This window comes from Ruditapes philippinarum, unplaced genomic scaffold (assembly GCF_026571515.1).
Source record: "Ruditapes philippinarum isolate M1 unplaced genomic scaffold, ASM2657151v2 ctg2249_1_1_1_1, whole genome shotgun sequence".
Classification (NCBI taxonomy): domain Eukaryota; kingdom Metazoa; phylum Mollusca; class Bivalvia; order Venerida; family Veneridae; genus Ruditapes; species Ruditapes philippinarum.
Window position 1 is genome coordinate 1 of NW_026854370.1, and position 72,089 is coordinate 72,089.

Genomic DNA, 72,089 nt, shown 5'->3' on the forward strand with positions numbered 1-72,089 from the left:
AATTGAAAAAAATAAAAATAATAAATACATAGATTTCCAGTGAAAGAAGTAAGTACCCCTTGTAACAGAAATCGCCCACCAGGCATGACCATTTCAAAAAACTTGTCTTTTATGAAAGGATATGGTCCATTCAAATTAATTTCCTCGTCACCCCAATCGCCACCTGATGTTTTAGAATTTCTAACTATCACACCTTTGTTCTCACTAAAAAAGCGTACGTCAAAGCGGAATGCAGTGTTGTTTTCCCCTTTTACATTCATAGAAAAGCTATTGAAAAAGACGATACACTTATTATGGTATTTCATAATATGTGACGGTTTGTGCATTGTAAGATAATTTTTATCACAAAACTGCAGTTGAGATTTTTTAACTTTGGTCAAATCTTACAATAGAATTTATATATAATCACTATTCATAATACTAAGTTTTGTTTTACCTCTTTGCATCTTTAAATGGAATACCACTGATAGAAAATACTTTCCCTGGATAAAGTCAATCAAGTTGGTAGTTAAATGGTGTCCTCTGTATTGTGAAATTTATATGCTAATAGTCATACAAAAACAAAATTTAAAATGTCATATTAAATCTGTTTTTTTTTTAATTTGGACGGATGCTTAACATTAAATATATTGTTATAATCTAAATTTGTCTGGTATATTTTTTGTTTTGTAAGCCTTAAACAGTTAATGCACATATACTTTAATGTATAATTTATTTTGTAAATATTAACTTCTTTTTCTTACTTAAGTTTTTTTTCTTATTCATTTAATTGGGTACGCGATTATTTCTATTTCAACTATTGTTACGTTTCACATTCAATGTGTCAAGGTTAAATTATAACTAAGATTAAATCTACAGATTAAAACGCAAAATTAATATATCCTGCTTAAAGGTAAATATAAAGGGATGTTAATGGTTCTAGGTGTTAATAATTTTTATATGATCAAGATTTTAAGCCCTTAGGGAATAATTATAAGATCTGCCATCACATATCTATTGTCTATGTGATTGTTTTATTTCCTTTCCCTTTTTAAGATGTGTCAATATCTTCCTTTATGATTAATTCTGCTTCACTTTCTTGTTTGTATATATACTTGTCACAAATTATGTGAAGTCATATTCCATCTTGATTGTCACAGAATAAAGATTTAATGTTTTCAAAATTTAAATCTTGGATTTTTATTTATCAGGTATGTTGAGTTATTTATTTTTTATATATCTGCTGTTCTTCATTCAATGTTTCACTGTAAGAAATATGTTTTATCTTATCTTAAGCTGTTTCTCTCAAATATGTTTTAATATATATATTTTGCAGATTTTTCAATACTTTGCATATTAAATAATCATTTAATAACTTAAATAACTGAGATCTTGTAATATTTCTTATTGTAGAAGTAAAGTAAATTGTCATAAGATAATGTATAAAGTTTAGTTTTTGCTTTATAAGAAATGTTTAATCAAAGTTTTTTACTTAAAACAAATTAATTTGTAAAAAAATACTATTATTTTAGTTATTAATAAATTGTTCCATAAGTAATATTTTTCACATAATTTATATTGATATAGTTGATTTTATTCAATCATCAGTTTCATTTCAAAGCTATTTAAAAGTTCATTTTATAAGTATCGGTTGATTAAGGATTTTTATCATCGACCAAGATCTCGGTATCTTCTCACATGCAAAGCGAGTTATAGTTTAATTCCCCATGTATTTGTTAATTTAAATATTGCAATTACTAAATAATTATTATAATCATTTATAATGTATTGTAATATTAAACATATATTCCATCTTGACTGTCACAGAATAAAGAATAAATGTTTTCAAAATTTAAATCTTGGATTTTTATTTATCAGTCCTCTAGCATATCTCCAAATCGGGGCGCGCTCCGGAATCCGTATAACAATATGCATTAAACTTATAAAAGATATTAATAAGGTAGTAATAATTTTTTGATAATAGCTAATTTAGATACATTTGTATATAGCTAATTTAAATATAGATAATATCTAGTTTAGATATACATGTAGATAATAGCTAGTTAAGATAAAGATAAAAGTTAGATTAGATATCTACTTACCGGATCATATATGGTTTTGCTGTAGATAAACTACAAATGAGAAAAATTCAATGGAATTCACCAGCAGTAAAAAGCAAATTTTAACACAGTGGGTGGTTTCTGTTAATTTGATCAAATTAAAAAAAAAACAACACATTACTGTCTGTTTAACTTCACTAAACATGACTATGCAGTTGACCTCTACAAAAAGCATTTTTGTCTTTCACTTTCTTGAAGAAATCCATAATAATTTCTTTCCATCTCAATACGTTAATTTATAAACTAAATACTAAGCGCACAGCTACTTATTTCTTATGACAACTTTAGCTTAGAGGAACTCTGATTGAGTTTATCTAACATGTCAAGTAAAACATCGATTTATCGATAAATGAATAACTCAATATTTTGCACACATGTCTAACCAATAAAGATTCTACGAACATTAAAAAAAAATAATACTCCTTTTTAATGCACTTTGCAATGCAAAGTTATCCAGATTGTTTCAGTCTGACAAGATAGGCTACCGAAAAAGGAACAGTTCATTTTATCAAAATATTATTTGAGAATAAGAAATTTGGTCCCTGTGGGCAATTGAATATACGAGTTAAACCACTCACCGGAGCCTGGATGGTTGCCATTTTCGTTGTTCGACCCTGTGATTTTAAAAAGACTAAAATGGTTAATCTGTATTTCACAAGCTTGACACTACAAATGAATATTGAAGTAACTTACATTACTACTAAAACAGAGTGGTCATGTTTTATCTCTTTTCTTGAACTTTAAACCCTACTTGGGTTATCTTTCTTACTAGTCACAACACTTATGCAAAATCTACCTGGTCTCCAGCAGTGCATTTACCAAAAGGAAGAAAAACTAAATGATTAATATTAATGAAAACAACACATAATTTTTCTTTTTGAATTAACGATATAAAAAAATTATGAACAATCGATAATGATTTTGAATTTACCTCTTCTTAATTTTTTTAATTTTTGTCTAAATTTTATTTTAATAATACCCTGCAAAGGCTACGTTTAATAAAATTTACATCTTGTATAAGTATTTAAATGAATGTACATGTACGTGTACAGATAGATAGGTAGGTAGGTAGGTAGGTAGGTGCGTTTCAACCCATTTTTGTTTTTGATTTCTATGCAGTCTTCATCGGGATATTTTTGCATAGAAATCAAAGATAGGTAATATAGAGGAGAGTCAGGTGGGTAAAAACACATTCCGATTTTCTTTGAAAAAAATGGATTGAATTTTACATAACTGTTTAAAAAACTTACCCTGCGATTGACCTATTTTCACAGTCATATCTGGTGTTATGCTTCACGTTTGGAGCAGCGGAAATTCACGCATATACTTTTTACCGAGATACACATGGTGTTCCACCCCCGTATTAAACAAATTTAAACAATGTCCAGCGTTTGTGAATTGTTGAGGGGCGAAAAGTCTATTATCGAGATCAAAGAAACTTTCAAATTACGCTACGGTCAGTAATATTGTAAGGAGAGATCACTGCGTGCAAAATTGCGAATTTTTCTAATTTTTTCGCCTCTCGTACAAAAACTACGGTGACCAGACAACAGTATCCTTTGTGAATATATATAAATATGTGCCAAGCACTAAACATATAAATTATCCAGGAAAGAAGTTAAGTTTCAGTAGAAGATAATGCAATATTACTTTCTTGGAGAGGTCGTCAGACCCATTTTTTGCGTATCAAATTGAAGTAAATAAATCACATTTATTGCCTTAAACATTAGAAATAGTCTACAATCAGACCTCTCCACAGTGTTGAGGATGAATGCTGGTTGCATACATTTTGAAAATTGAAGCTATTGAATTTCATTTACACCCTAAAATCATTAGTACCAGTCTACAAATATTGTTATGCGAATGATCCGCTTCAAAATACGACTTTACTTAACGAAAAAATAACATTGAGGTGGACAAGTCGGTATAAAAGAAAACTCGGAAAATATCATTTACATGTACATTTAACACTACGAACAGTGGTTCGTTCAGTATATAATGCTTTAAACTGTATAAATAGATTAATGTGTTGTGAATAGCGTTTTCGGAAAATAGTAGCAGTAAACATTTTTAATAGCTACAATATTGTAAAATTTGAAACTAGTCCTCTACAACAGTATTGTTTTTAGGATGGAATATTTGGCCAACATTTTTTTAAATGGTTATCTTTTTTTACTCATTTTGTTTGGATTCACAGTTCAGCTCAGATATTTTAGATATGATCATTCCTCACTTCAAATTAGGTAATATCGCGTATGGAGCTAACTGTTGCGCGCCAGTAAATATCGCGTAGAATTAGCTTTCCGTCGCGCAACATGTACAAGAGGTCGCGCTTTTTTCGTCTCTTTTTTTAAAAGAGAAATCTGTCCATACACAGAAAATGACATATAAAACTCTGTGCTTGAATAATAAATAAGAAGTTTAAGTGAAAGCATGATAATAAAATCAATCAAACTAAATAATAACAATAATAATAATAATAGTAATTTTAATCAATTTATACAGTTTTAGGATTATATTGTAACAAAAGTCTGAAATATTACTTCTTTTTTACTGTATCTATTTTGTTTTGAAAGTCATAAACTGAAGATAGTTGTTAAAATTAAAGTTGATTGTAAATTGAAACACTGTCCAGTTCATAATTGTCTAGTGCACTAGGAGTGAACTTCAAAGTGCAGAAAAATGACACAATAGGTCAGGGTTATTGGCCCCGAATACGAGTTAACTGCCCCGGACCCACGGTTCGACATTACGTAGCTTAGTGTTGAATATTATCAATAAATGTCCAAAGCATTATGATAAACCAGTACAACCAACACTGTCAATATATAAGTAGGATTCCTAGCAGATTACAACATTGAGTGAAGCGTATCCCTCTTGTCATTTGTGACAAATGCTGTCTCCTGACTTGGTCACCTAACATCGAGTAAATATAACAAAATATATTTATACTTTATTATACAAAATATACAAAGACTAAATGACTTACTACAACATGAAAATGATCCTGAAAACTATTCATATGGAAAATCGTATAAAACTTGTAGAATAAAATAACAGGTTTTGGCAGTAAGTCTAGCAATTTCAGACTTGTATAGAGTATAAACTAAATGTTTGCTTATCATTTAGAGATAAATATTTTACGCAATGATAACATTACACAGATATAAATGTATTATGTAATACAAAACGCGTATGTGTGTAAAACGGACAATTCTTGAAAAAAGAACAAAATAAAAACAAAAAGTCTCTGAGACATATATAAGTGACTCACAGATAATTAATCATATACTACTTGCGATATAAACTCAACACATGTTCCTCAAATATAATGTCTTATTCTTTTAATTAGTAAATTACTTAAATTGTATAAGTGTTACAAGGAAATATTCATGTTCAGGAATTAACTATGTAATGAAACTGGCACTTAACTACCACTTATAACCTAATTATCTCCCTGACTTCGAATAATTACAACACGATTCGCAGAATATATCCTTAAAATAAATGGCAAACTGATTGGAATTCCCCCTTTGATAGTATAAATATACGAAAAAGTGTTGTAGATTTTAAAAACACAAGATACTTCCAGATGAATATCATAATAAGGTAATATATGCGTTTAATCTTGAATATTCATGACATAATTATGCATAATAAATATTCATGGTTTATGAATGATCACAAAATTTTCATAATTCAAAAGAACGATTTGTATGGGTTATATACAGAGTTTTAAGAAATTAACTTTTGAGGAACGAATTCTTTATACAAAATATAACGATTTTATTGGCAGACAAACATTGGCGAACAGTAAAAATTATATAAAACCACTTCCGGTCTAAAATCAAAAGACATGCATGTGTCAATGTATTTCGTTGCCGTCAACATTTTCATTCATTATAGCATGTGAGTGGAAAAGTAGTCAGGAGAAATAACGCAAGGAATTCATTTAATTCAAGATTAATCGGCAAAGTCGTTATAATCACGGAATAATAAGTAATAAAATTTTCTACAGAGGAAAAAGAATCGTGGAAGTACGCTCAAAATTTAACAAAAAATTACATTTAAATAGTTAAATGCTAGCAGGTAAAATATATAGATAATATCAATTATAGGTATAAAACTGTTGTTTGTTTTGTAAATGGTAAAAGTTCAAAATTTCAATTGTTTTGTGCTCTTCTTTTTTCAGATCTTGAAAACAAGCAAAGCGGATATACTTTACAGTTTGCGTCTCAAACCAGAGAAAATAAATGAAGCTGTTTGGAATTATCAAATTTATATCTATGTTAGCAATGTTCCTGATGCTGATGTTTTCAGAAGGAAATGCTCGTTACTGCAGTTATAATAACAAAAGAGGCAAATGCCATGACGTCATTAGGGTTGGATCAAGCAAATTCGAAAAAGGTTTATGTGAAGCTCGTGGAGGAAAATGTGTCCCGGGCCGTCGCCCAAAACGGTGTTTCTGCAAAATGAAAATTTATTTGTGATTCTTCAGAGTATGAAGCTCGCGGAGCGAAATGTGTCCCTTGCAGATGCCAAAAAAGGTGTTTCTGCAAAATGACAATTCATTTGTGATTCTTCAGAGTGTAGAGCAGAATTAATGCATTTATTCTGTTTTGTTTGATAACCTTTGAACTTGCATTATGCTTGATTCTACCTTGTATTATGATATTTAAACTTGCATTATATGATTGATTCCATTTTGCATTATTTCATTCAATTTAAATGGTCTTTCATTGAGTGATAACTTATGCTAAATAAAGCTCGATCTCTGATGTTTAGTTGATTATGTTTGATCATCTCAAATTCTATATTAAACAATTTAAACAATGTCCAGCGATTGTGAATTGTTAAGGGGCGATAACTCGAGATCAACGAAATTACGCTACGGCCAGTAATCCTGTAAGGGGAGATCACTGCGTGGGAAATTGCGATTTTTTTCCCCTTTTTTCGCCTCCCGTACAAAAACCGCTGTGACCATACAATAGTATCTTTTGTGCATATATAAATATGTACCAAGTACTATACATATAAATTGTCCAGGAGAGAAGTTAAGTTTCAGTAGAAGATAATGCAATATTACTTTATTGGAGAGAGGTCGTCAGACCTATTTTTGGCGTATTAAATTGAAGTAAATGAATTTCATTTATAGCCTTAAACATTAGAACTAGTCTACAATAATTGCTATGCGCATGCTCCGCTTTAAAATACTTTCCGTAAACGAGGAATTTACGAAACATCGAAGTGGAAAAATCGATAAAAGGAAAACTTGGAAAATATCATTTAAATGTACGGTACATTTAACACTTCGAAAAGTGGTTCATTTGGACTACAGTTGCGTTCACACTAAAGGTTGCACAAAGTTACACAAAGTGCACTTGGTGTGCACTACATGTGTACTTCTAGTGCACTAGACTAAATAATGCTCTGGGTAGTGTTTCAATTGTTTGTCAAACAGTCACTTTTAATTTTAACAATCATCTTCAGTTAATTATGACTTTCAAAAAAATAGATACATAAATAAGAAGTAATATTTCAGGCTTATGTTACAGTATAATCCTTTTAACAGTATAGATTGATTATTATTTAGTTTAATTGATTTTATTATCATGTTTTCATTTGTTATTCAAGGACCGAGTTTTAAATGACATTTTCAGTGTTTATATACAGATTTCTCTTAAAAATAAAAACTTAAAAAGCGCGACCTCTTGTAGGGCGACTTTGCCATATTTTGAACAAGCATGCCTCTACGCGATCTTTACTAGCTACGTACGCGAGTTTACCTAATTTGAAGTGAGGAATGATCATATCTAAAAATAACTGAGCTGTACCAATGACATAGACTGTGAATGCAACAAAATGAGTAAAAAAGGATTACCATTTCAAAAAATGTTGGCCAAATATAAAATCCTAAGAATAATACTTCTTGTAGAGGACAAGTTTAAATATTACTATATTGTAGCTATTATAAATGTTTAATGCTACTATTTTCCGAAATCGCTATTCACAACACATTAATCTATTTTATACAGTTTAAAGGATTATAATCCAAACGAGCCACTATTCGTTGTGTTAAATGTAAATGATATTTTACGATTTTTTTTCTTTTTACCGACTAATCCACCTCGATGTTATCTTTTCCGGTTAAGTAAAGTCGTATTTTGAAGCGGATCATTCGCATAACAATATTTGTAGACTTGTACTAATGATTTGGATATATTATTCCGATTCTACGCCCTTGTGATATAATTCGTCGCATCCGAACTCCAAACAGTGATGTTATTGAGCGCTAAAATCAATTCTTACACGACCCGCATTTTCCCCTATTGAACATAGAAGGACCGAAAGTGTATGTTATTATGCAATAAAATCACTGTTGACGTTCTATATTTAGACATGTCACGTAATCATTATACACGTGACGTAACCACTAAAATGTGACGCGCTGAAATAAGTACGAAAACAAATCAGACGCAATTCAGCTTAATAATCAGGTATAGGCAGCATTCATTTGTTAATGTCGTGTAAGAATCGAAATAATATATCCAAATCGGTGATTTTATCGCTTGATAAAACTACTGTCTTGATAAAAAACTGTTTGTCGGTCGGATGCGCATCATAATCTATATCACTCGGGTTACGCCCTCGTGATATAATTCCTCGCATATGAACTCCAAACAGTGATTTTATTGGGCGATAAAATCACAGTTTTGAATAAACTATTCCTGAAATAAATTGAAGAATATGATCAAAATCAATTATTCCTGGTGAAATAGTGTAGACAATGTAAGTGGCTGATTTTTAGCAAAGTGTATTTTCGGGACCTAACCATTTTGCATCTAGTTATATATATCAATAACAAGTAAAGAAGGTTCTTTAAAACGAAGAACATAATTTTACGCTGTCATTTAAGAAAGATTAATTAAACAAACAGCATATTAAAATATGTCAGTATGTCAGATTGTTCAGGAAAGTACACATGAAGTTGCAATTGCATGATAGTGCATTCAGTATAATCATTAAGCATCATGTTATTCAGCAATTAAAAGGTAGGTTTTCATTGTAGATTGAATAAATGTACTAATTCTGTTCCATATGAGAGAGAAAAAAAAGTTTGCGAATTGGCATGGCACCGCTAATATTTTGTTTCATTTTCGCTACTAAAGTTGATTAAATATTAACATGATGCTATATAAACCAAAAACCAAGGAAAAAACATCGCGACAAATGTTATATATGCATAAATATACTATAGATTTCATAAGCGACCATTTCGGGAGGTGAATTACGTTACATGTTCATAAACAAAACTAGCATGTGCCATTTGAATCCGACATTTTAATTGAATATCAGCTATCGATAAAGCAATTGCAATGTCAATACGTTTCACCATACGATAACATTCATATGCTCTAAATCATACAAGTAACTCGCGCATTTTCATGTTCTTGACCTTATATAGATATGCATGTTATAAATGAAAACTTATTTAATCAGGCAATATCTGTTCATATCGTTGATTCATTTAGATATAAAATTCACATTTATCAAATTGCAGACATAAAGTTATGTTTTACTTAAAGTTGTGATAATAAAATTATTATCGATTTTATTTCATTCATAAAACACAACATTAAATGTAACGTAATTCACGTTATATACATTATAAGAGTAAAGTATAATGGAGAAGAAAAAAGATAATAAAACACAAATTTATTTCATGTGATCTATATTAAAACAACATTCTACTTTTCATAAGAAGCTCAACTTATAAATGGTACAGTTGATTATAAAACAAAGTCATTTTTACATCATAAATGAGAAATAAATTCACTAAAGTCTTGATATACTACAGTATGATAAATAAAAATTTTGTTTTTGTATTATTTGGCTTTCATCTTTATCATAAGTCATTTGTAAATACTTAAGAAATTATAGTAATGTACCATTGCTTAAACAGTTTTCTGCATTGATCGCACGAAATAATTTTCATTATGTAACGTAATTCACAAACATCTAATTAAACAATGAAACACAATTGAGAACGAAACATTGTACTCACAAGTTAAAATTGTCTTTGCTCTATTGAATATGGTTTAAATGAATGATATCTCTTATAAACATTGCAAATGAATGTTCAAGTGTTCCCTTTAAAACAAGATTATTTAGAATATACTTTCTTGAAAAGGGTTTTAAATCAATGATAGCTCTTATAAACATAATCATTGCAAATGGATGTTCAAGTGTTCTCTTTATAAACAAATCTATTTAAAGAAACCCACGACACAACCAATATCTTCCTCATCAAACTTGTATATGTTTCTTGTTTTCCCAGTTTTTACAGGATCACGGACGGAACACAGAATTTCCTCCCCTTGGATCCAAACAGAATCAGCAGTTGATGGCCATTTGAATGAATTCTTACCTTCAATCATAAAATGAAAATGAGGTTTCTCTTGCTGCTATTTTGCCGTCACCAGAGGTACAAACTGCATGAATTTGAAGAGTACCTTTTAATGGGTTTCACTGTCATATCAGATATTTCTTATTTCGCTTCATCGCACTCACTTTTATCAACAAATATATATTTCAAATTGGAACTTTCTTGACCATTCCCCCATTTGAAAAAGTCTTCTCCGTTCTGGATCACGGCCTTATGACGACGAACAGCCATGTCGAATAGGCGCTTAGCTGTGCCCCCCAACTCCAACACAGGGCATTTCCCATGTCCCGCTTCAAAATACAATCATGCTGCCTGAATACATGAGAAGCTCTTATCATGATTTGCAACTATCGAAAATATCTAGCGATTCCGATATTGTGACGTTGGAGAGTCGGTCCATGTAATGTATCATCTTGCAGGACGGCAATATCTCTTTCTCCACATTCAAAACCTTCTTCAATCATTATTGCATATACTGTAGTTGCAGTCTCAAACAATCACATTAGATATATGCTTAATTTCACCCGTCTCATTATCTCTAAAATACAAAATACAGGATGTAAGGTTACGGTACTTTTATCAAAGTATGCTGTCTGGATTTCATTGGCAAAAGAACATGAATAATTTTTGCGAAATCCATATGACATATGGCATGGTCACCGGGGAGATCTTCTTTAAGTAATCTAGATTGTTCATACTGGGCCTTTCCTCTTATGATGTGCTGTCTAAAATATGCCAGATCTTTCTGCATTCTCTGTATAAAAGTCGCCCTTATTCAACATTTACTATCTGCATTCTCTTGAACTCTCTTCTCTTTTTTTACCACTGTTATACCGTTGCCATTCAGGAAATGTAATTGCGTTGTTAAGTATATTTCTTTTCAAGATATCTAAATCATTCATTTTTTTCTGTTAAGACGTCAGGACTGTCTGTAGAAATAACTTTTATGTCTCTTAGAGCTTTACATTTCAGAGCCATATTTTGGTGTCGCTGACAGAGACATGTTTTCCTGTTACAAAATTGCAGGAGTTGCACGTTTTGTGGGCGTAAGTTTACGACTAAATGTAGTCAAACTAACCTCCGATGAATCATTCTCAGTCTTGAATTTTAGGTGCAGATTATACAGATAATCGTTCAAAACCCTCTCTTGTTTCTGTACTTTTTCCTACATTTTTGCTATCCTTTCTTCCAGGTAAACATGCGCTAACATCATCTCGTTCCATTAAGTCTGTAATTATTCTTCTTAATTCTCTTCTCTTTTCAGATAACCGTTCTACGCGTTCTTTCATACCATTTTTAATTCTTCTATTTTGCCTTCGATCAATACCTGTGTATGTGGCAAGGTTTCTGCTCATTTTATATTTTTGAATTATTTTTCCTCCAAGCACACGGATCCATGCTTTACTGCTTTGTTTGTTGCTGCTTGTTATTTTCATCTCTGATTCTAAGCAATTTTGAAAATGCAGACGCCTGAAAATTTATTTCTTTGACTTTGGCGTTACATAAAGTTCTTCTATTTCGTTTTTGGTTTTGTTCTTTATTGTGAGATTATTACTATCGATTTCGTTTGTATAAGAACTTTAGTTTTCTTTCTTTTTAAGTCTCTCGAGCCTTTTCCTTAGACTAGAATTCCTTCTTTGAAGATCAACAACTTTTTCGATCATGATTTTCAATTTCTTGTAAGCGTTCAGTCATTTTGTATTTGGATAATTTGCCTTTATCTTTCTGTTATTGACTGGAACTTGAAAGTCATTCTTTATGTACCAGGGTCATGTTCCAACTCTGAATCCAAAACAGTTGAATCACACGGACCAGTGTCTACGCTTGAAAGGGAAGTTATTATATTTGAAGAATTTACTGCATTTTAAAGCGATTTTATAGCATCACTGTTTTTCTTCATACATTTTTTTATCTTTTCCCGGCGTTTTGCAAGTTTCCTTGTTCTTAGTTCGTCTGTGGGGACATAGTATTTTTTCACCAGCTTTGATTCTTTTTTTAAATAATCTTTCCCTTTGAGCTGCTTTTGTTTCTCCATATACTTCTTTTGTCGCTCAGCATTTGTCATACGAACCATAATCTGTAAAAAAAGGATATTTAGTATGGTGTGAATTACGTTACAATAATTTTCATACCAATAGCTTCTATGATATGCAAAAAAAAACCCAAAAACATTTAAATATCACAATATTAAACAAAGCAATATAAAGTACAAATAACATATCAATTACATTTTTTAAAAAAATTAGCAATACATATGTATTATCAAAATTAAATACTTGTTATTTTCTGCAATCTCTGCGACCATACTCGATTCCAAGAAATACTGTTTACACTCGGAAATGACGATTTTAGGCATATATTACATCACAGTAAAAACTTTCGTCATCAATTTTAGTTTATTATGCGGGATAGTTGCTGTTCGTTGATATTCGTTAAAGTACATGTTACGTACTTCACTGTAACGTAGTTCACGGATGTTATCAATCTCATACGCAGTGATCTCCCCTTATCAGTACAGAGATCTCTGCCATCACAAACATTGAAATATCAATATTTTGATATTTTTTAGCTTTTTAATTGATAATTGTTTGATGAAACATAACGGACGTAGGTACGAAAAGTTAAAAATAAAACAGAAAGAGAAAAATGACGTTAGTTTTTCATTGTTACGATCGATATTTACATTTGAATTTCGACGTTACGTCATGTGACTTTCATCATCATGTGACGTCTGTGAAGGCAGTGATTACAATTCTGCCAAGGGAGGTAATCACTGTGAGGAGTTTGTGATTTTATAAGACGCTGAGGCCTTCTGAAATGCTTCAGGTAGAGATTCTGAAATTATCTGTTTTGGAAGAAGCATGTACCAGCATTGTGAAAATAAACGAATATAACGCGCTTGTAATAAGCTGCAACTATAGGAAGGTAAACGTAATTCACATTTTTAAAGTGACATTATGCCCATCCAAGGGTATATAGTGAGTGACCATGTGAATATATAAATAAGTTTTCATTTTGCAATAATTTCTTATGATTGAATAATTGACTTCACAAAAACAATAAATAACGCACAGACCCGGCTAATTATGGAATTTTCGGTGAATATCCATTAGAATTTACGTGTAACGTTTAGTTTATAAAAAAAGTGGGGAAGTCTTTTTTATATTTAAGGCAGACCTAAACATTTTCAAATATCACCTGTTGGTCTAACACCATTTTAACAGTCAATCTTTTGAAATATAAAGTCAATTTAGCTCCACTTGACTATGAAAATATGAGCATTATGTCACTTTAATGTCAAAACGTAAATTTCTAGTTGATGGGCTAACAATTTAGATTTTATTTATTTGGATCAAATTATTGATATTCATTTGTGTAATTTAGGTCTTTTTATATTTTAATAATTGATGATTTACATTTATATCACTTATTTTAAGAATTACTCTCTTGGGTTTTTTTATGTAACGTAATTCACATACAATTTTGTGACATCTTTTTATCGTTATTTTTCATGTTAAAATAATAAGAAAATATGATTTGTAGGTGTTTTTAAATAAGTTCATGGACAAAAGTTTGAATTGAAGTGAAGTTATTAGTGCTGGATATTAAAACTATTTCTTAAAAATTATTTAGAAAGCACACGATTTATTGTAAAATTTGAAAATCTGCATCATAACATGTACGTGCTTCTTTTCAATCGAAACGTAAGATTAAATGAAGTTATAAACAGCTACATGTATAGACAATTGAAATCAATATTGAAATGGTTCGTTAGGACTTAAATATTTTTCTACACCTGTGTTGCTGTTGTTGTTACATTTTACACCCTCTGCACATCAAAATTGTGGTGGGGTATACTGAACTAATCTTGGCCGGTCCATCTGTCGATGAGCCCTGCATACCGTCGGTGGTTATATCTTTTTATTATTAATAGCAGTAATAGCTAGTCCGGGATATAATATAATAGTATCAAAACGCTTTATTATTATTATTATTTTTATTGTTATTATAATTATTATTATATTCGGGGGTTGAGTATGAAGTCGTAGATCATATGGCATCTTTCCAGATTTTTCTGGTTGAGGAAGACCTCTTGTGCCCCTCTGTGCATAATTTAAGGCAAGTAGAACCACCAATTGAAGAGCTTCGAATTCCTGACATAAAAGTAAAATGAATCCAAAGTCCCTGGCGAGACCTAACTTAAATTAACTTCATAGAGAGATAATTATGTTTCGTAGTGAAGACGTAGATTTCTTTTCTTTCATCCAGTTATGAAGGGTATTTTACAGATTAGTGAGTACTATTCCTTCTGGTATTATATATAGTAACCGAGAAAATAAATAGCCACTATTTGTTTTAAATCAATGTTAAGGTTATTTACCTAAATTTCATTCTATATGAAACATGATTATGGTAATTCCTTAAGAAAAAAAAAACAACATGTTTTTCTTTCAAAATGAAAATTGCAAGTTATTAAAATAATTCTTACGCTGGTTTTGTTTGCTAATTTAGACTGCGTTTTTTTCATAGCTCTCCAGCTCACTTCAACTTTATTCTCTTACGAGTGTAGATACAGTTGTACTTACATTGATTCTATAATTTTTTAATAGATTTTTTGATAGGAAATAACTTATTATTCAGTTATTTATTTTTTTGTATGGAGGCGCTGTGGTAAGATTATTTTCATTTTATTCATTTACTTGAAATTTATTCTTATTTGCATCGCTCAATTCTTGTATTGGTATATTTTATGTACATTTTAATCAACTTTATTGTTAATATTTTAGTATTTTAATCATGTACATTGTATTTATGTTTTCAGGCTTTTTCTTCGTATTATATTAAATTGACGAACATACGCCAGGAGTGTATTATTAATTATACCCTGTGACACATCCATAATTTTTAAAAACAAGGGGTTATTTACAGTAAAAATTTTTATTAAAAAAGTTTGGGGACATATCTAAAAATTTCATGTTTTCAGGTTTTGAAAAAACCCCTTATTTTGTTTGATTTTCATTTAAGGGGAAAGAAAAATTATTAATGGGTTAAAGGGCACACGCGAAAAAAATGGAAAAAACAACAATCAAAATTTAAAATTTTAAATTACACTACATGGGCCCCAATTTTTTTAAATTTTATGTATTATTTTGATTGTTTGGCATTGGGTTTTTTTTTAAAACCCCTTTTATCTATAAAAAAGTTATTGAACCCGGGGAACAAAAATATACCCCTTTTAACAGGAAATATGTAAACTTTTTACCTTTTAGTGTGACCCTTTACCTTGGAAAGGGAGGGAACCCCGGGTGTTACGCATAAAATTTTCATTTTTATTTATTGGGGACTATCCCTTTTATCTAATTTAAGAAATTTTTTGGACGGGACACTAAAATACTAAAATAACAGACTCTTTTTTAAACCCTTTTAAACCCCTAATTGGTGACCTTGGGCCTTGGGGGTAAAGGGGGGCAGGTGTTTTTAAAAAGTTCCAAATTTTTATTTTTCTTTTGGCCAAAATTTAATTTTAAAATCCCTTTTTAAATATGAATCAATTCTAGATTGACACAATATAAACCCTAATTTTAAAAAAAATTTTGTTTAAAATTTTTTTTCCTTAATTGTGACCTTGACCTTTTGGGGTTTGGGGGCAGGTGTTTGCGGGATACAATTCCCCTTTTTAGTGTATTTTTGTGCCAAAATTTTTTCAAAATTTTTTTGATTATGAAAAAAGTTAGGGGCAGGTCAAAAATATATCCCCAAATAAAAAGATTTTTTTTAACTTTACCTCCAAATGACCTTGACCTTGGAGGTAAGTGACCGAATTGTTGCGCATGACACATCGTCTCATTGGTTGTGAACAATTGTGGCAAGTATTTACAAAAATCCTTCAAAGATTACGAAAAGTTTAGGAGACCTGGAACACGACATATAACCCCAAATAGACAATGTTGACACTTGAATGAGCAAGTTGCGACCATTGACCCTGGAAGATAGGGGTCTGCGTTGTTAGCAATGTCACAATCGTCTTATCATAACCAAACATTTGTGCCAATTATTTCAAACAAATTCCTTTGATAAATGACAAAGTTATGGACCGGACACGAAAGTGTGACGGACAGACGGACGGAGCCCATTTCTATATTCCCCTTTTTTCTTCGAAAAGACTTAAAAGTTGATTCTGTAATTTCAACTTATGACTTATTTAGCATATACTATTGGATATTCAATAAAAAGTACTTTGTTTGCTAGTTTTGAAAAAAATAAATCTCCGTCGCGTCATAATATAGAAAATATTGTTTTTATATGATTTCTATAAATTCAAAATATTATTTTATTCAACACATACTGATATTAATTTTAAAAAATGCATTGCTAATCGTATCTTATCGCCACATTTTAAATGTTGCACTCCGTTGCGCCCGTTGCGTCCGTTGCGCCAAAAAATCTCCGTTGCGTATTTTAATGGTACCGCTTGGAAGCAAATAAAATCTTAATACTAACTTATTTATTCAAATTAATTATATTGATTAAAGCTGGGAAGAAATTATTGTCATATTAATGTTTTTTCAAAGAAATATCATGAATTGGACTGTTATATATGCATGCATATATCATGTTTAATAACAATTTCCTACACTCATGAATTGATTCGAATAATATTGAGAACGAATAGTCTTTCATTTTGAAGGGCAAGTCACATGATCAGACTAAATTCAAAATGGCGGATGCTGGAAAAAAATAAATTAGGAAATAGCGAATATTTCAGATTTTTAGTGTTTTAGACGGATTTGTAGAATGATTTTAACTGAAAATGGTTTTAAATTTATTTCATCTTCTTAAAGATGTGTTTGCACACCACAGAAAATTCACGCAGTTTCAGAAAGTTATTATTTGTTCGATTTTTGTGGGCGTTATTCTAAGCTTAACAAGAAGTTTTTTGGTTTTTTTTCGTGTAAATCAAAGGGCACTGTAAAATTTTAATTTCCCCCTCTTTTTACAGTTTTTCCCAAATATATTTTAAAGGGGCAAAACAAAAATTTCCCCATCAAAATTTATCCTGTATTTTTTCTTAAAAAAAAGTTATTTTTTTAAAAAATTTTTAACAAAAATCTGAAAGAAATAACAATGAGGAAAAGCACAAAAAATTTATTAAAACGAAAAAAGAGGGTTTTAAAAAATGTGAATTTTAAAGATTTTATTGAGGGAAAAAAAGGATTAAAAATGCCCTACCAAAAACCCCCATTGGAAATTTTTATCTCGAAAGGGTAAAGAATTTTCGACCGTGGGAAAATTTTTTTTCAAATACAAAAAATAATTGTTTTTATTTTAAAAAGGGGTTTTATTTGAAATTTGGGGACAAAAAATTTTTTTTTAGTAAAAGAGAAAACATTTTACTGAAAAAAAATAAATATATTTTGCCAATTTCCCGTTAATTTTTTTAAAAAAATAGGTTTTTAAATTTGGGGCAAATAAAAAACAGTTTTTTTGAAAAAATTTATATTGTTTTTTAAATTTTAAAAATATTGTGCGTTTGTTAAAGAGGCAGAGGTTATGCTTTAAGGTGCCCAAAAAAAAAGCCCGGGGGGCGAAGAAGTTTTTGTGAAAAAATTTTAACACTGTTTTGGTAGTATCGGTTTATTTTCCCCCTTCAAAAAAATTTTAGTTTTATTTAAAAATGTGGAAGAAAAGCTATGGGGTATAAAAAAGAATTTCATTTTTGCCCCGGGGAAAAGTGCTGAAGCAGAGCATGCTTATCAGAAATCAATAATTGAAATGTTGTTGGTTCATTTGTTGAGAGAAGATATGCATGATTCCAAAGCACTTTTTTGTGCCTTGAAAGAGATATTAACTTGCAATGTGCTTCAAAAGGTGATGGATCTTTTAAGTGATACAACATTCCTTCATGAAAGAATAATAAAAATTACTTCAGACGAGGAGATTTGTGCAAGCATAGAAAGTATTCCTTTAATTACTGTTTCAGAAAGTGAAACCAAGAAAGTGCAATCAATTTTAAGTCAAAGAATAGTCTCAAATTCTATTGCTGAGTCTGAACACATCCCTGATGTTATATCAGATAAGCAAGACGATGGAACAAGTGATAAAGTTAAAGATGATTCTTTTAGTGTAAAATGGAAGGAGGACATTGAGCTTCATTCGGTTTCAGAGGGATTGTGCAATGAATGTAACAGACTTTGTTCAGCTGACAAAGACCGTATCCCACCAAGACCACATTCATGCTCTCTTGGTAGAACTCCAGTTTTCTTTGACATTAGTGAGGACCCAGAACGTCTTTCCTTACAGTCTTTCAATTCTGTATCCAGTACTTCATCAAAGGATAGTGCTACTTTTGCCTCCAGTGAAAAACATGAAAGTGATGTGGACATGCAACAGTCTATCCCTAATGAATTGCATGAACCATCTTTGATTCAGAAAGATGAAAATTCTGCTTTGAAACCAGAAAATTCTAGTTCTCTCAAAGGTTCTAACCTTAGCAAAAAAGACAGTACATCATCTTCAGAACTACCTGTTAATGACAATGTCCTAGAATCTCCCAGTGGCTTAGACAATAAATCATCATCTAACATATTCCCATCATTAAAAATTCCCCTTTTTCCATCTTTCCCGTTTAAGAGGCCAAGTTTTAAAAGTTTGTCTCCTACTCTAGAATCAGCAGTATCATCAGATATGAAAAATAAGAGTAAAAATGACATTAAAAGATCTCATTCACAAGGTGATTTAACCCCAGTGTCAGATGACATGCAATGGCCAGTACAAAGGCCATCTGTATTTCAGGACGTCAGAATAACATCTACAGAAAAGGCGAAGGAGGTTGGCAGCTTTGGTGAATACACATTGTACAATGTTGAGGTGAGGTGATCTTATTTATAATATTTTTAAAAAAATCCTTTGGCATCTTTGAAAAAAGTCAGACATATGTTTATAAATATATCTTGAGCTATAATTCTATATTTATAGAAAAATCACGCGAAAAATCTGCAGGCCTCAGCCGGAACTTGAACCAGTGGTCTCTGGATTGCCGGTCCAATATGTTAACCACTACACCACAGCGGCCGCTGCCTTTTCTTCATGCTAATTGACCTTATGTATTTAAGTTATTTTTAACTTTATTGTGATGTTTTGAGGGCTGAGCTGTATTATTATAGCAGTAGGCTGACTCAGTCACATACACAGTTTTTTCTTATTATACATATAAATAACATTAATTAATTTTATAAGGGCACTACTGCCTATGAATGAATATAAATGAAAGAAAGAAAGTCATTAACAGGAAATTATACACAGAAAAATCGAGTACCACAGGCGGGACCTGAACCATGTGTCTCTGGATATATATATACCTGTATATATATATAATATGTTATTTTGGTTTTGGAGTAATTTATGTAAATATATTACCTGCCAAGATTTTATATCATCCGAGCCCATATCCACATATGTCACTCCAAAATTTAAAACAATAATTTTATTACCCTTCCCCTGTGGAGTAAGATGATTTAAAAATAAATCAATGCTGTTTGAAATTAAACGTCGAAATAAGATGATCCCCTTCATCGCAAAATGACGTCACCGGAGCGCAACATTGAACCATACGCGCATCGTCACAGTGCATATTCTTACAACGTGGGGTACCCAAAGGGAATATTTGATGTATATATTACCTGTCAGGCTTGGTAATATCAATTTCTATTGGCGGTTCAAATTATATCCAATCAAAAAGGGGGGAAAATCTGGAAGGGTAATAAACATTCATACAGAAGAAGAAACAAGAAGTTTAGCAAAAAGAAAATATTATTTAGACAAATGATATCGTATCTGTAGCATAGCTCACAAAATGTTTGAGGAAATAATACACCAATTCTCTACCTTGAGCCAGTGAGTCATTTAGTAGCTATGATTCCATTTGCTTCATGCCAATTGTGTAGCTGTCAATTATTTGGGAGACAGATTCAAAATTTTAATTTAAAAAAAGAAAAACAAACACACTTTTCTAGACAAAACTAAAAGTTTAAATTTCATGACAGAATAATGATAACTTCAACAATCCTGCCAAAGTTCAAATAAATCTGTTTAATAGATAGCTTCATAATCAATTTAAACCTTTCAGGGTAGTAAAAAAAAATCATTTTCAACATCGGCCCTGTGTCAGTCTAATATAATTCATTTTAGTATGAGGCCCTGTACCAGTCTAATATAATTTATTTCTGTATAAGGCCCTGTATCAGTCTAATATAATTTATTTCAGTATGAGGCCCTGTATCAGTCTGATATAATTCATTTCAGTATGAGGCCCTGTATCAGTCTGATATAATTTATTTCAGTATGAGGCCCTGTATCAGTCTGATATATAATATGAGGCCCTGTACAAGTCTGATATAATTTATTTCAGTATGAGGCCCTGTATCAGTCTAATATAATTTATTTCAGTTTGAGTCCCTGTACCAGTCTAAAATAATTCATTTCAGTATGAGTCCCTGTACCAGTCAAATATAATTTATTTCAGTATGAGGCCCTGTATCAGTCTGATATATAATATGAGGCCCTGTACAAGTCTGATATAATTTATTTCAGTATGAGGCCCTGTACCAGTCTGATATAATTTATTTCAGTACGAGGCCCTGTATCAGTCTGATATATAATTTATTTCAATATGAGGCCCTGTACCAGTCTGATATAATTTATTTCAGTATGAGGCCCTGTACCAGTCTGATATAATTTATTTCAGTACGAGGCCCTGTATCAGTCTGATATAATTTATTTCAGTATGAGGCCCTGTACCAGTCTGATATAATTTATTTCAGTATGAGGCCCTGTATCAGTCTGATATATAATTTATTTCAGTATGAGGCCCTGTATCAGTCTGATATATAATTTATTTCAGTATGAGGCCCTGTATCAGTCTAATATAATTTATTTCAGTTTGAGTCCCTGTACCAGTCTAAAATAATTCATTTCAGTATGAGTCCCTGTACCAGTCAAATATAATTTATTTCAGTATAAGGCCCTGTACCAGTCTAATATAATTTATTTCAGTATGAGGCCCTGTATCAGTCTAATATAATTTATTTCAGTATGAGGCCCTGTATCAGTCTGATATATAATTTGTTTCAGTATGAGGCCCTGTACCAGTCTGATACATAATTTATTTCAATATGAGGCCCTGTACCAGTCTGATATAATTTGTTTCAGTATGAGGCCCTGTACCAGTCTGATATAATTTATTTCAGTATGAGGCCCTGTACCAGTCTGATATAATTTATTTCAGTACGAGGCCCTGTATCAGTCTGATATATAATTTATTTCAGTATGAGGCCCTCTATCAGTCTGATATAATTCATTTCAGTATGAGGCCCTGTACCAGTCTGATATAATTTATTTCAGTACGAGGCCCTGTATCAGTCTGATATATAATTTATTTCAGTATGAGGCCCTGTATCAGTCTGATATAATTTATTTCAGTATGAGGCCCTGTACCAGTCTGATATAATTTATTTCAGTATGAGGCCCTGTACCAGTCTGATATAATTTATTTCAGTACGAGGCCCTGTATCAGTCTGATATATAATTTATTTCAGTATGAGGCCCTCTATCAGTCTGATATAATTTATTTCAGTATGAGGCCCTGTACCAGTCTGATATAATTTATTTCAGTATGAGGCCCTGTATCAGTCTGATATATAATTTATTTCAGTACGAGGCCTTGTATCAGTCTGATATATAATTTATTTCAGTATGAGGCCCTGTATCAGTCTGATATATAATTTATTTCAGTACGAGGCCCTGTATCAGTCTGATATATAATTTATTTCAGTATGAGGCCCTGTATCAGTCTGATATATAATTTATTTCAGTACGAGGCCCTGTATCAGTCTGATATATAATTTATTTCAATATGAGGCCCTGTATCACTCTGATATAATTTATTTCAGTATGAGGCCTGTATCAGTCTGATATAATTTATTTCAGTATGAGGCCCTGTATCAGTCTGATATAATTTATTTCAGTATGAGGCCCTGTATCAGTCTGATATAATTTATTTCAGTATGAGGCCCTTTACCAGTCTGATACATAATTTATATCAATATGAGGCCCTGTACCAGTCTGATATAATTTATTTCAGTATAAGGCCCTGTATCAGTCTAATATAATTTGTTTGAGTATGAGGCCCTGTATCACTCTGATATATAATTATTTCAGTATGAGGCCCTGTATCAGTCTGATATATTATTTATTTCAGTACGAGGCCCTGTATCAGTCTGATATATAATTTATTTCAATATGAGGCCCTGTATCACTCTGATATATAATTATTTCAGTATGAGGCCTGTACCAGTCTGATATAATTTGTTTGAGTATGAGGCCCTGTATCACTCTGATATATAATTATTTCAGTATGAGGCCTGTACCAGTCTGATATAATTTGTTTGAGTATGAGGCCCTGTATCACTCTGATATATAATTTATTTCAGTATGAGGCCTTGTACCAGTCTAATATAATTTATTTCAGTATGAGGCCCTGTACCAGTCTGATGTTGGAGAATTGGTATATAAGTCTGGTACTGTAAAGAGAAGATTCAAAGAGTTTATAAATCTACAGTCAAGGCTTGAAGATAATCCAGTCTATAAGAAAAGCATGAAAGGTATTATACAATAAAATAAAATCTTTGCCTGTTACATATGTACATTTATAATAGCATGATAGGTTACAGGTACATGTATTATAACTTGTATTATTATAACTTGAAGACGTTTGAGGGACTTTTCATAAAGACATATAGGCAAAATTAAAACTGTTTAATAGAATTTCTTTTAACTTGGCATGTTAACTGTTAGAATATGATAACAGAAACATTTTAAGTGAAAAAAAAATTTGGGTCACCGTTCTCGTTTTAATTTTGCCGATTATAATGTCTATATGAAAACTCCCGAAAACACCTTAACATTATTGTTTGCTTTTACTTATTGATTTTAGAACAGAGAATTTATTTTTTGTGTGTATATTGTTTCATTTTTAGATGGTTTTTTTTGTGAAATATTCATTTCCATGATATACATAATTAAAGGGTTAATGATTTACATGTACCTAGTAAATAATTATATAAGTAATTTGGTTATTAAATTACATAGATAAAGAAATTTTATGTGTGGTTGTCAGGACCGGTACTATTTTTCTGGGAGAAAGGGGGGGGGGGTATGTTACATTTTACATACACATGTATTTTTTACTAATATCTTAATATTAATTGCACATGTAGGTGAAATGTAATAGAAAAATAACACCATCATGGTAAATTTTGTAGGAATTGTGAAATTATCAATGAAATATCTTGGAATTTTAAAATTTATTTTTACAATTTTAAAAATTTGCTTGAAGACTCTTTAAATATTTGATATATAATTACGTCACACAGTTTGATATATTTTTTAGATGTGAAGGGACCGAAGAAAATTCTCCCGTCTTTGCCATTTGGAAACATGGGGAAGGATACTGTAGATAGCCGCAAAGAATTGTTAGAAACTTTCTTGACTGTAAGTTTATTTCTTTCTGTTCTTGACTGACCCCTTGTAGGAATTGAAGGCCTTTTTGTCAGCACTTGAATAAATTGTTTGTTTGTTTGATTGGGTTTTACGTCACACCGACACAGTATAGGTCATTTGGCTACCTTCCAACTTTACTGGTGGAGGAATACCTCAGGTGCCCATCCGTGCATTATCTCAGGCACGAACCTGAGAATAGCCACTGACATTCTGTAAATTAACTGGATAGCTTCCTCACATGAAAGAACCCAAAGTCCCTGTTGGGATTCGAACCCACAGTGGTGAGGGGCAAGTATTTGAATAAATAGAGGATATTGAATGAGTGTAAGTTCAATACTGAATATATTGGACAAGTTGCTAAAAATTATAATATGCAAGTATCGTGTGTTCAAGCCCTAATTGGGTCACAACCATGTTTCTTCATTTGGCACCAGTACTGGCTGGTTCCAGGAAGCGGACTCAAAAGTAATTATTAAAATATAAGTTCAAAGAACTTGTTCTGCAATCAAGCTCAAAAAATATATACCAAACATTATATACTGAATTTTATGTTTTGTTGTTTAATAAGTGCACAAAAGTCATGAGCATTGTTATATTCCTGTAATTTGATATGTTGCTTGCACGTCTCATGCTTGAATGGTCGACATAAAATAGGCTTTTACATGATTACATTTAGATGATAGAAGTAATGTATATAGAAGTCACATAGATTTTAATCAGATTGCTGCTTTAATGAATAATAGAGTTTACTAGGCAAGTTCAGTGTATAAAATCAATACAGTGAAAGGCTTGATGAATACAATCATTGTGTGATAGTCTGCCACATAAAATCAGACAGTATATTCAGTCTACTTATCCATTTTCTAATGCAGGTTTTTTTCCCCCATTTTATAACAGAGGCCTATAAATTGTAGGAAATTGTAGGCCTATTCCCAATAGAATAAATTCATGCAGTTTCCCAAAAATTCAGACTTATACTAGTTTTTTATAACTTTCCCACATCAGCAATTTTATCAGTAATAATGTTTTTGTTTGTTTTGGGTTTTACGTCGTCAAATCGACACAGTATAGGTCATATCGCGACATTCCAGCTTTACTGGTGGAGGAAGACCTCAGGTGCCCTTCCATGCATTATTTCAGGCACAAACAGGCACCTGAGTAGAACCACTGACATTCCGTAACCTAGCTGGAAAGCTTTATCACATGAAAGAATCCACCAAAGTCCCTGTCGGGATTCCAACCCACAGCAGTGAGGGGCAAGTAATAATGTAATTCTTTCCAAAATCAAAGAGCTTACTTTATTTGTTTTCAGTCACTGGTTGGAAAAGAAGATATATGTAATGGAGAGGAATTAAAACAGTTTCTTGGCTACTGCGGGGATGGCCATATAGCATTTGTTAGAAAAGTTCCTGAGAATACCGGACCTAGAATAGATCAGGTTTGACACATGTGATTTATGCAAGTTCAATTATTCTATTCCCTGATGATCCGTCTGTCTGTCTTTTTTTCCATCACATCCATACCTACATGTAAGATTTTGCCCAATTTTCATGGATTGTAATGAATATTAGCATGAGTGTTCATTGTAAAAAGAATAATAATATCTGTCATATGTTGTGGTTCGGACCGGAATATCTGTCCCTCGGGGACCCACTCATTGGGCAGGTTCCCGAGGGACAGATATTCAGATATGATCTGCAAACATATGTCATATATTTTTTCTGGCATATTCTGCCATATTTCATATTTATGATTATAATGGTTTAATAATGGTTTGTAGATATTTGTTCATGGAAATAAATGTCATTTCATCCATAACTATTTTCTTACTATAGCTTATGAATTTACAAATAACTACTTAAATAAGAACGGCGAAATGAGGTCATCCTAAGCAGTTCATTGATAAAATGCTCTAAAATGACTTTGCTGTATGGCACGCGACTCATTTAGCACTCCCCATGCAAGATAAAATTTCGGCTATGTAAGAAAAATGATGCTTATAAAAAATTAAAATCTGATATTGCATATTTGAGTTATGGCCCTTAGTAATGTTAAAATGGTGCATATTTGAGTCCAAATTTACATAAAACTTAGAACCTGTAGTGAAACGCTTGCCTGATCTAATAAGATTCAATGAATTTGATAAATTGAACATAAATTAACATGCCTTCATTACACTTGAATCCTAAAGTTGTAATTACTAAATGAATGACCCTATAGCAATAGACTTTATAATTTTCATAAGTATAGCTTATATGTTATTTACAGAGTTTTAAGAAATAAATTTTCGAGTGAACAAAGTAAAGCGAGAAAATTAGTTTCTTAAAACACTGTATATAAACCTTATAATAACCGACTTACAATTAGCCCTATGTAAATAGGCAGAGACCATTAAATCCGCTCATGTAACATAAAAATTTAATAAATACAGTTGAGTTACAGCACTGTATGGTAAATATTTTGGCAAAATTTAAACAAAATAGAGCGATTTCATTGGCAGAAAAACGTTGGCGTACTGTTATAATTTTTAAACATTATATAACATATTTTGATAATACTATTTAAACATCAGAAGACATATTTCTATAATATTATTTAAAAGTCATATAACATATTTCTATAATAATATTTAAATGTCATATAACATATTTCTATAATAATGTTTGCTTGACATGGGCTTTGTTTTACAAGAAGTATATAAACCAAATAAATTTTCACTTGTAATCAGAGGTACATATGCATAATACTAACATTTAGATTCAGTGACAAGTGCAATAATGTACATGTATCATATGCCTAGGATATAAAATCTATGAATATGCACAATATGCTAAAATTCAATTGGCCACTTTATAAAATATGAACAACTTTATAAAATATGGACCACTAAAATAAGAAATTTTGCGAGCAACCTATTCAATAAATTTTAAGTATGGCTATTTTAGTATTTATTATGTAATTAATTAATTAATAAAAAGAAAATATGTATTCACTTTGAAATACATAATTTCAAATTGCACTTTGCAATTGGGTATAAAGAAATCCGAAGGTAAAAAAAAAAGTTGAGAAAATCTAAATTTTAATGATTTTATCTCTATAGATTTAGATCTTCATTTCTGTTTACTGTCTCCCCCTGCTTCTTCTCCCCTCGAGAACCGCTAGGAGCTCCCTGGGAGCACGATTCCTGGATATCGGAAGTATTGATATCAGAAGCCAACTAAGAAAGCCAGATTCTAAAAAAAAAGTTGTTCTCACCGAACGGTTCGAGCCACATGCAGGTTGGATTGCACCTCTCAGAGAACTCGAAAAAAGGCAACAAGTAGGCGATTGCCGAACTTTGTGTTTGAGCAAGAGAAGCACCAATCTCATTATAGTACATCCCTTTATTTGATGGGGTATTTTGTGCCCCATGTTTTGCCTTTAATGCGGCTGAAAATGTGATTGTTGCTCGTCCGTTGATTGATTTGAGCAACGCAAGAAAAGTCGTTGATGGGCACACTCACTCAAAAGAACACATGAATTCCATCACAAGAGCCGACCACTTTGTACGCATCTGGAAGGAAGAGCAAAATGTGGTCGAGTTCGGATCAACGGCCTAAGGGCAGAAAGTACAAAAGAACAGGGAGGCGTTAGCAGCCATCATTGAGGCCATAATTCTTTGTGGGCAACAAAATATATCTATGAGTAATAAAGACTGTTACTATTTCATCACCGCCTGAGGAGACTTATGGAGTGGTCGAAACAGCTTCAATGATCATTAGACCATTTAATATCTCGTTGTATCTAGTTATTTCCCTACTTTCTTACGATGGAATAGAAGTGTTCTCAGAGTATATTTTTTCTTGTTATTTGGAAATAATACATACACTTGGATAAATAAGACTGAAGGCTTAAGAGAAAAGCCATTCTTACCAAACTGATTTGATGAGAAATGCTAAAGAAACTTGTTATCTGGTTAAATGTTTTTTACAATTGAACGGTTAGTCATACATAAACCAATTTCATGATTTGCATCCTTAATCAACTTTCACATGGAAAATTTTTGTGTATGTTTATATGCACGTGTAAAATAAGAAAACTACAAGGCGTACACTGCCTTTTTTCTTCACAAATCTGTTCGAAGTTATAATGAAATAAGTTAAAAAGTAAAACGAGCAGCTATATGTTTATCAATTTATGGGGAAAAAATGACTTGAAAATGCTTCATGCTTTACGTGCAAAAGGTGCTTCAAGACATGCCACAGCCCGCCAATTGACATCTAATTTTTCAAAATTTTCCGGGGGAGACCCCCCAAAAACCCACCAGCGGGTGGGGGACACCCCCTCCCGCACGCTTCCCCTCTCGGCACTTCGTGCCTCACTTTGCGTATAAATCTTCAAGCTCTAGCTACACTCCTGGTTATAGATGTATAATATGTTTTATCAAATACTAAATAGTCACATGATCATAATAAAAAGAGGATATTGAATGAGTATAGTTTAATACTAAATTTATTGAACGAGTTGAATAAAATCATATTATATGAGCCTCTGGCGAGCATAATACTGTTTTATTTAACTCGTTCAATAAATTTAGTATTGAATCTACATGAATATAATATTCTATTTATCACATATGTGTACAGTAAACTGTTAAAATTAGTAATTTTTCAATGACGCGCCCATAGTGTAAAGCTAACATTAGCGTGCTTTAACGCTATGTTTCTATATAGCGCAAATGACGTCACGTCAAAGTGTTGTTACACTTGTGTAATATCCTTTATATTAAATGGCTTTATAACACTTCTGCACCATGGTTTATTTGATAATGATAAATACATTGTCTGTGTGACTTAGAGGCAAACACCAAATTAAAACATAAAATAATGAAAGTGAGTGGATTTTATTTTCAGCGTTTAGTGAAGACAATGTCTGGAGTGTTTGACAAGATAGTCGAAGGCCTGCCAAGTCTACCTCAACAGTTACCAAGGATTATCCCCCCTATAAATCAGCGTGATGAGAAGGATGATACCCCAGGTGACAAGCCTACAGAGGACACTGATGATATAGATCTGGATTATGAAGAAGATATTAACAAGGTACCAGGATATTCATGTCAGTCACAAAGAAATATAATTGTTATGATGATGACTCATTCTAAAAGACAAAACATTACAGCAATAATGAGGCTTATTTTATATTACAAGTTTTTGACGGGGTAAACGTGAGCATATATATAACCTGAATAAGATAAATATTACCCAAGGCGCTATTGGAGGGTTATAATTATGTCAGCAAGGCTAAATTCTCCTATATATCCTATCAGCAACTTATATAACAAAGTTGTAATTATGTTATGTTATTGATAACAAGTTAAAAAAAAAAAACTAGCAAGTTTTTTTAAAGAAGGGGGGAAAAGAAAAAGCACTCGTAAATAGGATGATGTCAGACGTTCAATGACCATGCGCAAGCTGTGCAGTAAAAAGTAATTCAAGAATAAAGTCATCATAGCGGTGTTACTGTTGACTGTCTTTTTGAAGTAATGATATTTGTCTCAAGAAATATGCCATAAAAAACAAAATGCATAAATAAAATTTATACACACGTAGTTCAAGGAATTTATTTGCATCATTATTAAGTCTTGTACATGTATAAGAAAACACATTTCAAATTATTTTTGGAATACATGTGTAACAATATCCAGAACTTAGATACATGTTTATGGCAGATCATGACCCTCAGATAAAAGAATGCCCCACTTTTGGTCACTTTGTTTATGTAGACTTATTTAGTAAACATATTTTAAACATTTTCTTCTCCTAAACTGTATTGCCTAAACTATTCAATAATTTTGTCAGAGTTATGGCCCTTTAATGATTTTTCTTTTTTGATACCACTTATGCAGTTTGAATGATTCTACACAGGAGTGCTTGGATATCCCAAGTTCTGGTTGAATGATTTTTGGGTGAGTTATGGCCCTTGAATGGAAAAGTCGAGAACTGAGTTTGCAGGTCTCTACTATATATGAAACAGTGAAATATAGTTTTGTATTTCACTTTCTATGAACATTGAAATATAATTTTATATTACAGATGTCCACACATAAGGTTGAAAATGTGTTTGAGAAATTTATTGAACAAGAATCAAATACTCTACAAGATGAAACAGGTGGCTTGGATACAACCCTAGGTTTGTATTATATTGTGAGAACTAGGATAAGTTTGGTTAATAACATAGGGGGAAATAAGCCTAGTAGGCTAATAGAACTTTTTAAGAATATAATCAATGGCAAATGCTTTTGATTTTGAGGTTATGCCACAAAGGACAGGTTAAGGTCACAGTGTCACCTGTGTTAAATCCTTGTCTTCTCAAAAAGTTGAGCCCCTATACAACTTTTTAAGGTTGTTGACTTCAAATTACCAGCCTTACATTTATATTGTGTATTACTAACAAAAGTACTCGGATAATCACGAATCAAAATGAAAAATCGAGTACGAATATTCGTCAGTCCAGAGATCGTGGATTGTAATTTTATTTGTTTATTATACATTCGCTGTTTTTTACACTTTAAATGTAAAAAAAAATCAATTTGCGTATGAATTATGCAACGATTACCTAAATACAATTTGCTCTTTAAAGACAGGAAGTAAACAAACATGCACCATGATGCTAAGCTAGGAAGTCATTAGTTTCGAAAAAGGAATCACTTTATCTTTATTGAGCACTTGTTTTTAAATGAAAATAAATAGATATTTTTAGTTGCTATGTATAGATCTATAATGAAGTGACATGTATTGAAGACTGTTTTATTTTTAGGAAAAACGCAAGTTAATACGTCAGTGTGACATTATAGTACATGTATTGGCTGAAAAAGAGTCGCACCAATATAAAAATCCCACCAGCAAAATTTACTTCCAATTTTTGGAAATACTTGTCTTTTCATGTGATTAGACAAGTTTGTTGTACCACCTCTATATAAGTCAATTTGCCATGGCATGTTTTACAAACTGCTTTTTCCTCATTTTCATTGAAAGTAAATTTTGCTGGTGGAATTTTATATTGGGGCGACTCTTTTTCAACCTAGTTTATATTTGCATTGCATATAATATGTTTAATGAATAATTAAATTAATGTTTAGTATTGTTTTAAGAAAAATTAACATGTTTTCAAAACTAATGTTCATGTTTTTATGGGTGTCTTGATAACCAAAAGATTCGTGGTTCGATTTGTGAATCGCATGTGCTGAATTGTGGATCAGATCGGATCGTCACTTACCGGACGATCCACACCCCTAATTTTGATTATCCTAAAAATGGAAGCTTGTCCCCAATTAAGCAGAATAAAGGTAGAATTTCATATTATTAACACTAAATGATGTTAATATCATATGTATATAACTATTATTTCCTTCTTTTTCATATCAACCAGGAACCAGTGTGATTACATGGCAAGATGAGCAGGGAAACAACTCGAGTCACATGACCCACTCTCCACATAAAATAGATGCTACTAGTCATGTTGCACATTCAGCTAAAAATACCCCTCACTCTAGTGGTAGGTATTCCTTTGTTTTATCTGTAAGCTGAATTAAGGTGACTGAGTTATGGCCCTTGAATAAAAAAAGCGTTTTTGGCTGTTAATGATTTTTGTGTCCTCTGCTTTTCAGTAGTTAAAACATGCTACAAAGTACATGTAGCTGTGACATATACGGGAACCAACTGGTCAATCACCCCTCTATATAACTGCTAAATATGCTGTCATCATACAATTTATGTGATCACTGATTGTTATTTATCATTTACAATTGTTTCAAATGGAATATCATCTGATCTACTTTGGGCAAGGTTGATAGAACTGTCCTAGATTATAAACAGATTGAAACTTCATAACATATGGCTGGAGTATTCTAGAAATCTAAGTCAGAAGGGTTAAAAATAGATTTTGAAAATGAAATTTTTAAAGAAGATCTTTTTAGAACAAGGTCACAAGATCTGAAAATAGACTTGAGCATTGAAATTTTTAAAACTTATCACATATATTACTTATTACCAGAGCTTTGATGTTTGGTGAGTAATCTCACCTACTAAATAGTATATGACAGGTCTTTGATAAATTTGTATCATTATTTTAAAAAAAAAAAAAAAAAAAAAAAAAAAAAAACAGCAAAAGGTTGTCTTAAAAAGTTTCAGTTAATTCCAACTTATTTCTTTTGTGTCTGTTGGATTTGTCATAAAAACTAAGATGAATATTAGATAAAATATTTGTTGGTTACAGTACATAGAAAAAAAGGAAATTCTGGAAAAGGGGAGATCACTTGAAGACAACTTAAGCAAAACAAAATCTTTGTCATGGTGATAGAATAACTATATTTATCACACACCCATGCCGATTTTACGACTACATAAATATGGTATTGCACGGCCATGCATATAATATGTTGACATGACGTCATTAGCGTTATACAAACATAGTGTAAAAAAGCACTAAATGTTAAAGTTAATGTTAAAAAATGACTCTTATATCACTTTAAACGATCTTTATTTTGGGTATGTGATAAATAGAATATCAAATTCGTGTAAGTTCATTACTGAATATATTGCACTCGTTGAATAAAAAAATATGCTCGCCAGAGGCTCGCATAATATAATTTTATTCAACTTGTGCAATAAATTCAGTATTGAACTTACACTCATTCAATATCCTCTATGTATCTTATACGTCGTATTTTGTTAACTTGTTTCAGCTTTAAGTCACTTGAATGAGTTAGAGACACCCCTCAGTGATGCAGTATTAGGTATTCTCACAGAAGTTCTACAGCGACAAGACCACTGGATGTGTAGAGAAAATGTGAAACAGGCAGCTAGTGTTCTTATAGGGAAAGGTTTAAACAGGTAAAATGACAACCCTTATCATAGTTTGGTTTGCAACAATTTATATTTTGGATATTAAATTAATAAATGTTATAATCTATTATATTGTACAATAAGGAGTTCTGAATTAAGTCTTAGAGTACAGTGTTGATACTGTTATATATATGACATGTACACAGGAAGCTATGTTGTACGGTGTTGATACTGTTATATATGTGACATGTACACAGGTAGCCATATTGTACGGTGTTGATACTGTTATATATGTGACATATTCACATGTAGCCATAGTGTACAGTGATGATACTGTTATATATGTGACCTGTTCACAGGGAGCCATCTTGTACAGTGATGATACTGTTATATATGTGACCTGTACACAGGGAGCCATATTGTACAGTGATGATACTGTTATATATGTGACCTGTACACAGGGAGCCATCTTGTACAGTGATGATACTGTTATATATGTGACCTGTACACAGGGAGCCATCTTGTACAGTGATGATACTGTTATATATGTGACCTGTACACAGGGAGCCATATTGTACAGTGATGATACTGTTATATATGTGACCTGTACACAGGGAGCCATCTTGTACAGTGATGATACTGTTATATATGTGACCTGTACACAGGGAGCCATCTTGTACAGTGATGATACTGTTATATATGTGACCTGTACACAGGGAGCCATATTGTACAGTGATGATACTGTTATATATGCGACATGTACACAGGAAGACATAGTGTACAGTGTCGATACTGTAATATATGTGACATGTACACAGGAAGCCATATTGTACAGTGATGATACTGTTATATATGTGACCTGTACACAGGGAGCCATAGTGTACAGTGATGATACTGTTATATATGCAACATGTACACAGGTAGCCATAGTGTACAGTGATGATACTGTTATATATGTGATATGTACACATGACGCCAAAGTGTACAGTGATGATACTATTATATTTGTGACCTGTACACAGGAAACCATAGTTCAAACAGTGATGATACTGTTATATATGCAACATGTACACAGGAAGTCATAGTGTACAGTGATGATACTGTTATATATGTGACATGTACACAGGAAGCTATATTGTGTGGTGTTGATACTGTTATATATGTGACATGTACACAGGAAGCTATATTGTGTGGTGTTGATACTGTTATATATGTGACATGTACACAGGAAGCTATATTGTGTGGTGTTGATACTGTTATATATGTGACATGTACACAGGAAGCCATAGTGTACAGTGTTGATACTGTTATATATGTGACATGTACACAGGAAGCCATAGTGTACAGTGATGATACTGTTATATATGTATGTGACATGTATACAGGAAGCCATATTGTACAGTGTTGATACTGTTATATATGTGACATGTTTACAGGAGGCCATATTGTACAGTGTTGATACTGTTATATATGTGACATGTACACAGGAAGACATATTGTACAGTGTTGATACTGTTATATATGTGACATGTATACAGGAAGCCATATTGTACAGTGTTGATACTGTTATATATGCGACATGTACACAGGAAGACATATTGTACAGTGTTGATACTGTTATATATGTGACATGTATACAGGAAGCCATATTGTACAGTGTTGATACTGTTATATATGGGACATGTATACAGGAAGCCATATAGTACAGTGTTGATACTGTTATATACGGGACATGTATACAGGAAGCCATATTGTACAGTGATGATACTGTTATATATGTGACATGTATACAGGTAGCAATAGTGTACTGAGTTATAGGTGCGTCAATGAAATATGACTTTTTTTAACAGTTTATCATTCTTATTTTATATTTGTGATAAATAGAATATTATATTTGTGTAGATTCAATTCAAAATATATTGAACTTGTTGAATAAAACAATATTATGCTGGCCAGAGGCTCACTCACATAATATGATTTTATTTCAACTCATTCAATAAACTACACTTATACAATAACCCTATATACATGTATATATTCAAACTATAGCTTGGAATGTTTCTATATTTTCAGGTTTTTGGAAGAAAAAGTAGATTTTTTAACTTCTACGGAGATGAACATTTTCTACCTCAAGACACTTAGTGAGACTATTTGGCCAAATGGAAAACTGTCTACAGAGGAAAGTAGACATTATACAGATCTACAGAAAGAACAGCTTAAACAACAAGCCACCAGGTGTCTGGCTGAATTTTTACCAGGTATAACATGATGTCAGTTAGCCTATATACTAATCTACCTATAGATATTTGAGTGCTAGAGAATCGCAAAAGGAAGTCTTACGTTAGGATTAAATGTTGACTGATTGATAAGTACGAGGAATTGTTTCATTGATTAAGCCTCAATCTGACTAAAGGTCAGATCTACTTATTTTTTTTATGTAGATCTGATGACAACCGTATCTGTTTCGCTCTCCATGGTAGTTAAACAAACTGTTGATTTTTATTAGGAAAAAAATGTTTAAAGTAATTTTAACAATTTTACATAAGATAATAGAGTAAATTTTTAATGGGCAAGATTTTTTTGCCAGTTTACCTGTTGCCAGTTGGCTATATGGACAACGCCATGTTTGTTCTTGAAATCTTGAAAATTACCTATTCAGTATTGGTTTAATCCCAGGGTTAAAATTAGAAACCACATCGCTTTCAAAATTATGAAAGCTCACCGATGATTGGCTGTGTGAAAGGTCACTAGAAATGATTTCATATTTGGTCATGGTTTAGATCTAAAAGCTGAGCATTATTTAGAGCTAATTTTAATCAGATTGGATTAAACCTGGAATTGCCAAAAAAAAAAAAGTACATTGCAAAATATGTTTACATAGAGCTCATATATTTTCTAGATACATTGAACAATAAAGGTTACATAAAATTTTGAACAACAGTACTATGTAGTTCTTAAAGAATACCAGCGCCAACTTTAGATCACCCTGACATTACATACAAATTAAAGTCTAGAACTGGGTTAACATTCTGCACGTCATCACCAAGTGTGGTGGCGCAATTAAAAAATATGCATATGTACCCCTTTAGCACCTCTATAAGATTACAATGCCCAACCAGTGGCAAGGGTAAACAAACACACAAAGTAAGATTACGCTACACTGTGAATTAAGTAATCAAGGAAGGGATAAAGAATAACACTGTGAATGATAAGAGATTACAGATATATAAGTTGGTCTTATGCCTCACACTGTACACTCTTATTATAAAACAGTACCTTAACTATTCATATGTATATCAATAGTAACTTGCGATGTCTTCTGACCTGATGCTTTTGTCATCAAAACACTGAAGTTGTATAATCTTCAAACTGCTCGTGCCAGTTGTAAACAAATATATTTTTCCATGAATGAAAATGATAATTATGTTATTTAACTTGTATCAGAGTTTTCATGTGATTTGATGATACATTCTTATCAGTGATTTTCTGATTCCAACTCATATTTATTTAGACTGAGCATAAGAATCTATTTTAATGAAAGCTTTTTTTTGTATAACAATTATAATTACCCGCGACATTTGAGAAAAGGAAAGTCTTGCCACTGTTACATGCAATGTTTGTACTTTATTTGTAGGTTATTTAAAAGTTTTTACACAGTATACAAGTATGCTATGTTAAGCATATCATTTATTGCAGGTATACTTCAAATATTTGTTGGACATGAAGAATTTGACGAGGCTTTGAAAGATGTCATAGAGTCATTAAAGTATGAGAAACTTAACAGGTATTTCCGTAGCAACCATTTTTTTTTCTGTTTAACTATAATTGTATGACTGACTTGGTCATATTTGCCTGGCTTTCGCTTATGTTCTCAAAGTCAAAATCTCAGCTCAAATTTGAGATTTTTGTCAACTCAGAACCTAAGATTGAGATTTTTCTCAGTTTGGCTTTCACTAAAATTCTCAACTTAAGATTTGAGATTTTTCTCAGATATTTTAAGACAAGGGTTTGGCTGTCTCAGTGAAGCTAAATATTAATTCTAAGGTATATATATTCCTGTATGTTTGGTTATTGTAACAGATAAATATACATCAGCCTTGTTTAGGGGGGGGGGGGTTGTGGGGAGAGAAAGAATAAACAATTTAGACTGATTATTGTGAGGTAAATCATGCCCTCTGCTTAATGACGTCATCAAATCATGACATCACAATGTCGATGAAATTTAAATTTATCAAATTTTGATGCATTTTATTAAACGTTAGTGTAAGCCTGGCCATGTTAAATCAACAGTGAGAGCAGATGTTTGTATGTTTACTTGCACACATACTTGTTCACATTTTTATTGTCCCTTTGAAAGCAAATTGTATATGATATATAAAAACAGTCCTGCATATGGCAAAATTGATATCATCTGAATAGAAAGTGAATGTTTTTACCTAGTTGACTTCAAACCACTTGCCTCTCTTCTCTGTAGGTTCGAGCCACACTATTATCTTTAGATTCTTCATGAGAGAAAGCTAGCTAGCTAAAGGAACATCGGTGGTTCTACAAAGGTGCTTGCTTGTGCCTGAAATAATGCATGGAAGGGCACTTGAGGTCTTCTTCCACCAGTAAAGCTGGAAAGTCGCCATATGACCTATACTGTGTTGGTGTGATGTTAAATACAAAAAAAAAAAAGCGAATGTTTTTAAAGTTTTGTAAAATATTTCTAATTTTCTATTGGTTACTCATGTGTGAGATTTTTTTCAAAATATGAAAGTCATAGGCTGTTTCACCATAAAAATTTAAGGCATAAGCCATGATAAGTAATAGCTAGACAAAATTGATAAACTGTGCTGTTTTACAAGTTGTATGCTTGTTCTTCAACGAACCTTCCATCACTTGGTGAAATATATTATAGATTTCTGTAAATGAAGCTTTAATTCTGAGATACTAGTATTCAGTACTTGTAAGTTGGTTCATTTTATTTTCAGGCATTTTTGGTACACAGTATTTGATGTGATTTTAGAAGAACTATTTCCGGAGGTGAATACACAAGGGTTTCAGAGGAAATTGAGTGCAGCTGTTCAGTTCCAATAGGATTTGCATCTTGTATGCAGGGCATGAAATGTTCAGTGCAGTTTCTGTAGGATCTACATATGGTATGCAGGGCATGACATTTTCATTACAGTTCCAGTAGGATTTTGTATGCAGGGCACGAAATGTTCAGTGCAGTTTGTGTAGAATCTACATGTACATCTTGTATACAAGGCTTCAACTGTTCAGTTTTAAAAATAATTGATAATAATTATGTCTTTGTGTTAAAAGTTTTAGAGAGATTTTTATTTTAAAACTTGTTTATTATCCTCAAATTTGATATTTGAAAGTATTGTTAATTGCTTTACAAACTCTTTTAAATGTAAAATAAATATCTTTTGAGTACACACATAGATGATATGTTACATTTTAAACCCTACACACTTTAGGTAAAAGCAGTATGAATGCAAAGTGTTATTTCAAAACTGGTAGTTCTTTTGGAAGAAGAGCAGGAATTAACCACTATTAGAGACACATAATAATTTAAAATTATCATAATTTACATAAATGGACATTCTTAAAAAATTTGATTCTTAATGATATATAGAAAAAGTTGTTTTCAACTTATCATGATGTTTAACAAATTGTCAAAAATTAATGCAAAATATACATTGTATTTGAATTTGTTAGAGGGAGGTAATACAGTTAAGATGAGATACAGGCATCTGAATTATTGATATTTTCATGAACTTATATTGTTTATTAACAAACTTGTTGCATATAAGTTTTGCATTCTGTTAACAAAATTATAAAATCTTACACAGTGTTAATATTTTGTAAAATCACAAAAATGTTGAATGTATGTGCAGATATCATCATATTTATCTAGTGAATTATTGTTGGTATAAAGGTATACATTTTTGGTATAAGGTAGTTTATCAGCAGACATTTCATCAAATAAATAAAATAAAAAAATAGTTAATTAAAAATGATGAATTTTCATTTTCATACGAATCTAATTCATTCAACCATGTTTTGTTTGAAGTGCCATTGTTTAGCTGAATTTACAGTAATTTAATAATTATTTTTTAAAATAATTTTAAGCATGTTTCCTTTTATTATTTATGAAGGCTGATTTTGAAGTTTAAGATACTTTTTAGATATTTGAAACTATTTTTCTATTTCTGTCTGGTACTTGGAAATGGGTGATTTTATTTAACAGAAAATGATGTGTATATGCATATTTTTTTGTACTGGTTTTATGACTAAACTTAAATTATTTTGTTATCCCAACATTTTGTATTGCATATCCAAATACATTTTGTATTGCGTATCCAAATACATTTTGTATTGCGTATCCAAATACATTTTGTATTGCATATCCAAATACATTTTGTATTGCATATCCAAATACATTTTGTATTGCATATCCAAATACATTTTGTATTGCATATCCAAATACATTTCAGTCCATACATATGTATATACCATGAATTGCAATACATATCTACCCATATGTCATATAAAAATATCAACTAAATTAAACAGTTTCTCTAAATTAGTACACAAAATTACAGAATAGTCCTATTTGTTTACATGAATAAGATGTTGGAATAAATGTATAAAATATGTATAAAATCAACTGTTGCAAGAAAAATTGTGCAATTTGAATAATATTGTGTTTTTGTTGATATTTTGAAAGTTAAACTTTGAGTAATGTGTTGTTATAAAGGTAATGTTTTATAAAAAAGGTCAAGCTGTTTCTTGACCTTATATGTTGTGGCTGGACCATACAATAACTAAATATATATTGATTATTTAAAAATTGAACAGCATAATGTCATTACTTATTTAGAATATTCCAATGAATAATGGAACTATTATTGTTCTAGACACAATGCTTTACATGTTGCTTAGTTTCATTTATTAAATTTGTCAGTTATTATTATACACATGATGTAATGTTCATTAAATACAACAGTCGTGTAGGAAAGATTCCTGATTTTTAATCATTCATTTTACATTCAGAACTCCTAATATTGATATTTTTTTCTTTTAATGATAAAAAGGATTGGAATAAAAATGTATACTAGTGGTGCGTGGATGAAAGGTCTGCATTAAGATAAAATACATTCCAGCATTACTTTGACCAAATCAAACTACTACAATCACTTCCTTGCTATTTGACAAATATTAAAAATTAAATAAAGATTTGCGTCAACTTTGGACCAATGGTTTATGGCCACAGCTTCCCCTCCCCTATACACATCCCCTATAGAGGCAGTCATAAGGTAAACTTCTTGCTTAATGATATTTGCTTTGTTTGACATAACCTCTGATGATTTGGGGCCCAAACAAAACTATGGCATTTACAAGGTAGGGCAGGGATAAACTGAAGTTAAAACCTTATCCCATTTCCACACCCCCACAGTTCTTGAGTTTTGGGTTACATAAGCTGTACTACATCAACTTGTTAAGGTCACCTTTGTATTGATTACAGTTGTATTTGTATTAATTTGAAGGCAATCTATAATGGTACTTTATATATAAGGCAATTTTTAAGGTTGTTACCTAATCTATTTTTACAGCATTAGTATGTGTTGCGTTATATGTTGATGATGGCTAGAAAAAAAAACACATAAAATTAAAAATGTGCAAGTGTTACAGTTGACATTCCTTGCTGACTTTTAGTTTCTGTATTGTTTGCATAATAGATGTTTATTTAACTATTTTGTATGTATTGTGATTATTTATTTAAGATAGAAGTTGGGTAGCATTCATACGTGAAAATGAGAAATTCCAGGAGTTAAAACTGCTTTGTCTTAAGCATTTAATTTTTTCCAGATTTGTTTTTCATTGAGTCAAATTTTAAAGTTTTCAAAAAGCTTTGTTATAAAAAAACCAAGCATTATTTGTCTTATCATACGGTTTAAGAAGAATGCTAAACACAAACTGTCTCAAATGATTAAATAAGTGGCAGTGACAGGTTGTAAACAAAGCAGGGTAATCTTTATATATTTATTTAATAACATGATAATGAGGTATAATACATAAATGCTATGTGAACTGGTGCCAAATTCTAAAAGAGAATTATTTGTGAAGGAAATTGACTGATCTTTAAACCATATTATTTTTTTAAAGTTATTACCATTGAAATAATCTAGTGTGCCTGATAGGGTTTAATATGTCATTCAATGCATTTTTTAGTTTAAAGAAAATGTAAGACTTATTAATGTCCAAATATCACAACTGATTTTAGTGCCTTATTACATAAAAAAATCTGAAGTTTATTCTCAGTTTATTATCAGTTTGCAGATCCTTAATAAAAATAAAAGTAATGTAATAAAAATTCAAATTAATTCTTTAGATTTTGAATAATTTTTTTAAGTGTATTCTAAACTTTATGGGTGTATTTATTTCTCCATTTTAGTTGCAGCAAGAAGTTAGGGCATCCTATGTTTTAATCATTGGAAATTTTGTTTGTAATACTTTGTTCATATATTGAAAGAATCTTAATTGATCTATTTATATTTTACTCTTAAACATGTTAAAGGGTATGAAGCGATATCTAGTGACATATTTTTGTAATGTCTAATAATGGAAAAAAATTATGTTGTATGCATAATCTTTAAATCTATTTTTGAAATATTTGTAAAATAAACTGTCTTTATTACCCCTCACTTTTTTCGTAATGCTAATTTCCCATAGGCCTCTGGGAGTTATTTTTACTGTTAATGCAAGTGTACCACGTGACTAAGAATTATGTACTGTTACATAGGTAACAGTATTTTTAACAGTATAAAATCTGGTCACGTGGTCTATTTTCTAAATCAAATGAAATAAAAATGGACGCCATTTTTTCTCTCGATTCATTCTTATTTTCAACGTTAAACCCGATAGGACATCAATTTCTTGTCTGGAGTAACTATGACACTCATAAAATTTAGTTGTTTGCACCCTGGTATGCTTTTCGCGTATAAAATATCTTTTTGTTGAATAGTCAAAAAGTGAACATCCGTTTTCAACGGAAGTAATTGCAATGTAAATAATTATATATGTCAAACTGGAACATGCAGACGATTTAAGCATGCAACAAAGGATTTTTTAATCAGTGAAACGTTACAGATATGGTGGACAGACATAGGATATCATCGTTATTATGTCAAAAACCGTGCTAAGAATATTCTGGAAACAGAAGGATCAGATTTCACAGATCATAACCGTATAAATGGGTTAGTGTTTTGTTTTCTAAATAAAACCTAGCTTATTGTATGTTTATGATTTGTAGATATCATCACTTGCTGAAAGAATAAAAGAAAAAGAAAACTACTCAAGTAGGCCTAAAGTACACTTAAAACTTAAAAGGTAAGGACAGTTTAGTTATTGTTACTCTTTGGGGTTTTTTGTTACAGTTAGATTTAGTTGACAATTTCAGATCATCACAGTTTTTTTGTTCGGGGTAATAAAATAAATAACACATGGGTTTGTGAGTAACAGTAAAAATATCGTCCCTCGTAAAAATACTGTTAACCTCGGCTACGCCTCGGGTAACAGTATTTTCCTCGGGATGATATTTTTACTGTTACCCACAAACCCATGTGTTATTTATATACTGTTATTTAACACACAATACTGTTGCACATAAATAGAATAAAATATTCAGAACAGGAGAGTATGTTGCTCTTTTAAAAAAGGGCTATAACTGCTTAGCAATGATTTCATGCACATGGTATTCATTCTTAAGGGAAACTAATATGCAAATGTATCTCTTTCATACAGTTATTTTGAAAGATAATCTTTTCAAAATTCAAATAATAGTTTGGTATACTTTATGTAGTTATCTATGGCTTTATACACTTTAGTTAGTAAGATGATGTTTTTTTGCGGTGTAGAGAAAACATGTTTTCTAGATATTGAGATGTATGAATGTATGATGCATGAAGATTTTATTTTACAAATTAGGATTGCATAATGACCTTCCACGGCTTCTAGTCAATATAGATGTTTATATTGATATAATAGAAATATAATATTAATACATTATAGATACATGTTTATGTAAGATGTAATAGAAATAGAATGATGTTTATATTGTACACAATATTTTATGAAGGGACCAGAGGGGCTGGGGGGGGTAGTCTTATATATTGTTGTGTTGTTACGTTTCAGCTAAAAGTTTTAGTATGGTGGGTTTGAATTTTTAAAGTATAAATGTGTTTAGAAAAAAATTCTCTAATTGCAATTATTATGAAATACTCAGATATGTTAGATGTTTGGTATTATGCCTCTTTCATGTACCATTGATTGTTTACCAGTGTCAGTCATGAGATGAATGTTAATACAGTCTTCATTAAGTTGTGTGCTATAAGAACAAAAGGTGAAACAAACAAAGTCATGTTTGTTACTTCACATGCTTACATTTACATTCCCATTAGTTTTTGCACAAAGCGCAGAGTTGTTGTTTTCTTGTTTTAGCATAAAGTGCAGAAGAGATATAGTTTTCTTGTTTTAATATTTATATATATATGACATGAAGTCTTCTTGTTTAAGCATAAAGTGCTTTTGTTTAAGCATGCAATGTAAAGATGTACTTAATTTGAAAAGATCCCATGTCACAAGTCATTACTGAAATAACATGTTTTACTTTTCAGTTATAATATGATAAATCTTTTATTTTTATCAATGTACAATTTTAACAATATCAGTGTAATGTATATACAATATGTGACCATGTTTTAACAACAGTAGGGACCACTTTCATAGTATATTTTACTTTTTCGTAAAATAGACTAACATTCAAATTGAGTAAAGTCTAAGAATGAAAATTTGTTCACTTCTGCCACAAGTGCAAAGATATATTTTAAATTGCCATGCTTATTTGTGGCAATATTTTCATTATCTTTGTAACATTATTTCTAGTAGGTTAGTAGAAACTGTTTAACATAACATCGACATATTGAAGCTTATTGTTATATATAAACTTAGGAAAATGTTCAAATAACAAAAACTTAATTTAGTGAAAAGTGTGAAAAGGGTATGCAAACCGCCCGCTGTAAGAACATATCTGGGGACATTTCTGAATTCAAAATTTCACCATTTTCATGTTTAAATGTTGAATCCTGCTTAAAGGCACATTATGTCTCAGAAACAAATAAATGTTTACTTCTTTAGAAAAGGAAAACATTAATTTTTTTAATGTTTAAATAATGATTTCGGAGAAATCTTAGATGCTAGTCATCTGAAAAAGTAGCGATAAGTCATAAAAGTAGCAAAATGTAAACAAAGTCGTATTTTGACTTCCATACGAATTACTAATTCTCTATAACTGTACTTATTGTCAAAATGCAACGGATGAAAAAGATGGCTCCAGTTATTGGCCATGGAGTAACTTTTTGGGTACTGTAAAAATACACCAAAATCAATATGATTATGAGAAATAAAAATAAAAGCATTTCTGAGGCATAATGGGCCTTTAAGCCAGTAGCTTGCAATTACAACTATTATGAACGAACAGGCACAGTCAAACCGCGCCTACAACACTTTCTATTAGATTTTTATCTCTATTTTGTACTACGCTCAGAACTAAACTTTTATAAGCAATAGATGTTATCCTGTAAGTAACAGGGTAGAATTATGATACTCAAAATTCAGTCCGAGACATGTTATGCATGTACTTTGTAAAAAAGTTATATTGTCATATGAGTGATGAATGTGTATACATTTCTAAAAGTTCAAAACATTTTCTCCCATAATAAAGACATTTAGCACCATAGAAATTTATAGTGTATACATTTTAGGATATAGTTGATAGATTCATAATTCTGCATTTTTATCATAGATTTAGAATTTCAATTGCATGGTGGTTGGACAAGCAGAATGTATTTAGATTGTAATTGTTGATATTAAAAGGGGGCGTCCGAGGCCAAGTGGTTGTTAAGATCGTTGACTTCAAACAACTTGCCCCACCCCCCCTACCGCTGTAAGTTCGAATCCTGACAGGGACTTTGGACTCTTTGCATGTGAGGAAGCTATCTAGTTAGTTGACAGAATGTCTGTGGTCTACTCAGATGCTAGTTAGTGCATGAAATAATGCACTGAAGGGCACCCGAGGTCTTCCTCCACTAGGAGAGCTGGAACGTCGCCATATGACCTATCCTATGTTTGGTGCGACGTAAAACCCAATCAAATGTTGATATTTAATAATTATTTACTTTGTTAGTAACATTGTATATTGAAGTGATATGTGTTTTTGTGTTGTTATTTTGTACACAACTTGATATCTCTCTCTGGATAGATAATAAAATAAGTCAGATTAAAATGATTTTGTTGAGATTACAGAATCCCGCTAGGGTAATATCTATAGATGATCTCATGGTCATTTTGTGATATACACAATTGGTTCATGAGGAAATTGTTATATAAAACAAAAGTAAAAACAATGTCCCTAAAGAACATCCAAACGGCAAAATTTGAAATACTGCAGGCTTGAGTTCTCTTCTTGAACAAAACCCCACTATATTGGCTGTCTAAATGGCATTGATACTAATGCGTAATATTTTGTAATACAAAGTTTTATTTTCTTTGGCTAAATCAGACAATGGTTTTACACAGTGCTTTGACATTGACCTTTGGCGCATTTATCGCAAAATTAATAGGGGTCATCTATTGGTGATGCACATTTTTAGCTCGACTATTCGTAGAATAATCGAGCTAATGCAGTCACCCATTTGTCGGCGTCGGCGTCCCTGTGGTTAAGTTTTTGTATGTAAGCTGGTATCTCCATAACTGCTGAAGGGAATGGATTGAAACTTCACACACTTGTTCTCTGTGATTATCTTATATGATTGGCACAAGTCCCATAACTCTGATTTGCTTTTTTTCATAATTATGCCCCTTTTTCGACTTAGAAATTCTTGGTTAAGTTTTTGCGTGCAAGCTGGTATCTCCATAAATACTGAAGGGAATGGATTGAAATTTCACACACTTGTTTTCTGTGATTAACTTACATAATTGACACAAGTCCCATAACTTTTATTTACTTTTTGCATAATTTCGCCCCTTTTTCGACTTAGAAATTCTTGGTTAAGTTTTTGCGTGCAAGCTGGTATCTCCATAAATACTGAAGGGAATGGATTTAAACTCCACACACTTGTTCTCTGTGATTATCTAACATGATTTGCACAAGTCCCATAACTCTGATTTACTTTTTTGCATAAAAATGCCTTTTTTTCGACTTAGAAATTCTTGGTTAAGTTTTTGCGTGCAAGCTGGTATTTCAAAAACTACTGAAGGGTTTGTGCCATTTTTGGAACAATTTTATGCATTCATTATAATAAAGCAGTGATTAACTCGATAAAACATCTTAATAACAAGCCTTTGTACCTTTTCGGACAATTTTATGTATTCATATTGGTAAGCATTATTATATTCAATGAAACACACTTGTGACAACTTTTTCAATAGTCGAGAGTTACTGTCCTCCGACAGTTCTTGTTTAAATTAATTTTGCTGTGAAACATTTGGTGCCCTTTTTTATTCATTGCTACGTCAATTGCTCACAGACAAGATCACCAACAAAACAATGCGCTTTTTTGTTTTAACCAGTACAGTCAGTGAAGCTCCACATCTCCCCTTCATTATTACTGTAACGATCAAGGGAAGAAACCGCTGCGAGGAGTTTGGTACTATTATACAAATACTATTATCCAAATATAAGAATTGCATAGCCTGTCAGTTCAGTAATACTTTAAATACTGTAAAGGTCCATTACTTGTTCGTTATCCAGGAAAGCCGGTAAATGCGCCTGTGCTGCCGAGATATGACGCCAAAAATTGATAAAATCGGTTTAAAATCCAGATACACAAAGAAACAAAGAAAGTTGCTGATGGAATATACGCAAGTATATGTTTGGAGCATATACTACAACACCTTTTGCTTCATGCTGGTGACTTTGCTGATTTTAAAGTAGTCCTTAACATGTTATTATCTTTTCTTCAATCTTAAAGGACGAGTAATATAAAAAATATATGAAATACTGCACTCAATACATATTTATCGGCAATGTCATACTCGCACAAATTTCATTCCAATTTTCTTGACTCAGATTTTACCATTTGCTTGAATGGTTGAAATATTTACTTATACCATATATCCTTCATACAAAGGGCATACTTATCTTCAGTGATTAATTAACATATAGGATACATTTAAATCATTTTAACTTATCTATGTTATATATATAATGTACTTGTTTATTTAGGATGTAATTAGATATCTGGAACCTTATCTCAGCAGTATTCTTATGTTAAACAAGAAGTGTCTGTATAACATGATTAACATCCGATATGTCAAATAGTTTTATTAATTATAACATAATTATGGCGCAAAGTTCTAAATTTTTTTGCAAATTTTTTATTGAAAAAAAAAATGTTATTTACTGTCATAGGTAATAAATTTTAAATAATTATAAAGTTCTCATTCAAATGTTTCATGTTCACAACTAAGATGGACCTACTTTATCATTATGATATCTATGTGTAAATGATATATATTACGGTTTTAAAGAAACAGAGATAAAAAACAGACGGACACATACATGGGTTTAAGAAGGCATAATTTGAAATACATTTTGACATTAATTTTCCGCCGACTGTCATTTTACTTTATTTTCGTCATTTTCACGGGAGGGCTTTTGTCCGCCCAGTCATTTTTTCACAGCAAAATATCTTTTTTCTCTATATATCTAACTGTTCAGCATTTTCTCGCCTGCATTTAAAGAGCGTAAAATTTGCCGACCATATAGAATAAGAAAAGTTTTACGACTTAAATAAATTTGAATTAATATTTAGCCGATCAGCAGTTTTTTTTACAAATTTAAATCGTCAGCATGATTTATACATTATATTTTCCTGAATGTAAAGAGCGTTAAATTTGCCGACCATATAGAATAAGAAGAGTTTTACGGCTTAGATAAATTTGAATTAATATTTAGCCGATCAGTAGGTTTTTTTTTTACAAATTTAAATGGTCGGCATGATTTTATACATTATATTTTCCTGAATGTAAAGAGTGTTAAATTTGCCGACCATATAGTATAAGAAGAGTTTTACGGCTTAAATAAATTTGAATTAATATTTGATAAAATTGGTTAGCAGGTTTGACTAAATTCCATTGTCGGCATGATTTATACAAAATATTTCCTTTGCAGACATTATAAAATGAATAACGATTTCATGTCAACATATAATTTTTCTTTATATATCTAACTGGTCAGAATTTTCACTTCATTATTTTATAACATATTATGGACTTTCGTGCATTGTATATTATCGGCTGCCACATGAATGAATATGCGTTTATAATAGACAAATAAAGAATAACACATGTGAAAATTCTTTAAATTGTCAGCGGTTTTCTTATCTTCTTTATTAAACTGGCGAGCAGCTCCCTATATATTTTATATCATCAGCTAATTCGTCAGCAGTTAAGTATTACCCCAAATCGACGGCAGTGCAAAAATCCTGGCCTGACACTTTTCCTCCCTTATTTTGTCTTAGTTTATGTAGTCCGGAAATACATAAAACTACCTTAAATAAGTTCAATATTGTAATGTGTGTTATCCGAATCATATGCTTTGTCCGAACATGAATTGTACAAGTAATGCTCACCTTATTGCAGAATTCTAATCCATATTATTTCCATTATTAGTTATATTATGTCATTGTACACTTAAACAACACAGTTTAGAACATTGTTAATTATTTTTGTATCTGTTTAAATCCATTACTTTGTGTACAATCATACGGAACATTTTGCACTCAAATTTGGCCGCCATATTGACTTGTTCTACTACGGTGCAAGAATATTGTTGTCATCTTGATATATATGCTCATACTTAAGTTTGTGTTACAAGTTGAATTAGAAATTGATTGTTAACATATATTTTTGCATTATATATGAAATACTACAATGGATGAATGCTATATTGTATTTGAGAGTGATTGATTCTAAGGAACTATTTAGGGCACTTGTGCGTAAGAAAGTTGGCAAATGTTGGCAACTATTATTTCTATATGTCAAGAGTATTTTTGATATATTGATAAATTAATGATTATCAGTCATTATTTAGGAACCTCTCGTTATGTTTAACATGTATTATATTGTATGTATGTCGAGTGAATGATGTTTATTTATTTGAAAACATTGTAGAACCTGTTTACGCATTTTTATGTTTGCAAGTTCTGATTGGCTGACGCTATGTTTGCCAACATCCGACAGCTATATAAGGGCGGCTGTAACCGAAAATGGGACCAGTTGCAAGCTTCTAATAACTTCCATAGTAACCAAGGCACTGGGGAATATTTTCAAAGAAACATCTTTTTAATCTATTTTATTCAGTAAGTTACAAACAAAATATGTTATCCCTAAAGAAAACGACAATCCTTTAGGTGTTTTAGTCCCGTTTATTTACAATAAACCGAATTAATTCCGTTTGTTTACATATGCCGAGTTTTGTTTACATAGCAACCCCGTAGTCAAGCTATTTAACATCAACACTATGCAACTGGTGGTCCCCTTTGCTGTTACAACCGCACGTCTTAGTAGATAAATTATAAGTTCTTACATAATTTATTATTATATTTGATGATATAAACTTGAATTTGTTATCTTCATCAATACAGAAGAGATTATTTAAACGTTAATGGTGTTTCTTATTATTAGTTTTCACACTAGCTAAAAACCCTTAAAAGTCAGCTTGTAAGCTTGGTGGCTTACAAATTGGTGTCAGAACTGTTGATTATATTTAAGTTATACATCAACATCGAACCTTAGCCTGCATTTTTTAAGAGTCTATTCTTAGCCAGCACTGATTAAAGAAGTTCAACACATAAATTACATAATGGCATCTCCTGACCCTGATATTTCTTTTGATGCACAAAATGACTACCAACATCATCAACCTGATAATCCACATAATGAAGAAAATCAGTTTGACAATGAAAGCATATCCAGCACTTCATCTACTCATGAGCTAAATACTTATGAAAATGAAAGAGACACATCAGCTTCACATAAAAATAATGATCATACACACCCTTCACAAACACTGAGAATGAATCAACATAATATAGTGAACACTTCAAATAACTGTGGTGATCATTTTCCATCTTATATGACCCAACCATCATCAGTCACACAATCAATTAAGCCAGATTCTTATGATGGATCTAAAAGTTTTGAACAGTATTTATCACACTTTGAAGATTGCTCAGAGCTTGCTCGTTGGGATTATCGAACCAGAGTCCTAACACTATCAGCAAGTTTACGTGGTTCAGCAAGAACATATTATATGACCCTTTCAGCCGAGGTACGCCGCGACTACCAGTTGCTTGTTTCTAGATTGCGTGACCGTTTCGGACATTTAAAGCATCAAGCTCTTTGGTTAAATAAGCTTGAAAATAGAAAGCGACAAAGAGGTGAAAGTATAGCGACTCTAGGTGATGACCTGATTCAACTTTCGCAAAAAGCCTATTCTGATCTCGATTGTAGGGCTCAAGAGAAATTAGCTTTAAACCAGTTTTACCGCTCGTTATCAACTGATATGAAATGTCGATGCGTAGACAATAATTGTTCAACAGTCACAGAGGCAGTCTCTGTGGTTGAAAAATATGAATGCATTTTAGGCTCGCAAAGTGGTACTGTTCGGGCACTTGAATCAATGCCAACCAACAAATCATCAGAAGATCTAATAACTGTAATCAAACGCCTTGAAAATAAAGTAGATAGGCTAGAGAAAAAGTATGATAACAAAAATAGAGTGCATAATGAGAAAAGTAATCACAACTGTTTTGGTTGCAATTCACCAAATCACTTGTGGAGATCTTGTCCCAAGAATGCAAGAGTTAATCGAAATGTGAACAACATTGCATTGCAAAATGAAAGGCGCACTCCATCATATGACCAAAGGTTTCAGTATCTTGGCAATAACCAAAACCAAGTGCAAAATACTTCAAAAGATATGCAGAATTCATCTTCTCAGCTTTCAGCCAATCAGGGAAACTAGAAAAAGCTGGCTCTGATGGCCAAGAGTCAGCAATTGATACAATTAAGTTAAATGGGCCAATTATTAATAATTCTACAAATCAAAATTTTTCCTCTGTTAGAATTGGTTCTAATTTTAACCAATATGATAATGGTTTCTACACAACTTGTAAATTAAATAATGTTTCTGTAGATTTTCTTATTGACTGTGGAGCTACTTCTTCTTTGATTTCACAGAAAAAGCTTCATGAAATTGATCCAACTGGTCAATTGTTTAAGATATTACCTGTTTCAAGTACACTGCATACTGTCAATGGTGAACCAATGTCAGTGTCTGGTTCTGTTGATCTTCTCCTAAAACTAGGTGACCAGCATTATGATATAACATTTATTGTTTGTAGTATGGATACTGAGGGTATCCTAGGTCAAGACTTTCTGAAGCAACATGTTGAGTGTATTAACTACAAAAGGTCTTGTCTTCAAATGGGTGAAAATATTGTTCCTCTATTTACTGGAGGAAAAGCACTACAAGTTTGTAGAGTTGAAATGAAAGAAACTATTAAAGTCCCCCCTCAGTCAAGAATGTGGGTTCCTGTCAAAATACCCCAAGCTGATCATCTGTCTGAAAATGGTTTTATTGAACCAGCTACATCTGCCATGGCTAAAAATGAAATCCTTGTTATGAGTGGTATCATTAATACCAAAGGAAACCCTGTTGTCAATGTTATCAATTATGGCAGCAATGCAGCAACATTATACAAGAACATGAATGTTGGGTTTTGTGAGTCATACTATGAATGTGAAACTGTTGCTTCAGCAAGAATTGCGCATGTTAATGAACTTTTACAAGAACCTACAATACCTGAGCATCTCCAAAATCTTTATGATAGAAGTTCTGTTAATTTGAATAATACTGAAAAACAAGGTCTTGTTAAACTTTTGTTTAAGTATCGGAACACATTTTCTAGATCTTCTGATGATATTGGTAGAACTGATTATGTACAACACTCTATCAATACAAGAGACGCAGTACCTGTACGTCAACCACCGCGAAGGCTTCCATTAGGCAAGCGTGAAATAGAAAGAACTGAAGTAAATGAAATGTTAAAACGCGGTATTATTGAACCGTCAAATAGCGCATGGGCATCGCCAGTTGTTTTAGTTACGAAAAAAGATGGTACTCCACGTTTCTGTGTCGACTACAGAAAATTGAATGATCTGACTGTCAAAGACGCTTACCCCTTACCGCGTGTCGATGACTGTATTGACTCCTTATCAGGCGCTCGTTACTTTAGTTCATTAGATTTAAATAGCGGTTTTTGGCAAGTCGCGATGAAACCTGAAGACAAAGAAAAAACAGCTTTTGCAACTACTATGGGTCTTTATCAATTTACAGTTATGAGCTTCGGACTAGCCAACTCGCCTTCCACATTTGAGCGATTAATGGAAAATGTTTTAAGAGGGTTACAATGGGAAGAATGTCTTTTGTACATGGATGACATCATCATACCATGTACAACAGTTGACCAAGGTCTAGAAAGGTTAGACCATATATTTCAAAGGTTACAAGAAGCTAATCTGAAACTTAAACCTTCCAAATGTGTTCTTTTTCAAAAAGAGGTTAAATTCTTAGGACATGTTGTATCTGAAAATGGAATTTCAACTGACCCTTGCAAAATTTCAGCTGTTAAAGAATGGAACACTCCTCGTAATGCTCGCGAGGTAAAAAGTTTTCTTGGTTTATGTTCTTATTATCGCCGCTTTGTCGATGGCTTTGCAAAAATTGCCCGTCCTTTAAACCGGTTGACCGATAAAGCGACAAAATTTGAATGGACACCTGAATGCGAAATTGCGTTTCAAACCTTGAAATCAGCATTAATCTCTGCACCTATCCTTGGGTATCCGATCCCAAATAAACAATTCATATTAGATACGGATGCAAGCGACAAATCGACAGGCGCTGTTCTTTCGCAGACTCAAAATGGTAAGGAAACTGTAATAGCTTACTTAAGCAAGACTTTAAACAAGCACGAACAAAGTTATTGCGTTACACGAAAAGAATTGCTTGCTGTCGTACATGCTTTGAAATCATTTCATCACTATTTATATGGTCAACCAGTGCTTTTGAGAACCGACAATGCCGCAGTGAGCTGGATGAAGAACCTTAAACAGCCAACCGGACAAGTAGCGCGTTGGTTAGAACTGTTAGGTACATATAACCTTAATGTTACACATCGCCCCGGTATTCAACATAGAAACGCTGATGCTCTTTCTCGTGCGCCCTGTTCAAAATGTTCGAAACAACAAAATGGAAATCTAGATGAAGTTAGCGACAACAACTGCTCAAATAAAAACAACAATTTAACTTTGAATAGTCTGAACAATAGCATAACAAGCAACACATCTGACAAACAAGATATCATCAATGCATCTCAACCAGAAATGACTAGAGCAATTACTCGTAGTAACTCTGATAACAATTCTCCTTTCTTATCAACACAAATTATACTGTCACAATGGTCGCCATCTGAATTACGCACTTTACAGCTAAAAGATCCAGATCTTAACATAATCATGCTTCATCTCGATCAGTCAAATGATAAACCTTCATGGCAAGAAATTAGTCATTCTTCATCAGTAACCAAAACACTTTGGCGCATGTGGGATCGTCTCTCTCTTGAAAATGGAGTTTTGTTCAAAAACTGGTTTGATGATGAAAATAATTCTCATATGCAATTAGTTGTACCTAAAGAAAAACAGTCTGATGTGTTTCACTATATGCATAACATCCCATCATCTGCTCACTTGGGTTTTGATAAAACTCTTGCAAAGATCCGTCAAGATTTCTACTGGCCTGGCATGAAAGATACAATTGAAAAGTTTTGTGCAAAATGTCATAGCTGTGCATCTCGTAAACCGCCCAAACCTACTAAATCTCCTTTAGGTAGAATAAATGCCTCTCAACCATTCGAACGTGTAGCTGTCGACATTTTCGGTCCATTGCCAAAAACTGAGTCTGGAAATATTTACGTTCTTGTCATTTGTGATTGCTTTACAAGGTGGACCGAGGCAGTTGCGATTCCTAACCAGGAAGCAGAAACAATTGCCAAAGCATTTGTAAATGAGTTTGTCTCTCGTTTTGGTGTCCCCCTTCAAATACATTCTGACCAAGGCAGCAACTTTGTCTCTAAGTTATTTACTGACATGTGTGATCTTCTACAGATTTATCACACTAGATCAACAGCCCTACACCCGCAATCCAATGGAACTGTGGAACGATTTAACCGAACGCTCGCCTCAATGTTAAGTATGTACTGCAATTCAAATCAACGCCTCTGGGATAAGTTTCTTCCTCAGGTCATGATGGCATACCGTTCTTCTGTAAATGCGTCTACTTGTTCCACACCTAATAAAATGGTATTTGGAAGAGATATTATACTGCCATTACAAGCATGCATTGGCCTGCCCCCTCAGTCCAACATTTCAAATGAACCTAACAAACCTACCTCTGACTACATTCTTGATCTTAAAGACCAACTAGAACTCATACATGAACAGGCCCGAGAGGTTTTGAAAACTAAAATTTCATACCGTAAACGTCACTATGACTTAACAGCAAAGAGTCGTTCACTTTCTGTTGGAGATCCAGTCTGGTTACATGACACATCTCGTCGTCTTGGAGTTTGTAAAAAGCTTTCACCTACCTGGAAAGGTCCATTTCTGATTACAAAGAAAGTTGATGATTTGGTTTATCTTGTTAAAAAGTCCATAAACCTACCTGCTAAAGCTGTACACATTGACAGGCTAGTCAAGTACAAGAGCAACAACATACCAAAGTGGTTTTCTACCTACCTCACCAACAAACCTGATAAATGCCAATCCTGCAAATAGTTAATGAGCAACACAGTAACATACCATGATACCTGATAATTTAAATATGCAATGTATTTGTATAATGTTTTCTGAACACATCAACTTAACAAAATTTGATAGCAATTCATAGTTACATTTTAATGAAGAAAGTCATCTTTAAGAAACAACAATGCTAGATTCTTGTCCATTGTTTAAGAAAAGCATGCAATAATGGTAGTGAGGCTTTATTGGTAATAAAGCAGGTGATTTCACAGTAGTAAAATTGTCTTTAATTAAAATGGAGGCCTCCAATAAAGTATTGAAAGCGGATTGATCACCCACTTGCGATATACTTACGATGATAGCAGAAAGCGTTTCTGCAATGTGAAAGACATTGTTTATCTACATTTTGTGATTTTACCAAATGTATGTGAATACATGAACAAGATAACAGCAATCCAGTAGCATAGTGTTGATACTAGAACTTAAGAAAAATGACCTACCCTACATTTTTATGATTGTAACCATTCTGATTGAAATTACATCGCTTCATTAAATAAACATCGATTTGAGTGAAATGCTGAAATTAAAGAAAATTACCAGCTATCCTTCCTACATGAGTTATACTTTTCTCGTTTCAGTCATGAAATCAAAGTTCTTTTGCGAGACGTGCCCAGCATCTTTTCTTACAAGGAGGGAACTCCAAAACCACTACTTACGTACCAACCACAAGTCATTCCGTCTGATCTGCCCATGGTGTGTTTACCAGAATGAACGTTGTTATAAATATGTACAGGTCCTAAGAAGGCATGTGAAAAGTCAGCACCCTGTCCAGTTTAAAGAATTGCCACCAAGAGCCTTATCAACAACCAACTGCTTCTACCTATGTAAGGATTCGAAAACGTATATTGAATTGTATGGCGCATCAGATTATAACAGCGTTGAGGCAAAGTTTCTTCAAGAGATGGTCACAAAATGGTCCACTGGTCGCATTCCTGGTGTTTCTGAATGGTTGAATGGTTGGAAATTAGCCAAGTCTGATTCATCATGTAGAAGTTCAACAATATCAAGTGAACGTGAATTTTCTGCTTTCAAGCCAGTAAGTGCTCCAAAGTCTACATGTCAACTTTCTTCTTCTTCTATTCATCAAAGTCTGCCTACATCTACTTCAACTGAAACTCACAACAGTCATGAATTGTCTACATTGCCTTCTCCAACTATACATATGAAAAAAAGATGTCACGAACCATCCATTGATCTCAAAAGTATAATTATTTCGTCTGATGTCAAGGCATATCTTCTTGAAGACAATGAAAATGTAATCATGGTTAAACTTCAACCTAACGTTATCCAATCTAAGAAAACCATGGACTCTTTGATGAGAAGAATTTCAACTCTATCTAAACCGTTCAATCCTCCTACTGGTAACTGGAAAATCGTGACAAGTCAACAAATCAAAGATTCATGTGCCAGGATTCTTGGTGTAAACTTTGACCAGATCCTATCCTGCCTTACACAACCTGCTGAGAACTTTAAAATTTCACGTCCTGCATCTGTCAGCAATATCAACCATAATCCTGAATCTTCTCAACCATCAGCAAAAGGTGATAACATCAATAACACTAACACGGAAGACACTGTAAAATCAGATGTAAACAACAACAACAACAACAACTTAAACAACAATGAAAATGTACACAGTCCAGCTGTAAATGTAAATTCAACAGAAGTATCTAAAACCTCTAACATAAATTATGAAATCATCTCTTCAGTTAATGATCCAGATGTGGACAATGATGAACTTGATTACAATGATTTAAGATCTCCAACACCAGTCTCTATAAATGATCCAGATGAACCTTTTAACAGTCCTTACTACAATGCTGGAGCAACACCAACAGAAAATAGATTCGAACACATTCCAACACCATCATATGAACCACAAAATAGTAACGTTGATACACCTGTTGTACCAGAATATATACCAACACCAAAAAATGAATTAATTATCAACAAAGCTAAGACTCTCCTGACAACTGGATCAATGCCACTTCTTCCACCAGCAGAAAGAGAATGGTCATCTGTACCTGAATGTAGCGTTAATTTAACATCTAATCTTCAGTGGCCACCACATCAATGGAAAACATTCACACCTGACCAAAAACGCCTTGTTACCGAATATGCCGCCATGAGACTAGAAGAACACCACAACAACAAATTAACCGTCATGGACAGATCCTTACTTCTCCATAAATACAACTTTTTATCCTTGCCTGGTTCCACCGGTATCAAACTCGATCTAAAAGGAAGATCCAGAATATTGAACTTTCACGTTGTCTCAAACATTGCCATCGAAAAAGACCAATCCAGTGACGAAGAAAAGCACAGCATCCTCTACAGTTTCAAGCCATCCGAAGAACTAAAAGACATTCTCTCAAAGATCCATCATGTACCTTTAAGACTTAAAAACAAGAAATAAATTAGTAAGTTAGTACTGAAGCAATAATGCAATAAAACAGGTAAATATTTAAATAAACAATAATATGTTACAATAGAAGTATTTTTCACAATTTATCCTTTTTCAACATTTCTTAATTTTCCACACAAATTAATTGTCAGGTTAGGACTTAAGTTAAGTATAAACAGGTATTGTTGTACTGTGTTTCTTTAAAACAATTTTAGATACATAATTATTATTAATCATTTTAGAAATATATAAATCAAGCATAAGTCTTTATGTGAATTGTCTGACTGGTTATTATGAAAGTCTTTAAATATAAGTAATTTATTAACTATTAATATATACTTGAGTGTTTAAGTCTTAACTTGAGTGAACTTAAAGTATGGACTTAATTAATTGTATTATGTGCTGAGGTAATAAGGTATGATAAAGTACTCATAAAGTACTCACTGTTTGTTATATGTTAACTTTATTTTTACTTAAGTATTATTAAGAATTAAGATTCTTATATGAAATATGCATTACCTAAGTCTTTATTTGAATGCATTTAAATGTACTTAAGTGTTTCAGAGCAAATTTGACTTGTTCCTTTATTAGTCATGCTAATTTGATATGTTTTTAAGGTGCTGATAAAGTCTGAATCTGATATTAACTGAGATGTTATTTTGACAAGTATTGTTTTGAATGTACTTGAACAAATGATGTATTGTAACTTTATTTAACTTCAGGAGAAGTTAGTTTTTAAGGTGGGGGAAATGTAATATGTGTTATCCGAATCATATGCTTTGTCCGAACATGAATTGTACAAGTAATGCTCACCTTATTGCAGAATTCTAATCCATATTATTTCCATTATTAGTTATATTATGTCATTGTACACTTAAACAACACAGTTTAGAACATTGTTAATTATTTTGTATCTGTTTAAATCCATTACTTTGTGTACAATCATACGGAACATTTTGCACTCGAATTTGGCCGCCATATTGACTTGTTCTACTACGGTGCAAGAATATTGTTGTCATCTTGATATATATGCTAATACTTAAGTTTGTGTTACAAGTTGAATTAGAAATTGATTGTTAACGTATATTTTTGCATTATATATGAAATACTACAATGGATGATTGCTATATTGTATTTGAGAGTGATTGATTCTAAGGAACTATTTAGGGCACTTTGTGCGTTGGCAAATGTTGGCAACTATTATTTCTATATGTCAAGAGTATTTTTGATATATTGATAAATTAATGATTATCAGTCATTATTTAGGAACCTCTTGTTATGTTTAACATGTATTATTGTATGCATGTCGAGTGAATGATGTTTATTTATTTGAAAACATTGTAGAACCTGTTTTATGTTTGCAAGTTCTAATTGGCTGACGCTATGTTTGCCAACATCCGACAGCTATATAAGGGCGGCTGTAACCGAAAATGGCACCAGTTGCAAGCTTCCAATAACTTCCATAGTAACCAATGCACTGGGGAATATTTTCAAAGAAACATCTTTTTAATCTATTTTATTCAGTAAGTTACAAACAAAACATGTTATCCCTAAAGAAAACAACAATCCTTTAAGTGTTTTAGTCCCGTTTATTTACAATAAACCGAATTAATTCCGTTTGTTTACATATGCCGAGTTTTGTTTACATAGCAACCCCGTAGTCAAGCTTTTTAACATCAACACTATGCAACTGGTGGTCCCCTTTGCTGTTACAACCGCACGTCTTAGTAGATAAATTATAAGTTCTTACATAATTTATTATTATATTTGATGATATAAACTTGAATTTGTTATCTTCATCAATACACAAGAGATTATTTAAACGTTAATGGTGTTTCTTATTATTAGTTTTCACACTAGCTAAAAACCCTTAAAAGTCAGCTTGTAAGCTTGGTGGCTTACAATATATATTATAATTATATTAAATTCCAATTGGATTAATTTCCATTCCTTTTAAATTGTAATTAATTCCGAAACGATTTATTTCCAATAAAGAATATTGGAAAAAAACTCCAATTGGGAGAATAAATTGAGTTGGGGTTTATTCCAATCGGATTTTTTTCCAGATAAATTTTATGAAAAAACAATCCGATAGGATTTTCCGACAAATGTTTGAGTTGACGCTATTTCAACAAGAAAATGCATACAAATACATATTAAGCATATGTGTATATATTTAGACAATTTCAGAAAATAAGAAATCCAATTGGAAAATTATATAATGCCGGAAAATATTCCGATTGGAATTTGTGGCATTTATCCGGGCGGAATAAGCTAAAATCCGCCCGGACAGATTTTTTAAAATAATATTTTTTGATAAGAAAAAAAAATCGCATAAAATGAAGCCAATTATCTGTATATTTATCTTAGATTTATCGTATGAAATAATTTTAAGCGTTTAGGGCAAGTATAAATGGTAGAGAAATTTGCCACATTTCCGGTTTTTTTTGCAAAGAATTTCCGGTGGCTGTTAAAACAAACGTATGCTTGGGAAAACTAGTGATTGTTCTAAAAGGAATTTCACATAAATTGTCACTGTGATAATTACCTCAAAATCAAAACGAGTTATCTACTGGCTATGAACAATATTTTTTATAAAGGTTTACTTTATTGTGCTAGATCAGACAATGCTTAAATTACACTGTCGCTTTGACCTTGACCTTTGGCGTATTTATCTTAAAATTAATAGAAGTCACCTATTGGCAATGCACAATGATTTTATTAAGTTTCATATACTTTTAGTGTTCAGGGATTTCTTACAATTTGTCATTGTGACCTTAAGCTATAGTAAAATTACCATAATATATAGACCAATAAGCTATGTCAATACAAAGTTTCATCGTTTTAGGCTAATTAATTCTCAAGTAATTGGAATTTTACACAAATTATCACGATTACATTGACCTTCAGTGTTATATTAAAGTTAATAGGGGTTTTCCACTGGTCATACAGAATGTCCCTTCTAAGTGTCTCTTACAGTTTGATATACAAGTCTTCGCTGCCTTAGCATTTTAGGTTTGGTGCACCATTAAACCAGTTTAAACTCCCCAGCAGTCATTTTTATGCTGATGACCGTTCCAAGGCGGCGCCCCTCTGTGTTCCTCAGATGTATGTCTATGTTGTTTCATACTGTTTTGGTGACACTTTTTCTTGTGTCCCTTGTTGTTTTCTCGTCTACGGTAAGTATCTTCCCCTTTTGCCCCTATTTTTTATTTCTTTGATTACCCCCCCCCCCCCTCCACTCCCCCGGTCTCCTATCCATTCCCATGTGCCCTTTGATTTTGTGGGCCTGTTGTTCGATCATTTATTTGTTTTCTTTTGAATTCCTTATCAGTTACAAATTATGTATCATTTTAGTGATTTAACTGTCCGTGCCTTGTCCTGTTTTTTTGTTTGCGGTCCGCCTGGGCTCCTTGCCACTGGTTCTTGTTGCTGGGTCGTGTGGGGGTTGCGTTCATTGAACGCCGCCTTTCCTTGTTGATTTTTTTATCATATTTTAGCACAATGGTAATTTTAGCTACCAGGTTGACTCAATAGAGCACTGGTCTATAAATCGGGCGACCTTGGTTCGATTCCCGGATGGTGGTCGTCACTTTCGTTGTGATTGACATAAAGTCTTTTAAGGTCATTCGCACTGTACCTCCGCTCTGGAATGTACAGAAGTTATCAGTTTCTTGTGAAAGAGAAGACAACTTGTACTGGAAAACTGCTATACAGGCTGCCCAGGAACGATGCGGTGACATTCCCTACTGTCGTGATCCGAAGTGAAAACCACCAACACTACGACCGCCTAACGGATATTTGTTTCTCAACGCTGATCCAGAAATAATGTGGTGTAAGTAGACAGCCACTTTTAGAAAAATTGGAAAGCTACCTGTCCAAGGTTTTTTCTATTGTTACGTCAATTGCTCACAAACAATTTGATAAAGACAATGTGCTTTTTTGTTTAACCCAGGTCAATCAGTGACCATATATTATCCCAAACACCAGGCAGTGATCACCCCGTCATTCTTACTGCACTGATAAAGGCAAGAAACCGCTACAAGGAGTTTGGTACTAATATCAAAATATACCAATTAGATAGCCTGTAAGCCTGTAAGCTCCGTAATACTCTAAATACTGGAAAGGTCTATACTTGTTTGTAATTTAAGAAAGCCGGTAAATGGGCCTGGCTGCCGAGAAAACGACAAAAAAGATAAAATCGGTTTAAAATCCAGATACACAAATAAACTAAGCAAGTTGCTGATGGAATATACGCAAGTATATGTTTGGAGCATATACTACAGCACCTTTAATCTAATGCTGGTGTCGTTGCTGATTTTAAAGTAGTCCTAAACATGTTATTATCTTTTCTTCAATCTTAAAGGACGAGTAATATAAAAAATATAAGAAAAACTGTTATTATTATTGCGAAAATGTTCTAAATTATTCAAATTCTATATTGAAAATAAATGTTATTTACTGAAATATGTAATTTTGAAATAATAAAAATAAAGTTCTCGGCCCGTTTTTTTTATTGTCTCAACTAAGAAGAACCTACTTCACCGTGTTTATCAAGTAACGCAGGTGCAAATAACACAGGAATTGTGCAAAAGCAAAAGTAACGCAGAATTGTGCAATTTAGTGGCTAAAACGAGCACTGCGATAAGTAAAAAACCAATATTCTTTATTGTACACCAAACTGAAACAAATGGGTAAGGCATACGGTTGCTGAAAGATTATATTGTCACTTTCAAAACGGCTATCATGTTGTCTTTCTCACGGATGATCTAAAACATGTAAATATAATTCTGGAAAAAAATGTAATGCTGGTTAAAGTATAATGTCGTAGCAGCCGAATGCACTAATTCGTTTCTTTCAATTTGATTTAGAATAAAATATTTTGGTTCGTTTTCTTACTGTGATATTCGTTTCGGCAATATCATTGCACAGATTCGGCGTTACTTTTACTTTTGCGTTAATTGCACAATCCTGCGTTACTGGATATGCACGGTGTACTTTATTATCATAATATCTATGTGTAAATGATAAAAAATAAAAAGAGAGTAAAACAGACGGACACAAACATGTCTCTTACCTTATTAACCGATGCCGGTGATAGTGTTCTTTTTGGGGGGGATGGGGAGGGGGTTAAGGGTTTGAGAATGCATTTTTTAAAATACATTTTGACATTCATTTTCCGCCTACTGTCCCTTAATGACTCTTGAAAGATAATGCATAACTAACACCTTTTTCCCAACACCATTTTAATCAAAATTATACATGTATCTGAATAATAATAAAAAGAATTCCAACGAGGAAGTGAAAACTGTATTTATCTTCTTTTATTTTCTTGATCTCATTTATAATTATACTACTTTCTTGTTAATAAATTGATATACATTGCATTTCTAATTATCATAAATTATATTAAAAAAAGAATAAAAAGAAACAGAAGGTAGTACAATTTACAAAGTATAATAAATTATCCTTTTGCGATATGTTGAAACCAAGATCTAACACTCTTTTTTGACACATGTACTTCAATCTCTTCATTGCCCCGTTGCAATCTCTTCATTGCCCCCATGTAGTTACCTTTTTTCTCCCCATCACAATCTCTTTATTGTGTGCCCCAAAATAATTTCTTTATATTTATATTCTTTATATATTTCATTGTTATTTCTTTAGTGCTTTTGAGCAGTACTTTAGACTCTGCCGGTGACAATGTCGTATATATAGGGGAAGATAATTAATTCTTCACTTGATAAAATAGATTAATTTCCCTTGATTTTAAAAGATTTTTTTTCTCACTAGGCCGGATTAATAAACGCATTTTGTTTCCTGTCTTCTAATCAATGTGCAAACACTTGTTCGCCCGGGAAATTTCTAAATGACATTTTTCAGGCATATATTTTTATTGTCTGTATTAATTTACTTAAAACTGGCCTCTGACGCAATAAAATAAGCTGTGTATGCTTATTTTCGTTACAAAATCAATTATTAGTCAATTTGCTTTCATGACTTGATCAAGGGATGAATACTTATATATCTGTCCAGGTAATACTTTGTGTGACATAATCCTAATCAAACTATACTTGCAAAGAGTCAAACACAAGTTTTATGTACTGAAAACCGTATTACTGTTGATAGGCGCACAGTTAGCAAACCGACTTTTTTAATCGGGCCTCTATAGGAACAGAATTTCATTTCAAAAAAGAGGGAGAGTAATCTTACTTAATAATTTGATAGTCAGTTAACTCCCTTTGATCATCGAATCATTTGGTTTTCTTCTGACTTCCATCCTGATAAATAGCTTGTGGTCAAAGCATTAGATGCTCGCTTAGGATGTGAGAGGTCCTGGGTTCGAATCCAGGTCCAGATTTGAAAATATTTTAGTGTCTTTTTTCAATTATGAAATCAATTTTACTAAGATGTGCAAAGAAAAGGTACTCGATTGTGTTAAAAAGATGAAAAATAAAGCTTGTACATATATACTAAGTCCAGTTTGAAACCCTGGCTTAGAAACATAATAATATGTATCATACTATTATAATTAGCCTTAAAAACAAGTATATATTTTTTTACAACTTGTCTATTTAGTTTTTGAAGATGTGTTTGATTTAAGTTTTTCTAGATACCCTTATACATGGATCAGACGAGCCATACATGATTCTGTAAAAAAGGGCGGAGGTGGGGTGACTGTTTAACGCGCAACATTTGCATTAATATAAAAAAGAATTCAAGCATATCTTTCTTTAAGATATATCACTTTCAGTTTAGGCAGGTTATATATTTAATCAAATCAATAATGAATTAACCGTGCTACGTATATTAACTAACGGGCGACTTTTTAAGAATCAATGTCATCAAAAATTTAAAGAAAGAGAAATTTGTCACTTCAGAAATGTTCACTGTTTCTGAAAGTTTTAAAAATGCATAATCAACGACAAGGTTTACTAAATTTTACCTACGAAATATCAGTACATCATGGAATCATACGTCATTCTGCAATAGTGATTTAGCGAACATGTTGATTAAATTCTACACCAAAAATGTGATAAATGAGTATTAGCGTTCCGTAAGTTTAGCTTTACAGTGGTAATTCATTTAACTTTTATTTATATTTGCAGTTGAATTTAGTATGTTTTTGAAAATGAAATTCAATTATAATAAACTGCAATAAATTGTGTACTGTTTCCGCTTACAAATTTGATTATCATTATCGTATGTATACATGAATGTTATACACTACCTTGATTAATATTATGCGTAGGTTCGAACCATGATCTATTTGGTATGTTGGAATATTGAAAATAAATTTCTTAATAAACTTCTTAAACTTATAATAGGTCACACTCTCCGATTCAAATGAAACAACAGGTATACAATAAAGTCAATGTTCCCTGTATAAGACAGGGCTTAACTTTTCGTACCTCTAAAAAATTCTACTTGTACGAATAATATTTTTCCAAACCATTATAATACTTAGCATACAAAATTACAAAATATGAAACCAATAGTTTTATTATTCACTCAAAAATGATATATACAAGATTGTTATTTTTTTATTTCAAAATGCCTTTGTCATGATGTGGTAGATATAATACTTTTTCAGCATTTGAAATAAAACAAGTCCATTTCACAAACTTTCCTCAGGCATTGCGTATCGTACCCATTACTGCCTGATGTGGTACAGGACTGGTCTGTACACCGACTTCTTGTTTCCGAGTTTCACCATTAGTTTTACCACAAGTGAGTTTGCGATTTGACTCTCTTGAAACATTTGATGTGCCTGCTTGTTTCTTTTTGACAGCAAATACAATTACAATGGATTGTTTAGGTTTGTTCGGTGTTCCTGCTGATACGCCATTATCGTTCTCTGACATGTCACTTCCGCTTTGTTTATTGGGTTTACCTTTAAACACTGGTTCCATCATCTCTTGGCCATCACTAGACTCCCGTTCAAACACTACATGTGCTGTAAGGATATATTACATTTAATACATAAGTCATCTTATACGAGATGTATATTAATCTATGTATAGAATTAAATATTTCTATGTGCACGAGACTGTATAGACTGTATATTAACGCTAAGGTGTTTTCAAATAACAAAACTTTCATTCTAAAAAACTCTATGGAAAATTACTATCGCATTTATGATGTAAGAAGTAATGTAACCGCGGGGTACATTAGCTGCCATGTTTTATCCGCTTCATCTGCTTTTTCATGATGCTGACATTTTCTTTAATGTTAGAGTTAACTTTATGCACACAACTCACTCAAATTGGACCATATTAAATTATGCATAACGACTACATATGTTAATACTCCATCAAAATTGTATTTAATCTGTCGGTTGTAATGTAATCTACACATGCGATCAGGTCAAAATCAGCAAGTACGTTACACGTTATCATGGTATGCATTGTCGCTATTCAATCAGTTTATATCTTTTTAGAGCTAGGTTCACAGACCATGGATTTTTGCCCAATATTTTGGCATAAAATATTTTGATGCAAAGTTCTTGTTTTTAGGTTTTATTAATAAGTTCAATCCTTTAACTGTTCAAAACATATAAATTTATAGGCATATCTTTACATTTATTATGATTTATGTTCTATGGAAATACCCCTATTTCCAGCAAAATTAGGAAAATTCACGTAACTTTGATGTTTTAAACGAAAATTAAAGTATCAGAACAGTCCAGCCCCAACAAAACCATTACACCATTGTTTTGTTATGCATCAAATGCTTCAACTATATCAATATAAAGTTTGGGCTTGCCTGTGCTCTATTCCAAAATTAGATTTTTACCTAATATCTTAACGTCATTTTCTGGCATTTTTTCATTAAATGCAAACCATGGAGCATGTATACTGCACTCAACATTATTAAGTTTTGTTCTAAGTTGTTGAAATATGATTCATAACATATATTGTAATAAATGTTTGCAGGAAAATCATTTCTAGTAAATTAAAGGCACTTTCACTAAAATGAGTACGATTAAGTTTTGGTACGAGTTCGACCGGTTTCCACTGTAACGGTTGTAAACATAACAAAACTCTGTCAGGCTAAAAGAATTATATGTAAACGTTTATAAACAAATGCTGAAATTCTGTTTATGCCTTAAATATTTCATTCTTAGAATTAGCAAGATGTTGTTATGTAATTTTATTGATTCATTGAAAGAAGTTATGCTGTTCAGGCTATAGTATTGCTGAATACTTGATCTGGGTCCGGTTCTTTCGCCCTCACAAAAACAACAACAACAAAAACAACTGTGGTCGTTTAAACACAGTGATTAAGAGGTTTTCATGCCTTTTTAAAAGGTAAATTAGAAGAATTCAATTTACTTTGTGAAAATAAAATTATTGCAAGTCTCAAAACAATTTAAGGATACTGTATGTTGAGTTTTTAAACTCTATTATTCCACATCGTCTGCATTGATGTATATGTAAAACTACTTGTTAAATCTTCTAATTTAGTATTATTCTCATTAAAAATATTCACAAGAAATTGACAAAGCAGGAAATATGTTAGGAGTCACCGGACGAAATGCCTTCACTAGACTTTCGCAGGATGAGAAAGAAGTATGGTATTAAGCTATAGCTGTTTCCAAGAATAACTAGACAGAAAGTCTTGACTTGTCCTTTTTTATTTTTTTTTATTATTTATTTATTTTATTTTAGCAACAACATAGATCACAGTTACATAATAAGATATCTATAAAAAATATATATATATAAAATAACAGTTTATCTAAATTAAAATATCATTTCATATTAATAATAAATAAAACAAATTTAGTTAATGACTGAGATCAGATGAGGCATTGGATAAATGTATTTAAAAAAAAGAAGCAAATGAATAAATTAATAAAATCACATTTGAGGTTAAGACTAAAATAGTCAGAATTATAATTATCACAGAATATTGTTTAAAGTTACTGATCAACATGATATAAAAGAAATAAAAGAATGTCAATAAAATTTCAATACAAAGGTTTTGTTAAATAGTGATCTATGGTTACAAGGATAGCCCATTAAGCTGGTGTGCTTATTTCCAATAGGGTCCTTTTTCACAAAGGATCCTTCTATTTTGTGCATGAAATTGCAGAGCATACATGTAAGCAGCCATATCTACATGAATTGGATTATCTACATGAATGACAGCATTGATGCGTATTACTGCCTTTTTGTTGCTGGTGCACACATAGTTTGAATGTGTTCCGATGTCTCCACTGTTACATGGTACCTCGCATATGGACACCATGAGGAGTGGTGAGACTCAGTCAGGAGTGAGAAATTGGGCTGATAATCTTGTTGATCATGCAGCTGTATTTTGTAATTAATAACCATTCAATACAGTGTGAAAGAGAATCGTTAAAAGTAACAGTAATAGAGACAATGCTAAACTAAATTTTCAATTGTAGACTTCCTTATGCTAAATGTTTAATTGACAATCATTATGTAGATGTAAGGGCATATTGGAATGATATAAACCAAATATTATTTAGGGTTGTTCTATGTCACATAGATTATGGATACATGTAAATAAATGTTTTCATGCCCCGGAAGGGTAGCAAATTAGAATCGAACCGTCCATCTTTCTGTCCGTCTGTCCTTCCGTCAGTCATTCAGGCTTTATACATATAGACAGTGGTGGTCATGTCCGCTCTGAAACTTCAGTATGCATGAAAGGATTTTAATTTTGCTTTCATATATGAAATAACCATATATGTATGGTCTGTCGCGAACTCTGGTTTCTATGACTTAGGTCAAAGTCACTGTGGGAGTTCAAGCTTTGTCAATTTTGATGTTAATAAACATGAAGGCAGAGATGGTCGTGTCCGTTCTGAAACTAATATGCATGAAAGCGTTATATTTTTTTTTATTTCACATATGAAATTATCATAAATGTATGATGTGTTGCCCTTAAGACCTGTGTTCCTACGCCTTAGTTCTAGGTCACTGCTTGGGTTTAAACTTTTTCAATATTTATGTTATATACATATAAATGGTGGCTGTTGTGTCCGCTCTGTAACTTTCATATACATGAAAGTTTCAATTTTTATTTAAAAATATAAAGTCACCATAGATGGACAATGTGTTGTGAACAAGACCTAGGTTGTTTTGTATAACATATAGTTCACTGCTGGCGTTCGAACTTTGTCATTTTTCACGACCACACTTAACATGTAATAGGTGGTTTATAACACTAGAATCCTTCGGGGGCATTTGTCACGTTCTGTGACAGCTCTTGTTTTTTCTCAGTTCTCATATCGTCATGGATCATTAGATTACAATTGAAATCAAAGTCTGATTTCCATTATTATAAATAGAACAAATCGTTTTCTGGATTTGGCTGTATCATAATTCATGAAAATAGAATTGAATTTGCAGTTCAGTATCAAATATTACGTATACTCCAAAAGAGCATACAGTCAAACATTATTTTTACTTGACAAAAAATTCTAACGTACTTTTATATCTATGAATTTACTAAATTTAGGCGAAATTTTACACTATACATTGGAATAAGTCAATTACTCCTAGTATTTACATACTATTTACTTACATGTATATAGATTAGTTACTCAGTGTAAGTTTTGTGTTATAATAATAATAATAATAATAATAATAATAATTATTATTATTATTATTATTATTATTATTATTAGTATTATTATTATTATTACATGTATTATTATTATTATTATTATCATTATTAATATGTTGAACGTCCTTGTCTAAAGACTGACTAAAAACGCTGTTAAAATTGCGATTGATTCTATACACCCTTTTAAGCACAATGTAAGAAGTAGATGAATAAAACAAGCAAATTCGACATTTTTTTTTAAATTAACAAACTTACAGTTTTTATTAAAATAAAAATAAATACATTTGGTAAGGCAAAAAATAATATGCATGGACATTTTTATTTCTAAATATCCGAATTTGGAATATCCGAAACAAGCCCCATTTATCTTTTATATTAGTTTGTGACACAATAGTCTAATTTTAACTAAACTATAATTTTGTTTACAATATATAAGAAATATATTGCTATCTTTATGAGTTTATTTCAGTCAAACACAAAAATTTATCAGTTTTGTATGAAAATTGTCGTCAAATTTGTGATTTAATTGAATTAAACAGGTGCTCTAATTATGACGCAATTATGTCGTCATAGTAACCAGACCTGCATAATAAATGTCTATTTTGAAAATGTAACACATCATACTATACACCTTTAGGTTTTTATCAATATTTAAGATGGGGCCATTTTTTGTGCTTAGTGAACCTAAATGATAAATGGTCAAGTTCATATTGAAAGATAGACAAGTCATTAATAACGCCACAAAGCAAAACCCTATCCACATAAAATGTGAGGTATAAAAAAATTATACTGATATTGTTAGTGGACTAAGTTGTTCAAACATTTGCTTGATGATGAAAACAAAATATTATGTCCGAAACGAAAATTATTTTCCTTTCATTTCACACAGCGATACTTACTATTTTGAAAAGTCGATTATTTAAACAATATCAAAAATGGGTCAAAGACAGAAAAGGCCGGGTTGCATTTGTACACCAAATATCATGAGGCTGTGATGTTACGAAAAAAATTTTCCATTGACCCATTAATGTCGAAAATTTAATTCAGTAGGGTATACAGGAAGTGGATGAGCTACACACCTAAAATCGAATCCCACAGTATGGGACCATGTGTCAATGCTGTATGCCAAATATCAAGAGGCTGTGATTAGTAGTTTCTGAGAAAAATGTTACGAAAATTCCCTACCAGTGACCATAAATGTGAACAGGAAGTGGATGAGCTGCAGACTTGAAATTGAATCCCACAATATGGGACCATGTGTCAATGCTGTATGCCAAATATCAAGAGGCTGTGTTAAGTAGTTGCTGAGAAAACTGTTACGAAAATTTCCTACCATTGACCATTAATGTCGAAAAATCTAACTAATTTAACTAAGTGGATAAACAGGAAGTGGATGAGCGACAGACCTGAAATCAAATCCCACAGTATGGGACTATGTGTCAATGCTGTATGCCAAATATCAAGAGGCTGTGATAAGTAGTTGCTGAGAAAACTGCTACGAAAATTTCCTACCATTGACCATTAATGTCGAAAAATCTAACTAATTTAACTAAGTGGATAAACAGGAAGTGGATGAGCGACAGACCTGAAATAAAATCCCACGGTATGGGACCATATGTCAATGCTGTATGCTAAATATCAAGAGGCTGTGATAAATAGTTGCTGAGAAAACTGTTACGAAAATTTCCTACCATTGACCATTAATGTCGAAAAATCTAACTAATTCAACTAAGTGGATTAACAGGAAGTGGATGAGCGACAGACCTGAAATCCAATCCCACGGTATGGGACCATGTGTCAATGCTGTATGCCAAATATCAAGAGGCTGTAATAAGTAGTTGCTGAGAAAACTGTTACGAAAATTTCCTGCTATTGACCATTAATGATGAAAATTTAACTAGGTCAGCAAACAGGAAGTGGATGAGCGACAGACCTGAAATCAAATCCCACAGTATGGGACCATGAATTGATGCTGTATACCAAATATCAAAGGCTGAGATAAGTAGTTGCTGAGAAAACTGTTACGAAAGTTTTTTCCCCGCCGCCCGCCGCCCGCCCGCCGCCCAACATTCACCATACTATAACCCGGGTTTGCACCAGTGCAACCCGGCCAAAAATTACGTCTTAAAACTGTATATTAATGGAAAACTTTGATAGAATCTAAATCAATATCCCACTATTTGTAGTTTTTAAAAGTATTACGAATTTCAAAGTTATATATATGAGGGAAAAATACCAGTTCATACCACAAGGACTGGACATTTTATTTGCGAATCATGTTAAAAGATTAAAACGGTAACCCCGAAATGCAAATTCTTTTGCGTTGCAATCTACATAGCGTTTCTTTTAATTTCGAATGTCAGATATTTATGGCAGGTTTAAGAGTTTTATCTTATAACGTACATTGATAAAGCCCACGATATTGAACATATAATCATAACTTCTGAATAGTGTTTAATTCAAGTTAAAAAATCAAGTTTTTTAAAAACATGAAAACCTGTATAATTTACCAGCAAAACGTCTAGGACTAGTTAAAGTATTTGTTTTCAAAATGATGTTGCTATGCGGAGGTTATACTGTATGCAAAAGATCAAGATATTTCTGGCAATTAAGAGCTTGTTTGGAACTACAGTAATTATTAAAACCATTGCTAACAAGATTTTTAAAAACTTTGCTGGGATATAAAATGTTATTTACTTTAAAGTTTATGATACGATAACAATTTAGATGGTAAATAATGTTCAGACATTATATAAATAGTGATATAAAAATAAGAATTTTCAGTATTGAAAATGAATATTTAAAGCAATACATATAGCTAAATAGTTTTTCTTAGAGAAAGTCGAAAGGAATTGACATATTAAAAGATAATTGCCATGAAGAAAAAGATATAGAAAAAATGTCATAATATCCCTTTTACGGAAAGGAAAGATAAAATTCTAACTGTATCCCTTTTAACCATTTTTAGTAATGAAACTGTAAACGCTTAAAACATGTTATGAAAATCGCTAAATTAGTTTAAAATGAAAAATTTCAGAGAAAGTAATATCACTTGCAAAAACATTACTCATATAGCGAAAGTTGCAAGACGAAAACATATAAAATATAAGATATGAAAGGCAAAGGGATTGGCATTTTTAATTTGTATTGCGTATCTTAAAGCTAGTGAATAAGATTTATTTTATAAG

The 72,089-nt window shown here is 32.0% G+C and overlaps 2 protein-coding genes and 2 long non-coding RNA genes across 4 annotated transcripts; 3 read left to right on the plus strand and 1 right to left on the minus strand.

Annotated features, from left to right (window-relative positions):
- Positions 1–63: 63 nt before the first annotated feature.
- LOC132739991 (uncharacterized) lies at positions 64–2,828 on the minus strand. Its single transcript, XR_009627087.1, has 4 exons — positions 2,678–2,828; positions 2,082–2,111; positions 437–522; positions 64–267 (listed from the first exon to the last, which is right to left on the minus strand). It is a non-coding gene; the product is annotated as an uncharacterized LOC132739991 (long non-coding RNA).
- Positions 2,829–5,596: 2,768 nt separating this feature from the next.
- On the plus strand, positions 5,597–6,877 carry LOC132739992 (uncharacterized). The gene is made up of 2 exons (XR_009627088.1): positions 5,597–5,708; positions 6,292–6,877. It is a non-coding gene; the product is annotated as an uncharacterized LOC132739992 (long non-coding RNA).
- Positions 6,878–18,274: 11,397 nt separating this feature from the next.
- Positions 18,275–38,535, plus strand: LOC132739995 (sorting nexin-19-like). The gene is made up of 11 exons (XM_060727846.1): positions 18,275–19,413; positions 23,072–23,204; positions 23,993–24,093; positions 25,415–25,540; positions 28,995–29,180; positions 30,174–30,270; positions 31,510–31,635; positions 32,825–32,972; positions 34,998–35,182; positions 36,621–36,708; positions 37,898–38,535. The coding sequence occupies exons 1-11, from the start codon at positions 18,319–18,321 to the stop codon at positions 38,001–38,003; spliced, it is 2,391 nt and encodes a 796-aa protein (XP_060583829.1). The 5' UTR covers positions 18,275–18,318; the 3' UTR covers positions 38,004–38,535.
- A 10,006-nt stretch (positions 38,536–48,541) lies between these two features.
- On the plus strand, positions 48,542–59,129 carry LOC132739994 (putative uncharacterized protein DDB_G0277255). Its single transcript, XM_060727845.1, has 2 exons — positions 48,542–49,336; positions 55,475–59,129. Exon 2 carries the CDS (start codon positions 55,477–55,479, stop codon positions 57,310–57,312), a length of 1,836 nt encoding a protein of 611 aa, XP_060583828.1. The 5' UTR covers positions 48,542–49,336; positions 55,475–55,476; the 3' UTR covers positions 57,313–59,129.
- Positions 59,130–72,089: the final 12,960 nt, after the last annotated feature.

Coding starts and splice junctions, on each gene's coding strand:
- LOC132739994 (XM_060727845.1), top strand. CDS start 55,477: ATGAAATCAAAGTTCTTTTGCGAGACGTGCCCAGCATCTTTTCTTACA.
- LOC132739995 (XM_060727846.1), top strand. CDS start 18,319: ATGTTGTTGGTTCATTTGTTGAGAGAAGATATGCATGATTCCAAAGCA. Junction 31,636..32,824: donor AAATACCCCTCACTCTAGTG/GTAGGTATTCCT, acceptor AACTTGTTTCAG/CTTTAAGTCACTTGAATGAG. Junction 36,709..37,897: donor AAGTATGAGAAACTTAACAG/GTATTTCCGTAG, acceptor TTTTATTTTCAG/GCATTTTTGGTACACAGTAT.